Raw genomic sequence first — 72,089 nt, 5'->3', positions numbered from 1 at the left:
CCTTAACATAGTCTGCTAGGAAAAAATACACATATTGTGAAACATTTTCCAGCAAACTGTTCTTAGAAGACACTATTGGCCTCCCTGGTGGCTGTATCGGATTTTTGTGTACTTTGGGGAGGAGATAAAAGGTTGGTATAGTTGGTGTCTCATTTCTGAGGAACTTCTGTTCATCCCAGTTGAGTAAGTTTTCATCAGACCACTCCTTAAATAGGTCAAAGAGCCTGGTCTGTAGCTTGGCAACATAAGATTGATCTACCCTAGTGTAGCAAGTGGTGTTGGTCAATTGCCTCATGGCTTCCTGAATATAGTTCTTCTTCTCCCATAGGACGATGTTCCCACCTTTATCAGGTGGTTTAATGATAATATTTACATCATTTTGGAGGTTCTTTAAGGCCTCTCTTTGGGCTTTAGTTAAATTAGATCTTGTGACTGGTCTCTTAAGGAGTTGCAGGATGTCATGATTAACTAGTTTGTGAAAGACATCTATGTTGCCTCGCCCTCCTGCACGTGCCCCAGAGCGCCTGCCGCTGATCATCTCCTCCTGCTGGGCTGGTGGGGACGGGTGAGTCTACCATCTTGGGCGGCTCTGGGGTTAGCGCTGCAGTTTTCTGGCCCCTCCCCCCCGACAAGTACTTCAGGCGCCCAGCGGACCTCGCGCCTATCCTCACGCCTTTCACAGATCTCCCGAGGCTTCGCCGAGAGCAACATTTCTTTTAGACATTTACTGACCTCTGGTCTTCGAATCTCTGGGTCTCCTAGCTGCGCTCTGGACTTTCGCGATTCGCTAGCTTTTAGCTGCCTCGCCCTCCTGCACGCGCCCCAGAGCGCCTGCCGCTGATCGTCTCCTCCTGCTGGGCTGGTGGGGACGGGCGAGTCTACCATCTTGGGCGGCTCTGGGGTTAGCGCTGCAGTTTTCCGGCCCCTCCCCCCCTGCCACTCCCCTGACCCTCCCCCTTCATGTGTCCCTACATATTGGTTAATCAGTCCCGGCAGCGCAGCGGACGTGCGCAGCGGGCGCGACGAAGGCGCGCCGAAGTTGCGCCTAAGTTAAGCCCGTCTGCGCCCGTCCGCGACGGGCCGGGACCAGGGTCCTCAGACTCTGCTCCTCCACTGGTCTACACTTCGGCCCAACTGTCTGCACATCTTGCTTCCATCCCTCTCTCCCCTTCCCTACTGCACCGTTTAGACACTCTTGGTATATATGTTCCCCACCCCTCTTGTCCTCCCTCCGTCGTTTCTAGTCCCACCTCCCCTACGCCCTGTACTTTCCCTGTCACTTGTCTCTCCCCTGGTCCCTTGGCAGCCTCTGCTTTTTTGCTTAACACCCGATCTGCAGCCAAAAATCAAACGGCACTCTTTATTCTTCTCAACACTGAGTCCCCTGATTTCCTATTCCTCACAGAAACCTGGTTCTCCTCCGATTCTCTCCCAGATCTCTTGGCCATCCTCCCAGACACCTATTACGCCCTCCGAGCAGATCGCCCAGATGGCAAGGTTAGAGGGGGTGTGGCTATGATAATCCGCTCCTCCTTGAAATTTCAAATTCTTGCTTACCCCCTCATACCCAATGTAGACTACTTGGTAGCCCGCTCTCTTAATCTTCCCTCTCCTCTCACTGTTGTACTTATGTACCGTCCCCCTCAAACTATGCCACTGTTCGTGTCCACCCTGCTGGATCTCCTGGCCACACTGGTGGTTAACAACTCTTCGTTGTTACTGCTTGGTGATTTTAATTTCTGGCCGGGCGACCCCAGGGAGGACTCATCGTCCTAAGACTTTTCTGCTACACTTCAGTGTCTCAACCTTACATCTCACGTTCTGGCCCCCACTCATATCCAGGGTCATATCTTGGACCAAATTTGGTCTTTACACTGTAACGTCTCATCTACCTCTATTCTCCCTTGTGTCTGGTCCGACCACTCTATGATTTCATTCTCCATCTACTTGGGCCCAGCCGAGAAAGTCCCCTTACCTAAAAATATCCTGGCTCGTAGTTGGAACCAGACCGACCTTAACCCCCTTCTGTCCGCCTTGGCCTCTTCTGCTCCTGACCTGACTGACCAATCTTTGGAACGTCAGGCAGATGCCATCAGCACCTGGCTCTCCTCCTCATGCGACCAGGTTGCCCCGCTTAAGAAGGTCAAATCTCTCTGCGCACAAATGGTTCACCAGCAAGCTTAGGGCTCTCAAACTTGATCTTAGGCGCTCGGAACGGAACTGGAGACGGAATTATTGCCCCACTCTCCGCCTAAAATATAAAGCTCTTCTCAATGACTATAAAAGAGCTATCCTAGCGGCCAAAACTAAATATTTCACTGACAGAGTGGCCCTCTCTGCCAACAAATCTCGAGAAATTTTCTCATTAGTCCACAATCTCGCCACCTCCGATCGCACCTCCACGTCTCTTGTTCCTTCTCAGGCTCTCTGTTCTTCTCTGAATGATTATTTCATCGACAAGATCATTAATATCAAAGCCAATATTCCTACTGTACCTTATCCTGAACTCTCTGTTCCCTTTCCTCTGCCTTCTTCTTCTTTGGACCATTTTCAACCCATCTCTCCTGAGCTTTTCCTTGACCTGCTTGCTAAGGTTAAGTCTGGTTCCCCGGCAGACTGTGCTCCTGCACGAATTCTCAGAACACTCTTCACTTGCTGCCCTGCTCCTCCTCTTACTTTCCTTAATGCTTCCTTGGCCTTGGGCTCTGTCCCTTCTTCATTGAAATCCGCTATAGTCCTCCCAATTCTTAAAAAAAATGGTTTAGATCCTTCCCTTTTATCTAATTTCAGGCCCATCTCCTTGCTCCCCTACCTGGGAAAGATCCTTGAAAGCCATGCCACATCTTGCCTGACCGCCTATATCGAGGAGAACCATCTTCTGGCCTCCCATCAGGCGGGTTTTCGCCCAGGCCACTCCACTGAGGGAGTGGTTCTTGCGGTCCTGGACGAACTCAAGGGGAAAGCCGACAGCAATCTCCCCCAAGCGTTGGTCCTCCTCGATTTGTCCGCTGCGTTTGACACGGTCGATCATGCCATCCTTCTCGATCGTTTCAGCGCAGCGGGCATCCAGGGCGTTGCCTTTTCTTGGATCGCGTCCTTTCTTCAAGGCAGGTCGCAAGCGGTTCACCTCTCTGGTTTCTCCGCTCCCCCTCGTTCGGTTACCTGTGGGGTTCCCCAAGGCTCTTCCCTCTCCCCTCTCCTCTTTAATCTTTATATCCGTCCTCTTATTTCTTCTCTTCTCAAGCTGGGGGTCTCTGTGTATAACTACGCAGATGACCTCCAGCTCGTCTTTGATCTTTCGTCCCCTTCTGACTCCCTCCCCAAGTTTTGCTCCACATTAGTCTTTATTTCTCAGTGGATGAGCTTCAATCATTTAAAGCTCAATCCGGACATGACAGAGCTTGTCCTCACGGGTGGTCCCTTTAACCCTTGGTCCCCGGCACATTGGCCCCTTTCCTTTGGTCCCCTTCCTTTACCGGTTTCTTCTGTTCGTACCTTGGGCATCAAGGTCAGCCATGACCTGTCCATGCATGCCCAAATTAGTTCCGTTGTATCATCTTGCTTTTTGTCTCTTCGTTTAATTCGTAAGATTTCCCTTTTTTTTCTGTAGATGCCCTCAAGACCATCGTCATGGCTCTCATCATTTCCCGCCTGGATTACGGGAACGGCCTGTATGTAGGCATTCCCGCTTATGAAACCCGCCGCCTCCCGGCCATTCAAAACCAAGCGGCTCGCCTTATCCTCCGCCTACCCAAATCTTCCCACATTACTCCGGCACTTAAATCCCTACATTGGCTCCCTGTTCACTTCAGATCCTTCTTCAAGCTTGCTTGTCTGGCGTTTCGGGCGCACGCTCGTTCCGCCCCTCTTTTCATCAATTCTCTCATCACTTCCCATGCCTCCAGCCGCACTCTCCGCTCCTCATCACTCTCTCTCCTTCACGTCCCCCGTTTCCGTAAATCACGCACCGGAGGCACCCGCTTCTCGGTCTTGGCCCCCCGGTTTTGGAACAGTCTCCCTCTTTCTATACGTTCCATTCCTATCTAAACTTTCGTAGGGCCCTCAAAACTTTTTTGTTTTCTCAGGCATTCCCTAGTTAGTCCCCTTGGGTTCCCTCTGTGAGCTTGGATGAGTCCTCAGCGCCAGGAAGCCGCTTGGCCGCAGTGCGCTTTATTAAGTTTCTTTTTTCATTTCATATGTTATCTCTAGGAATCTGTGGTAGGTATTTAGATTTGGCTCTGAAAGGTGTTATCGCAGGTGTCATGGGATCAAATCCTAGACTCTCTACTGTGGTAATTATGTCGGGATCAGATAAAGTGATAGCCTGTGTTGTGTGTGATTGCTGCTCATTTCCTAGGCTATCAAGAGTTCTCAGGATTTCTATGTCATTGATGGAGGAGGTTACGGGAGTCGCACTATCTACCTGTGTTGGATACCCCTGTTGCCTATTTTTGTGAATTTTGAACAGTTTCAATTTACGTACACATAAATACATGTCAATACGTGTTTGTGTGTAATCGATAGGAGAATCTGGGCAAAATGTCAAGCCAAGTTTGAGAACCTGTTCTTTAATTGCTGTCAATTGTCTATTAGAGAGGTTCATTACCGTTAATTCCTGTCCTTGTTCTTCCATTATTTTCCCCTCTGATTCAGGCCTTTGGTTCCGACGCCAGTGCTGTTGTTCTTTGCTCCGCCGGTCTCGCCGTCTTTTGCTTTTGCTTTTCCTCCTCTGCCTTGATATCTTGTTCTTCCACGGATTGAGTGTTCGTTCGCCTCTTGCATGAGGCGCATTTCTTGGGAAAAAAAGATATATATATCTATATATTTATTTCATTACTACAGGGACTTTCTAGTGAGGAAATACATTTTAAAATATTATAGTAATTCACTAAAAAAAACAAAGGTTCAGGGACGTTATAGTTGGAAATAGAATTATAAAAACTATAGAAATTCACTGAATAAAGAAAGGTTACAGGGACGCTTTAGTTAGGCTCAGCTTTCAATAGTACAAAACCATTGCAATTCAGCAATAATAGTTAACTAAGCTAACTATAACTTATGCCCCCGCAATGCACTGCTTATGACCTCACATATTACATCACTCATGAAAAGGTTTGTGACATCGCTGCCAAAACACTCCAAACCAGGAATCTCCTTAGGGCTTTTTGAAAAAGGCTGCAGCCCAAAAGGCTGAACGAATTTACGTCACATTCGGTAGAAAGGTAGAATTTGCTCTAGAAAGTGTACTTTTTGTGATGTGCTGTAAATCTGTTGGTGTAAATTGGCTGCTAACAACACTTTTGCCATGTTCAACAACACCAATGATGACATCACTGCACCATCTCGAATGACATAATTGATGACAACACTGTGCATGGCGGGGGCACACATTATAGTTACTAGAGATAACTATAACTCGTTCAGGGGCACCCCAAAAACAAATACAAATATCAATATTTTCGTGGAAACATACACAAGCAACTTTGCTAGGGTCTCTCAACAGACATTGCAATGCACGAAGAAGCCCAGGTTGCATTTGCCTTTCACAGGCTCTGCAGAGGGACCTGTACAAAGAATATGTTTAGTTTTAAGTGTAGCCTCTAGGTCAATAATTGATTCAGTTTTAGTGGAATTAATTGCATGAAGTTAGTCAGCATTCATCACTAAGCGCAGGGGAGACAACTGGCAAGAAGGTGTTAGGACTAATTTGGGAAAAAACAAAAATTGATTGGGTGTCATCAGCATACATGTAAAATTCGACCCCCGTTTAACTCAACAAAAGAGTGCATATTACACAAAATGGGGAGGGGGCAAAATTGAACCCTGGAGAACCACATGATACTGGAGTAGGCTTAGATTGAAATGTAGACAGCATATGCAGTTGTTGATGATCTGTTAGATAAAATAACAGCCAGTTGCGCTCATGTCCTGAAATGCCAGTTGTTCACTGTCTGGTTTGCAGGATGGAATGTTCAGCAGTGTCAATAGTGGCAGAGAGGTCTAAAAGAATAAGTACCCCCATCTCACCTTTATCTACCAATCTGACCAGAAGACGGTCTCCATTGGTGAATGCAACACACAGAAACAGCAACGTGCCAGGTCTAAAACAAAGAAATGTAAGAAGAAAAATATATGAAGTCAGCTCCTGGTTGCTTATGCCACAGTGAGCCAGAACTTGTTCCCAACTATTCCTGCATACCAAACAATGCCTATGTAGGGAACATTCCCATTTCTCAGAAACGACATACTTGGCATCACGTTGTACTGATTGGTTGGTTGGTTGTTTGGGAATTAAACTATCGAATGTCGGAGTCCGAATACCAGTGCTGCACAATGTTGATTCCACCTCTTGCCTCTTTAATCCACTAGCAGACACTTCCTGCCAATTTAGTTCTCTGGTTGTTTTTTTCATCCTTGCTTTCTTCCTTTGTCACAGTTTTTCTGTCTTTCACTTCCTCTTTCACTCTTTTATATTTTTCTAGACCTTGTCATGGCCTACTAGGCAGGGCAGACTGGGAAATCAAAAAGAGCCCTGTCAAAAATGGTCAAACCACCCCTGCTCCCTTCCACTCCACACTATTTCTTTCCACCCATTCTCCCTCTCGCTCTCTCTTTGTCCACTCTTGCTTCTCTCCCGCTACCTCACTGCCTTCAGAGCTCTCTTTTTCTCTCTCTTGAAGCTTCCACCGCCTGCTGCGTTCAGCTCTGGAAGCTGAGGAAAGTGACAGAGGTACCAGCAGCGGCCCTGGGCCTTCAAAACCTGACTTCAACCCACCTGAAAATTTCCAGACTGTAAAAAAGACCATTCTAGATGTGTAAATAGGTATGTTTTTGTGTAATTGATACTAATATTACATCATTGTTGTTTGCGCTCAAACCAAAGCGTAGCCAGGAATGAATAAATGCCATAGACAAATCCATGCTGCTAATTTTAATATACTTTGATAGGAAGCAGAGTCAGCCACCCCAAAATCCAAACTTGCTACTTTCACGTATGCAGCTTTTTGCAGAGGTGTGTCTTAACCTACTGAGCTATCTTAAGTCCAGCAAAGGCCTGTATGAAAATGAAATACATATTTTCCGCAGCATTCGATTAATCTTTACACACTCCCGGAGCACTAAGAAGGGTTTCTAACAGCATCGCTTAAAACCGATTCACTTTATAGCCACCTGCTGCAGTAGCTTCACACGAATCTTTCATCCCATCAGGTGTTTGTTGCCAGAACTTATGGGAGCAGAAATAGCTCGCGCACCACGGGGCGTCCACAGGATACAGGCGCCGCGGAAATCAGCGCGCAGATGTGGAAACCACGCATTTCTGAAATAGCATCTCAACGTTTTTCCAATTATTGAAGGGAGCATCTGCCTTTTGCCTTTTTTTATGAGCAAAATAATCAGGCACGTCATATGCGCTCCTTTTATCTCACGAGATCGGATGGCATGCAACACAGGCCGGCTGGTGCCGAGGTGATTACCGCGACTTACCGGCCCACCTTCATTATATCAGGACTTTAGGGCCGGTTACCATAAGCACCTTTACTCTGTAATGGCGGCAGGTCTGCAGCGCCCTAATGAACTTGTCTAAAATGAAGGAGCTCGAAATGCTGTCCAGTTCTTCTTCCGCTTATCGCGTGCCGAGTTTAGACGAATGCATTTATTTATATTGTGCTACAATGAAACCCTCTCGCAGCTTTAATGTTTTGTCGGCCTGATAACACTAATGCGATGTGAGTGAATAGGTTAAGGGAAAGGTTGAAAACTTTATATAATGGAAAGTGAAGCGTTGTTCTTGAAGCTGTTGTCAGAAACTTGACTATGGAAGACAAAGTACTCAAAAGCAGCACCGCCTCATTTCTTTCCGAAGATGTTTCACAGCGCAAGAATTTACAAGGCTGCACGCCTAGTGTTAAACTCTCTTAAAACAAATTGCTATGTTGCCCTGTCACATGTCATGTTACTGTCTGGCTTTGAATGAATCACTTGCTGGCACGTACAACGCAAACGGGAAGGGCGATTTAATAGTGTTTACATTGCCAATAAGCAATAACTGTAAGGATTCGCAAACCTCTTTGGTTCTGCAATTGTATGGATTCTTGTAAGAAATGCTTTTGGGATATATGGATGATCTGCAGCAAAAGGCCACTTGAGTTATGGCTTAGTTTATGTCCTGCGTTAATATTAGGGGCAAACAATTGCTGCATTTTTTTTCCATTTTGAAAAAAAGGTATGAATCAGAAGGTCTAAAATTTAGTGGAGTGGAGTGAATGGAACGGATATTCCACCAAAACAATTGTAATTGCTAAAACACTCGAGTGAAATGTGTTAATTAATGTTTTTCATGTGTTATATGAACTGACAAGGCTAAATGACATTGCACTTGTAAAAGCTCTGGTCGCCACGTTCAGTATTTGATTTGTGAAAGAATAAATGCCGGGGTACAAAGTTTGGGACTGATCCTATCGAATGTCGGAGTCCGAATACCAATGCTGCACAATCTAGATTCCACCTCCTGCCTCTTTAATCTACTAGCAGACACTTCCTGCCAATTTATCTGACTCTTGTTGGCTCTTTTTCATCCCTGCTTTATTCCGTTGACACTGTTTTTTGGCCTTTCACTTCCCATTTATCCTTCCCTCTTTGGTATTTATCTCTCTCTTGTACTGAGTCAAAATCTGATGAGAAAAATAGGAGCCTTTTCTCAAAATGAATGCTGTTGGACCCTGCTCAAATTAAGCACCTGTCACGTGATGAAGGGTAGAATGCACCATGTGGAGTACTAGTGTCACCTCTGTCTTGTGTGCACTTCAGCATCCTACTGCACCTTTTGACTTCTGAAGCAGTTGCCGGTAAACCTTAAATGTACACTGATGGCCCCCAAATTAATTTTCAATCAGAAATTTGACCCACAAATCAAATTTTCCCCATGCCTGAAACACATTTACTATTGTAGAAGACAATTCTTCAATGCTAGGATGGACGTAATTTTGAGATTTTGAGTTTGTTAGGTTAGGTTTGTTCAATTAGAAACAAGAGAAGAGGTAGCCAACTTAATCTGACTTAACAAATTGTTGAAAATTTCTTGGTACAATCAACTGGTAGCAGGTGCTTTTTTTAGTACTATTAGTCAAGTGACATTAGTGCCACGTAACTGCGGATAGTTAATATTCCAAAGGCTAATTTACCAAGAGACTAGAGACACATAAACACGTTTATATATGTCATAAACAATTTAGTTAATACCTAGTTCTGACATCAAATCCAATTAACAATGGCAATTTGCTAAAATAGAATGCTCAGGAGGAATTAGCCCCATATCATAGAAACGTAACTAAAAGTTTAAAATTGTTCCCACTGAGTGAGCACTATGTCTCGGATGCATTATGGTACATTCATGATTAATGAGCATCACATATGTATCAACATTGCATGACTCATAGCTATTCACAATTCGTGAGATTTGTTGTTAAATTTGACAGCTCTATTCAAAACTATATATGTGTCCCCATTAAAGGATCAACCTACAGTTTCTTTTGTTGTGTTCATATAGCCTTTCTCAAATACAGTTGTCTTAGGCAGATAACATATCTCCATGGTCTCCAGCGCTAAATTCTAGACACAACTTACATGTTCCTCACTAGAAATAAAAAGGCAGGCACTCATTCAGCTAGGGACCATTGCATCCTGAACCTGAAAGCTCACACAATTTGACAAAACATTTTGATTCAGTTTATAAATCAGATAACTTTCTCGGCATACAGGAAGTCCTTTCTAAGGCACAGCTCACACATCATTTAGAATATTAAAGACTTACCCTATGTACTAGGCATAACATTGTTATTGGCACTGAATACTGAACAGCTTTACATTAGTAGTCCACAGGATGATGTTGTAGAGACAATAGAATTTACTTATGAGATCCGTCCACCTGGACCACATAATGTACCAAATAACTTTATTGTTGAACTAACAAATATGGCCCTCACCAGAGACAGTTTTTCTTTTTTCAGTGACCTTTACCTGCAGGTTACGGATGCTACCATGGCATCTGCCTTTATGCCAAGCCCAGCTATTCTGTATGTTGACAGTTTCGAGAAAAGATACATTTCTTCTGAATAAAATCCATTCCATTAAAATATTAAGCTTTGGCTGAGATATATTGATGAAGCGTTCATTATTTGGAACAGTAACAACTCCTTAGATTTCTTCCTTAAATGGCTTAAAAGCAACAATGCACTTTTGCAGTTTACGCATACTGTTGACAGCTCATGGATGAAATATTTGGATCAGTCATTTATAGTCCATCATGGCAGGCTATACACCTGTCTGTATTGCAAAGCTACTGAGAAGAAATCACTTCAGCAATATTACATTTATCATCCAAGTGCTGTGAGGGGCACTCTCCCTCAGTTTTTAAGGATTTGCTGTAATCGCAAATTTAAAGAAAACGTTTTCAACAAAGCAGAAACTCTTTTTCAAAAACGTACTGAAAGGGGTTGTTCAGGAAAGCTCATCAAATATGGCATGAAACGTGCATGGTATGTGCCCCCCCTAATCAAAAGCAGCTGGGAGTAAACGATTAATCTGTGTTAGTCCATTTGGTCATGTTAGTTACCAAATTACTAACACCATAAAACCATGACCTGTACTATCAGTGGAGAAAACTACATATCATCCACCTATGTTCTCTTTCAAATTAGGGCTCAATTTGGGCTATCATTTGGTCACAAACCCATAAATATTCACAATTCTGTGAACCATTCAAAAGCAGTTACCTCCAATAAGTAGCCATTACAAATTAGGCTCTGGCAAGGTTTTCATCAGACGGTCTGATATTCGATTATTTCTGGCATTTTGCATTATGCTTGTCACGAAAAATTCCAAACATTAATCCATCCACATCATTTTTAGTCCATTCAAATAAACATTCTATCATGGGAACACAGTAACAATCTGTTTGACATGTCATCCTTAGGGTGGTTTCCCCAAACTTTTTGCATGCTTACCTGCACTTTTTGCTGTACTTTTTGTTGGCCTTAGGTCTCTGAGCTCTTTCTCACTGCTAACCAGTGCTGGAGTGTATGTGCTTCTCCCCTAAAACATGGTGATATTGGTATAAATCTGATGGCATATTTAGTTTACTTGTAAGTCCCTTGTAAAGTGGTATTCAATATACCCAGGGCTTATAATGTAAATGCTACTACTGGGCCTGCAACTCTGATGGTGCCACCTACACAAGTATCCTTTTAAACCTGTCTCCGGCCTGCCATTGCAAGGCCTGTGTGTGTAGTTTACTGCGACTTCGACTTGCCATGTAAAAACACTTGTCAAGCCTTAAATTCCCCTTTTATTACATATAGGACACCCATAAGGTAGGCCACAGATTGCCCTAAGGTAAGTGTGCTGTGTAACTGAAAGTTAGGACAGGTACTTTTACGTTTTACATGTCCTGGTAGTGACAAATAGCTACATTCATGTTTCATTACTGCGAGGTCTTCTCCTCTCATAGGCAGCATTGGGCATTCCTTAAAATACTTTAAAGCTGTACTTCCTGATTAGAAAGGAATAGCTAAATCATGCTTCATATGTTTCAAATGGTAATGATAAATTCTCTTTAGTGGTAAAGCTTGATTTGAGATCACTATTTGAGAAATGCCACTTTTAAATTGTGGGCATTTCTCTGCTCTTAACATTTTTGTTTGTGTGCCTGCAGCCTATATCCAATACATGTCTGGGCTGGGTGACTGCTACACTTTGTGCATTCTCTCTAGAAAGTCACAAACAGAGGAAGGGTGGTTGTGCCAGAGGACTCATCTGCATTCTGATAGCCTTCCTAGGCTGGAAGGGGGAGTGGGAGCTAACACATATTTGAATAGGCAGTGTCCTGTGTCCCACACAAAGGGCTGATTACTCCCCACAGATAGTCTGGCAAACAGGGCTGGGATGAAAGGGGATCTGTGCACTTCAAGGAGTTGCTTTTAAGTCACCCACCACTTCACAGGCAAATTTGGGTATAAGTACTAGAGATTTGACCCTACCAAGAGAGTACACTACAGGAACTGGGAAGAACTCTGCTGGATTAAAGACTGTGCTGTAAGGAATGCCACTTTGCCTGTACTGACTGTTCAGAGGAACTGCTTCTCAGCTTTTCTGAACAGCCCGGCTGCCTGCTAATCTTTGCACTGCTGAGGACAAAGTCTGGGCCCATGTCACTTAATCTCAGCGTGTTTCCAAGGGTCGCTGGCTTGCCTACTGTTTTCTGAAACCTCAGGGACACAAAAGACTTCCTGCAATTCTGCTTCTACTGCTGGACTCTTTCATCTGTGGATCCTACCCTTCCCTGAGGATCCCCCTCCAGTCCTGGGCTTCAGAAGTGGATTCTGCTGCTTTTTTGCTACAAACCCAAAGCATCGTCACCTTTGCACCAATCAGAACTGACACATCGCCCTTCGGCGCTGACGCAGAGTCTGTTCAATGACATTGATTCTAACGCTTGCACGGCCCTGCAACAGTGCTCTGTGGGGCCCAAGAACGATGCTCTGTGCAGCTTGATGATGTTGCATTGCCTACTTCCCAACGGAGCTCAACAACGAAGAAGTGACCCGACTGCATGGAAAAGATCGACGCATCAGGCCCTTGGTGTCGACGCTTTGCTCTATCGAAGCAGCGGGACCTGCATGAGTCTCATAGCCGGCCTGCCCTTCATCGTGGTTGGTCTGAACTTTGGATTTACCCTGGTCCCTCACGACCTCAAGTAAAGTTTTAGTCCTATTGACTTCTAAACACTGTTTGTGCATTTATTCTTTCAAAAATTCATTTCTCGAGTTCTACTGATTGTATGTTTGTCATTTTGGTCTAGTTTTACTCAAATTAGTATTCTCTATTTTCTAAACCTATGTGGAGGCTTTTTGTGGCATTTCATTGTGTTTCTTTGTATGTGTTGCACAAATACTTTACACATTTCCTCTTAAGTTAAGCCTGCCTGCTCTCTGCCAAACTACCAGAGGTTGAGCACAGGCTAAATCAAAGTGTGTATCTAACTTACCCAGACTAGTAGTGTGGTCTCTACTTGGACAGGGTGCAAACCTCTGCCAACTAGATACCCAATTTCTAACAAATGTGAATGAATAGAACTTGAGCAACTCTTGTTTGTGGCCCTTCTGTTTTTTTTTTGTGCCATGGAATGTTCCATCCCTTCCAAAATGGATGCAAAGACACTTTTCTCACTTAAATAAAGCATTAAATGCCAGATTTGATTTTCATATAATTTTGCATAACTATGCAAAAGGAAATGACACAAATTTCATACACCCCTAATACAAATATAAGAACTGCAGTGGGTGACCATTTAAATTCAACATTAAATTTTTCATGCATGGAGAGAAAACTTTACTTTGAATTTCAACTCACACTCAAATAAAAAATTATATTTACTTTCATGTTGCCTGTGTTGACTAACTAACATTGATGAAACCGTCCAGAAGGTTAAGATCTGGATTTCTGTACAAGAAGCAAAATCTACTGCAAGGCACTTACTGCACCACTAGTTCAACACTACATAGAGCTTGGCCACGTTGAGTACTAACTTCAATGACAAATCATTGGCTTCGCACTGACCCATGGTGGAGACCTCACCTTTATTCTATGTAAAAAAGAATGTATCTGGATTTACTAAATGGATGCTATTACCCAGCAACTGAACAATATGGATGAGTGGGACACTAACATATGTTTAGAGATTATGTGTAGTCATTATACAGCACTATGTGGTATCACTCCCCCCCCCCACCTTAAACAATTTCCTAAAATATGTATGAAGGCATATCTACACCTAATATGTTTTTCTGATTGTATCTGGTTCTTATCCATTTATTGAAATGATGCAATCATCAGTTGCTATATCCATCAGGTGTGTTCTTCAAGTCTTAATTCACGACCACACAATTTTGTTTGCATTTTTGTAAGTATTAATGGCTGATATCACCCAATATATTGGTGCACAACTAGCTAAGTTACCAAGAAGTGCAATGTAGTTAGTACTATTGTTGAATGATAATTTTTTTGGAGAATTGTCAACTTACGTTTGCTATTAGTATGCACACCTGCACAGTGTTATTACATATTAGTAGACTTATTGCATTGAATAATTTGCTTTTTTATACCATCAAATGAATGTTCTTTATTTGAACTCAATGTTCCCAATTTCCTTTTAATTTCCATATTTCTCTTAAGAACATTATCCATACAAAACATATATTACAGGGTTGTCCCTTTGCATTTTGGGGGAATACTGTTTGGCAGGGACCTGTGTGTAATGTGTTGTCAATGCAGATGCATTTTCACTATCGCAGTGGTAGCTGCTCCATGTATTCTCTCCCAGTTGTCAATAGTCAACTGAGAAACAACAAACAGGAGGCCCCCAATCAGCACAGCCTTAAGAGGTGTGCAGTAGGAGTTGGCTTCAGAACCTTACCTTTGGCCTGGCCCTGTGACCAATGGTCCGTGGGAAGTCATCATTGCAGTGGTTGGCCTGTCCATGGCCAAGTGGACAGTATAGAATAATTCAATCCCTTCCTCTGATTATTCTAGAAACATGGCCTTTCAGCAATGAGACATATTTTTTATGCCTGTTCAGCAACTCTTGACAAGTTTGAGAGCTTGGGTAGGATATTTGAACGATCTAGATGAGGGGAGTCCAACTTAGACCAGGAGGTCTGAATCTATGCCACTTTTTAAAAAAATTTCAAAATGAAGGTGAAATTAACGTTAAGGGGGTCATTACGATGTTGGGCGGAATCACTTCCGCCTCACACAGCATCAGTCATGGGAACGACAGACACCCTGTCTGCAGTCCAGACTGCCGCATTAGGATGCGACCGAACACTGTCTGTCGCATTAATATATTTCGCTATGGGAGCATGCATTCGGGTCGTAATGAATGCTCACATAGTAAACTGTGAGGTGCGTTCATGCCTGCACCACATGACAGGCACCTCGAGGTGCCTGCCACATGGTGCAGGGATCAACTGGGGGTTACCATAGGTGACACCTCAGCCTCCAACCGGAGGCCATTTGCGTTTGGTAAAATGCATGTTGCCATGTACAGAAGGCAAAAGGTGATGTAACTTTTTGCTGAATCGCGTTTTGCTTTTGAGATTCGGTATTTGGAAGGGGAGTGTTTAGGGTGTCTCTTTCTGATACCCAATAGCACTGGTATGTATGAATGTTTTGCACCCTGGAATGAGGTCGCAAAACATTTGCCGTTACTGCCAACTTCAAGATGGTGGTAACCCATTCGCAAACGGAAAGGTGTCCACTTCCCCTTTGTAAATGTAGGCACCAACAGCATTTCCATAGTTGTGTCTGCTGGTTATGAGTGCTTCGGGGGAATCCATTTGAAGGTCTTTCGGAGAATGCAGAGGGTGTTGGAGCAGTTGGAGGCAACGGAGTTGACCTGTCGGGTCATGGAGAGGGAGGAGTTGAGTATCATGCTGAGGTTCCAGGCATGGTTGGTGGGCGTGTGAGGGCTGCCGAGGGCAGTGGGCCACCAGGTGTCCCAAGCTAAGGAAGAGGGTCTGAGGATGAGGACCTCTGTCTTCTCTGAGTTGAGTTTCAGGCAGCTGCTGGTGCTCATCCAGGATGCGACATCCTGCATTCCTTCCTGGGCATGGAGCCTGGTGGTGGTGGGGTCCTGGGTTAGGGAGAAGATGAGCTGGGTGTCATCGGAGTAGGAAAGTATGCTGAGTCTGTGCTGTTCGACGATGGAGGCAAGGGGAGCCATTGTACATGTTGAAGATCGCGGGGAAGAGCGATGATCCTTGGGGTACTCCGCAGTTGGCTCCAGCAGGCCACCATCCCTGTGATTGTAGCCATTCACAATGGGTAGCAAATTGCGTCCTGGCTCATGAATATTGATGAGGCAGGTCCATTTGCAACCCACTGCGAATCACTAGCAGTGTCAAACACACTGTTTTACATCACAGTTTGTGATTTCCTAACAGCAAATCATTACAATTCGCTATTAGGAAATTTCAAACACACAATTTCGTACATCCTGTCCCTAGAGACTGTAATGGTAAGGATGCTTCCGGACACGTGACAAGGTGGGGTTGAGATTGATTTGAGTGGAGATACAGGGTAAAACAATAATTAGTGAGAAGGAGTTAATGGGCAAGGGAGGTAGAGAAAGGGAAAGCGAGTGGGAAAATGGAAATAGCATAAGTGGTGAAGAATGAAATCTGGAGAGACCAAAAGTCTAACTCAATGGTGTCCTCAGCAAATGCTCCAGACTGTGGAAGCAAACATGCCTCTCTTTGGTATCAAACAAGGGCATCGAGCTAACATTGGCAGAGAGAATCTGTACCATTATGTTGACAAGCCGTTCCCTCTGAATAGAACATTTTGGAAGGAAATCCTCATAGGAAACAATTGTGAGAAGTAAATGTTAATGTTAATGATGTTAATGTTAATTGGGATTTCTATAGCGCATCATCACCACTGGTCTCTAAGCGCTTGAGAGAATGCCCAACCTTGGTACCATAGTAGGAAGTGTGCCCAGGATTGGCCTACATTGTGCCCCAGGCTTCAATAAACAAAAGGAGTTTTAGTTTTTTTCCTGAATGTAAATCTAAAAATAGCTTACTGGTAAAGGAATTTTATGAGATTAAAATTAAGGGTAAGATCGAGTTTAGGTTTAGGGGTCATTCTAGGATTACGTTCAGTGATAGAATAGAAATACAAGTAACAGAAGAAAGTTAAGGAAAGGGTCAGAATTAGGATTACAGTGAATATTAGGTGCAACCTTAGAATAAACATAATTAGTTAGGAATAAAGAACGCTAGAGTAAAGTAAAGTAACCTGTTAAAGCAAATCTGGCTGCAGAAATGAAACCTTCATAAAATTGAAAAGAACTTAAAAGTAAATTTAAGATAGTGCGTATATCAGAAGTATTATGGCTTTTCAAAATATGCCAAATTAATAAATACAATCTAAATGGGATATCTTTTTTCAAGCACTGGATTGATATAGGGCCCATTCAGGAATGTAAGCAACAGTCTATGGTGTACCCTTTGGCTGCCTCTAACATTTACTCGCAGAGTACAACATCATGGTCTCCTCTTTGGTGGCAGATTTTATTTGACTAGAGACTTGGGTCATGTAAGTCTTGACTGTCCTCTGTATCTATCGAAGGTGTGATGAATCACTAGATGATGTAGCCTTTTAGCTGGTGGGTGAATACAATAATGAGTCAATAAGTGGGTAGATGGATGAACGTGCACCATAATAAGGGACAGAGTGCATTTATAAATGATTGATAGCATCCCTTCATCCACCTAATGAGACATTCTTGTATTCATATGTGGCCCTTTGTAGGAAGCTGCCTTTTTATATGGTGCACTAAAACGAAGTACACTGTGCAGACAGTCCAGTGTGACCTAGATTGATATACAGAGGCAAAAGTAGATAATACTAATGCTTTATTTGTGGTAATGTCGGCGAGCAGTTAGGCTTATCAGAGGATAGTGCTAAGCATTTGTTGTACTCACAGAAGAAATAAATGATACACACAGAATAAATCCGTGACCAATTTGCAAAAAAAGCATCGCTTTTTTTGCAATTTATCAGACCAAGGTCTAAGTTCTATGGTAAGTACTTTTCAAAATATGGCTTTTCAACTTCGCAAAATAATCAATCTTGTGTTCAATTACGCACCATTGAAGTCAGTGGAAGAAAATAGAAAAATGCATCTAAAATCATACAGCTGGATTTCGAGGTTCAAATTCTGGATTTAGGTATGTAGCTAAGCCAGGTCTAATTTACCACCAGTGGCTTCTCAGGAGCGTCCCAGATTTGGCCGGGAGCAGGATGCTGAAGTTGGTAATAGCTGGTGAGCTACAAAGAAGGGGGCCACCTGAAAACACACTGCACTAGGGGATTTAAAGGTAAGTCCAAGAGGTCCCACTCAAGGCAGCAGGACAAAAGGGCTTAAGGACCATGGGAGCACAGCTTTTTTGTTGGTATGAATGCCGGGCAGGGTGGGTGCAGAGCAGATAGGTCAGCCAGGCGGCGTGTGTGAAGATGTCTTGGATGCCAGGCTCAGGCAGGTTGTAGGGATGATTCTGAGACAGCTGGGCCACTCATAAAGTGAGTCTCAGGGGTCTCAATGTGGGGAAGTGCTACCAACACTCAGACCGAATTGAACTCACGCCTTGGCGTTACAATAAAAGCGTTTGAGAAAATGAATAATTTGAGCTTCCACCCCCATCTTCTCAAGGATATCCCAGAGCTTAGCATGTCCTATGGAATCGACAGCTGCACTGAGATCCACAAAAGCTAAAAACAGCTTTCTCTCCTTCCCCTGCGTATATTTCCCAACAGGGATACTTAAATTCAGGCTCTGCTCAATCGTCCCCAAGCCCTGCTAGAAGCCATATTGGATGTCAGAGAGGACTTTATTATCCTCTGCCCACACATGTAAACGTTCTAGAATTATCCGACCCACGACTTTAGTCATAGAATCCAATAATGAGATGGCCTGTAACATCCAGGGTCCTGACGATTCCCCTTTTTAAAAATTGGCACAGTATTTTATTCAACCCAGGTTTTCAAAAATGGTGCAGAACAACTGGCATTGATAACCTGGGTGATAATTGGCCCCTATAATGTCATATTTGACTTACACAAATCTACCGGAACACCGTCTGGGCCAGGGGCCTTCCCACCTAGGCTTACTAAGATTGTCTGGTTCACTTTGTCCAGTGTAAATTGAAGTTCAGAATGTTGAATCAGGGAGTCCGAGGTATTTGCCTCTTGGTTTTTGTCGATTCTGACCACACCATTAAATACTTTTGAGAAGTGTTCAATCCATTGGTCCCCACTCATCACAATTTCATCACCAGGGGTCAGAAAAGGTGCTTTGACAGCTTTCCAAAAAGCCGAGCTTTCTCCCTTTAAGGAGGCCTTGTGCAGGGATTTCCATGCTTCGTTTCTCAGGGCCAATTTTCTATTCTTAATGGCTAGCCTATATTCCCCTCTTGCCTGCCTCACGGCATCTGGGTTTCTAGGGATCTTATGTAATGCATTTTTTAATTTGACGTAGGCTCGAGTGCAATCTGAATTGAACCATCCCTGTGATTTTCCTTTTTTTTTACTTCTGAACAAATAATGCCTCCCTTGCAGCACCTGATATAGATTGAACAGAAGTCAAGATACTGTCTGGGGTGGCTGTATCACTCAAGCAATCTCGAAAGCCTGTTTACAATTGATAATCACTTGTTTGGTGATCGATAGGGGTCCACCATTGACCAGCGCAAAGTATAACCATTTGTCTTATCAATTGAGGTGTTTGATAAGACCTGGTCAACTTTGGCACATCTATCAGAGTTACCTGACAACAAAGATACGGAGAGACACAGCGGGAGGTGATCGCTCAATGAATCGTCATCAATATGGAAAATACGAAGTCTAGATGCATAATTGTTCGACAATAATATATAATCTATCATGGAGCATAGCCCCCTTCCATTAAAAGTGTGACGCATAGAGGTTGGAGTGGCACATATCTTGTTTACAAATCCTAAATCAAGACCAAAAACCAATTTGTTTTACAGCTCCCCTAATGTGGAGTGACAAAAGTGGGTATTGCCAATCCCTTTCTCATTTATAAAACCACACAATTTTCCATCAACGTTTGGGCACAAACCACAATTAAAATCCCCTCCCACAAACACCATTGTATATTTTGGGGTAATACACCATAAAGATTTTATATTGTTGCCCAATTTTTTTACTACAAAACCCACATTAGTAGGTGGAAAATTATTATGAAAATCTGTTAGTGCAATACATTGTTTACTATCTATATCAATTTTAATCAGTTGGTAATAAATTTCCCCTGTGTACAACTCAACCTTTTTTATTTCCAGGATATTGGATATGTATGTACCGAGCCCTCTCTTTGTCCTTCCACTTAGTCCCTCAATTGCCAAGGTGTGTACGTTTTTAAACCCGTTAACCCCTTGCCTGCGCTGAACGTTCCGCGCTGGTGTGGAACCTTCTATTGCGTGGGCGGGGCCGCGATGTTCAACGGACGTGCGCAGCACTACCGAGGTAGTGCACGCGACGTCCGTTGAACGTGGGCAGCACTCAAGGGGTTAATATGAATTATTTCTTTGGCCCTGATTTCCTGAAGACATAGTATGTCTTGATTTAACAAAATTACAAGATGCTTCAACCCCAGAACCAAGAGAGGTTCTTAAAGCTACTAGGCTTGATACAAGGCAATCAACATTAGAAGTATATACACGCTTTCTGGTTATGTTTTCAATGTCCTCAGAAGGCACACCCCGAGTCACATTACATTGCCTGTGTTCTCTTTCCTCTGTTCAATAGGGACCTGACACAACATATTAGTTCCTAAAGCTGTATGAGGGTGAGCGGGGTAAGTTTTATTATTTTGTGGTTTATGACCTCGATAACCCCTATATTCATGCTCATTAATTAAAGGAGGTAGACCTGGGTCAATCAGTCAGTCTATGTCCTCTAGTGAGTCAAATATTTCATAATGGTTGCTTAGTGGAACTGCACAGCTAGGCTGCCTGTACTCTGGGAGTGTCTCCCCCCGATTACACTATGGATCTTTATTGGGTTGCTAGAAAAAACCCAGAGGGACAATATTTATACCATTAGCCGTAATGTGTCAGTTTCCAGCCCTATTCAAGATATGCTGCACCAGACTAGGGGACCTAAAGTTTAGATGCACACAGTCGCCAGGTAGAAACTAAGTTGATTTGCTGACCCAAGCTACTCTACGTGCCATTTTAAACTCTGAGAAAAGAATGTCTTTTATACCAGTCCTGGAGCCCACTAGATATAACGACTTATTCCGTAATGTTGTCCATTGTTCATAAGTATTAGACGTAATGAGGGAGCATTTGCCAGGAAGACGGTCTAAGGAGTTGCTTCTGGCGGAAGATGCAAATTCTAATTTGAGGTGGGAATGTTTCTGTGATTTTGTAACTGATAACTCCATGTACGTGTGGCTAGCAGCCCTTCTCCTGATGTAATATTGCTCCCCTTAACAATTGGGTGCCCATTTGAAGGAATTGGAATCTGGGTATGGGTCAATTTTGAGTCTGCTAGGTAATGCTGAGGCCCTAAATGAGCTGGTGGGGGAGGTATGCCTCCTTGGTGTGGGCGACTAGTCCGATCTAATTCTGTACCTATGCCAGCAGATATTGTAGAGCAATGTGCTTTACTTTTGGTACCACTAGCCACTTTTCCTGTTCCTCTTGTAAGTGATGTGTCAGTGCCCCTACATGGGCATGCATCCAAGTTAGCTATGGGAATGCTATTAATGGTCTGCTCTAACTTGATAAGTCTGGCGTCTATTAGAGTCAGTTTCTGTAATAGTGGATCCAATAGGGATGATACCCTTGTTTCTAACCTTTTACAAAAATCTTCCTCATTTGGCCATGGAGGAGTCCCATTTGTGCCAGTAGTTGTTAACATTACGTTGGACTTCTGGCTATCATCACTACCATTAATATTATTTTTACGTCTTGTTGCTCTGGGTGATTGCTGTTTTAGTTTCAGTGGGCCTCGACCCTTTCTTTTTTTGGGAGGCGGTTCGTAACTGTTGTTTTGACTTGCCTTCTGACCCCTAGTAGTTACGTTAGACTTAGATGGACCACTTGCTGACTCACATGATGTAGTTTTTTCAGGGTCTATATCTACAGACTGCATCTGATTAGATTGAGAAGTAATATTTGGAATAGAAATTTGCAGAAGAGGCCCTACCGGTACATTGCAGTTTTGGGAAACTTGTGGTTCTAATGATAACCAACGTTCAGTAAGTTCAATCTCGTGAATGAGAGCCGATTCCGCTCTCAAAAGAAAAGCATCAAGTGTCTCCACAACCACAGAGCTGACGCCCAGCTTGTGCTTACTCATTTTGCGGGAACCAGGTAGTGAAAACAATGATGGCAAATAGCACAATACCTTGCAATGTCAATGTTCGTCGGCTTGGGTTCAAAATGTTAATAATGTGGCCCAGCCTCCTTTGGCCTTCTCCCGGGCACATCCAGCGCAAGTCCCATGCTGGGGGAGCCCTGGCCCCCTCTTAAGCACCTCCTGGTGAATTCCAGTTCATTGGCGGCGTGCGTGCATGCCGCTAGGCACCCTTTGGCACATAGTCCCAACCTCCGCTATTCCGGTTTCCCCGGTCTCTGGGCAGGACAAGGCTGGTGAAATACAGGTGAGGGCGGAGAAGGCAAAAAAAAGCAGCAGTGTATGGGGCTCCCATGCTGCGGGAGCCCTGACCCCCTCTTAAGCGCCTCCTGGCGTGTTCCACTGCTTTAGTGGAATGTGTGCATGCCACTAGGCACCCTGGGGCACGTAGTCCCAACCTCCGACCTCTGCTCTCCAGTCTACCCAGCCTCTGGGCAGGACAAGGCAGGTAAAATACAGGTGAGGGCAAGGAAGGCAAAAAAATGCAGCAGTATTAGGGGCTCCTGCATCAGAGTCACCGGGGAGCAGCAAGTCGGTATACTGGACTCAGCGCATTCAGTGTCTGTGATCTGCAGGGGAGTGGTTCCTCTACCCTAAGGGAGTTTTCTGGTGATTAGTGAATGGTTGGGGGTGCTCCAGGGTTCTTGGACTTCTCACAGCATCAGGACGAGAACGCACACCACAACTGTTGGGTCCTGGAAGCAGCAGGCAGGCTTTCACTCCAAAACTCTGAACCAGGTCTTCTGTTCTTTGTCCATATCTTTGTGTCCATCGAATCATAAGTTTAGGGTCCAGGGATGGCACCTAAATACTAAGGGCCTCATTTATAAAAAAAGTGATGCATCGCTGAGTGAAAACAGCGATGCGTCACTTTTCATTGCGCCCTCCTTGTGACATGCTGGATGCGTCATATTTACAGTTTGACTCATCATGTCGCAAGGAGTTACAGATACGTCAGTATTTCTGATGTATCTGTAGGCGCAAAAATTATGCATTGCTGGAGTGTGCCCATCAATGGGTCATTTCACATGGGCAAGTCCCATTTCAAATGTACCTGCGTCAGTCTTATGCCTGCTGTGAGGTAGGCGTAAGATATTGATGCATTTGCGTCCTCGAAGTGACTCCGTGGAATCTCATAGATTTCACTGGGTCACTGCTACAAGGCTTACTTGTGTCAAAACGCCCACCCTGCATACATTATACCTGGCGCAGGTATAATGTGGCTCAGGGGTTTACAAAGTGACGTATCTATCTAGATGTGCCACTTTGTAAATATGACGCAACATGGCACATTTTTTACCCTGCTGGTGTGTCACAGAAAGTGATTCACCGGCGGCATAAAACTGACGTACGGGCTCATAAATAACCCTCTAAATTTAGAGGCGTTAAAGGGGTTGACAGGTAGTAGCAAATAGGCTGCCTACCTTTAGGGTGTATACACCCTCTAAGTGACCACTTTATGTGGAAAGGGGCACCACCCTAGACCTGTTAGGTTAATCCTGCCATCCCAAGATGGAGGAATTGGAAAAGTCGTGCTCACATCGCCAACCTCACCATAGAGGCGGTGCTGGCTTTATGTGGGCACACCTCCTGAGAGGAGTTGACCTAACGGCAAGGGTGGTCGACCTCAAATCTGGGGAACCGGGTTTGAGTCTTGGCAAGGACGTGCAACATCCTGCAATTCTGGGCAAATCACTTAATCTCAACAATGCCTAACAAAAATGAATGTGTCCTCATGCAACGCAACTGGTTTTTGTGTAAAGCGCACTGATACCCAACACCTTCGGGTGAAGTTCACGCTATATAAAACTCCATACAAAAAACAAATTCCCCCCCCTGTCCAAGTGCCAAATGTGGAGCAGGACAGGGGGTTTGGCATCCTTCACTAGTTGAAGATGCATGGGTTGCCCTGAGTGATGGAACGGTGATGCAAGCCCTTAACAAAACTGGGATCATATGTCTTGAACATTAATCGGTATCCTGGTGGCTACAGCACAAGAGAGGCGAAGTGCATGCCCTGCTGCTGAATGTCATAATGTATTTTCAGTACTGAAAACAGGAGTAGGGACCTAAATAAAGTGTTAAAATGCACTATCATTCCTTTATACGGATAAGAGGAGGCAAATCTAAAAAGATATGGTATTCCACAGCCATTGGGATTTTCTTTGCTCACAAGCACATATCACTCGAAGCATGAGACAAGCCATACAGAGAGCACACATACTATTTGCTGGAAACATGAAAATACCACATGTAAGAAGTTTGATAACATGGATGTCTATAGAATTGTGGGGAGTCACAAATCAGCAGGAAGGGCAAACATTGCAAAATTGTTCAACCTCACAACCTCTCTGTGGGTCGCAGTCTCTGCAAGCAAAGAGCATCTGCTCACTGTCAGCCTGTTCAATGGTTATCACATGTTACAGAGAGTGTGCAGGTAGACTTCCCTAATTACTGGTCCATCAATGATGTCGCATGACCCACTGTAAGGACACACAAGGGACAGAACAAGCAAAGCCACAATGACACTAAGAGATAATAAGGCTAAGAGAGAACAAGCCTGGGCTTCCGTGTGAAAATACCTTATTGCTAAGAATACAAAAGGCCTCTATTGGCAAGTAGACACAGCCTCGTGGGCATGCCTGAGCTGAGAAGGTTGGGTCAAGTCAAGAGTGACAGCACAGTGGCCATGTAGAAAGGCACTCAAAATCATTGCTAAAGGGCCTTATGGGACTTCAACTGAAAATAGCTCAAAGTAAAAACTAATAAAAGCAAAGATGAGTACTTGAAAAAGAAAATCACTCTAAGTAAAAACAAATAAAAACATAGATGATTACTTGAAAAAGAAGGACATGCTTATTTCATTACAATGTGTACAGTGTATTTACCAGTCCATTTTTTTACACACCTTATTATTAGACCTTATTAGACCATCCTTGGAGTGGTTTCTCCAGACGGTTTCCCTTCTGACATCATGTTTGGCTGACTTCATTTTTGCTGGCTTTAGTATTTTGGGAACTTTGCCACTGCTGGCCAGTGCTAAGGCACATGTGCTTTTCCCCTAAAACATGGTACCATTGTTTTTCTACAATTGGCATATTTAATTTACTTATACTTCCATAGCAAAGTTCACTGCCTGTGCTCAGAGCCTGTAAATTAAATAATCTAGTAGACCTGCAGTAATGATTGTGCCACCCACTTCAGTAGCCCTTAAAACATGTCTCCGGCTGCCACTACAGAGCCCGTGGGTGTAGTTATAAACTGCCATGTCGACCTGGCAAGTTAACCCTCTTGCCAGACCCAGTCCTTCCTTTTTAATACATATAAGTCACCCCCTAAGGTAGGCCCTGGACTGTCCTAAGGGCAGGGTGTGGTGTGTTTAAAAAGTTGGATATGTACTTTTTAGTTTTACATTTCCAGGTAGTGAAAAACTCCTACATTCATTTTTCACTACTGCAAGGTACAAGGCTTATTTCTCCCATAGGTTAACATCGGGATTACCTTATTACATTTTATAAGTGTAATTTACAATTGAGAAATATAGATATTTTGAGTTTGGTATTTATGGTCTAACAATTTTAAATCACGGCTTATGTTAAAGTTGGATGTTAAATTGCAAGTCTGAAAATGCCCTTTTATAAAGTTGGCATGTTCCTAATGTAACCATTCTGTACCTCTGCCTGTCTCTGGATAAATGTGTGGAGTGGGTGACAGCTGGGCTTTGTGCACTCCCACGTCGCTGTGGGACATTAACATCCTGATCGGTCATCCTAGCTAAGATGGGACGGAGGAGCTAACACTTGCACCTGAATGGGCTGTGCCTGTCCTCACACAAGAGCTGCCTTACCCCCCCACCCCGTAGTGAGCCTGGATCTAGAGTAGGAAAAGCATGGACCTTGTGAATTTTATTTGGAAACAAGAGCTAAGCCACAAAGAGTTCCGACAGAATTTATAATTGACTTAGCCCGAATAGCACTCAAGAAGAACTATTTCCGGTTCATCGACGCATTCTACATGCAGGTGAAGGGGACCACCGTGGAATGTCCTTATGCTCCAGAGATGGTGGTCCTCTTCATGGCCCTGTATGAGGAGCGTTTTGTGTACCAGAATAATCCTTATCGACAATACATAAAAACGTGGTATCGCTACATTGACGATATATGGTGCCAGTGGAACGGTCCGTAAGAACTCCTTATCCGCTTCCACGAATGGTTAAACACGGGGCACCCTGACATAAAATTCAGTATCACCTACAGTCAGACATGGCTGACTTTTTTAGATGTTGAGGTCTTTCCCCATGGACACCAATTACCCACCACCTTGTATAGAAAAGCAACTGATAAAAATACAATACTCCATTATCAGAGCTTTCATCCTCAAAGTTTAAAAGCCAATCTACCTTACAGTCAATTGTTGCAAATAAGGCGCAATTGTTCAAGAAAGGAAGATTTTATGGCACATGCCGAAATTCTATGCAACCAATTGAGGGACAGAGGCTACCCCAAAAAAATGTTAAAACATGCCACTAAACGAGCTTGGTTCACACCCAGGGAGGAACTACTAACAAAGAAAGATAAAAAATCTTCTAAGAAACTTGTATATGTAACAACATATGGTCCGCATACCAATAGATTCAAAGCGATTATTTTGAAGAATTGGCACTTAATTTCAAATTTAGAGATTCCAATGGAGAGACCATTGTTCGCTCTAAAGAAAAATAGAAGCATTGGCCAACAAACATCAGAGCTGATATAGGTACCTCCAAAGCCAAAACGGACCTCCGTACATTATGGAATTTCAAACCTGTGGAAGGGCACCACAAATGTGGGACCTGTATATCATGTGCCAACACAGTAGAATGAACGGTTTCTGAATACAATTCCATCAAATGGTCTCATAAAGAGTTTACAAACTGTAAAAGCCGCAACATAGTGTATGCCATAAAATGTCGTGTCCCAAGTTGTATATTGGAAAGACCAACCAACAAATAAATCAAAGGTTGTCCCAACATCGCTCGAGAATTAAACAGAAAGTCTTGACGGCTCCGATGGTGCAACACTTCATAGAGAACAATCAAACTGAAAAAGATTTCAAATGGTCAGTGCTTTCGGGCATAAAAAGTCCTCCCCGTGGAGGAGATGTAGAAACAATACTTTTGAAAAGAGAAGCTTATTTAATCCTTAAATTCAATTGTGTGACTGATGGTTTGAACGAGATGACTGAACTACAACAAACAATCCGTTGAGTCCCCTGTATTGATGATCCAATCCCAAAAATCCTCAAAGCCCTTGTTAAATACCAGTAAGGTTATGTTATGTTATGTTAGGTTGTATTGTAAAGCGCATGGCTACCCCAGCAATGGGGCGTCCCAGCGCTGTAGACCACTGGGGAACCCGTCCTGGCTTTCCCTGTGAGATGATCCCTGCTGGGTATCTCCAAGGTGAAACCAGGCATCCCCGGTGTATGTGGGGGGCCGTTGTGGAGATGAGACAAGCTAATGCCCAGAGTTGCCGAGTGTGATCCCTGGTTAGAGTAGGCACTGAAGCGAGAATTATCGAGTCCACTGACCCTGGTCCACGACCCTGCCGCGTCGGGAATTGAACCCTGGTCCCGGGCCGTCCTCTGCTTCCGGGTCTGCCGCCTCTAACTTGTGAGCCACACCACTCCACATCCTTCTTTAATTCTATCTTAATAAACCAACAATGTCAAAAAAAGTGGCAAGAACTCCAAATTAACTTCATCTCCCACAATCCATTTTTCACATATGTAACTTCTCGTTGAGCATACGACTCCCAGAATCCATGCGAACAAACAAATCACTTCCTGCTTAAAAGCATGTAAACTTGAAGGCAACCGATGCCTGGTTGATCGTTAGTCGTGCATACAAAGAGTGGTGATTGATGCGCCGTGGTACAGAGTTAAAAGGTGAGGTACGCGAAAGGCGCCATTATCAAACTCACAAGCGAGTTTGCGCACACATCGATAAATAAATTAAAAAAAACTTTCACCCCAAAAATATTCCGCTTTATTCACAGACTGAATAACATGCTCACGAAGTAAAAATGCGCATGCGCTATCGTCTGTGATTTCAACAACGCTGCGTATCTTGAATAGAAAAAGGCTCCCAAACAGCCCCACAAGTAAGTGCAAGATGTTGCTAAAAAACAGTACACCGATGTACCTAAAGTAATACTTATGACGACCAAAAATCCTAATTGTGCATTCATTTCTCAATAGACAACGCTGCCTCCGCTTAACTTTCTCACACGACTGAAAGAAACGTTTTCACTAAAGAAAGTGTGATCATTTGTTCATCTTCGACAAGAATTGAATATCAGTAAGTTCTAATGCTGCATGGTTTAAGTATAGCACAGTCCCAAAACAATAATGTTGTACAATTACATAACCTGAGACAATTGGTTAGTCTCTCCAGATTTAGGACTATAGGGTGTCCCCGAAATGCCAGAGTATTCCAAAAAAAGACAAAATGAATCCACGACAGATGGAGGTAAATTATCGAACTGGTATAGTCAATATCAGATAAAACGAAAGAGAAGGTTCCCTTACTCAATTGTCCTTCCTTATCACTTAACAGGTTACCCAGTACAGCCCTGATGAAAACCCCACGAAATAACCAACGGGTTTGGAAACGTGTCGGCTTTGTCAGGAATTCTTCCACATCATTCACAAAGGGGAACTAACTTTACAGTGTGCACCCCAGTGGAGGCCACTCACAAAATTATATCCCTTAGGAACTACCCCTTGTGACAACAGTCTGAACAGAATGAGACAAAAATAAGCAGTAGCTAGGACTGTCATTATAAAGAATACTGGTGTACTGTCTTTATGTTTTGTTTTGATTGTATGAAACTGTTATTATTTTTCTTGGAATTTATGGACATATATTGTGTTTTTTTATATTGTTTCCCACTTTTAAATGTTTTATGGTGTGTCAAGCTCGGACATTCTGAAAAGTATAAATGTTCAAGTAAATATGATTTAAGATAATAGCGAAAAAATTCGCTTGTGCCTAAGAATAAATATATCTGGGTGCATAGTCTGCCTAAATAAAGAGCAGTAATCAAAAATTGAGACCAGGTTATTTGTTTTTCTAATATGTTGTGATGTCCTACCTGGCCTCATAAGGACAAGACCCCTCCATTTTCTTGCTAATGTCCTCACACAAGAGCTGCCTTACCCCCCCCCCCGTAGTGAGCCTGGATCTAGGGCAGGAAAAGCATGGACCTTGTGCACTTCAAAGGCCTCTCTTTGAAGTCTCCCTTGCTTCAAAGGAACAACTGGGTTTAAGTACTAGGCCCCTGATACCACCAACACAGCACATTTCTGGAGCTGAGGACATTCTGCCAGGAAGAAGAACTGCTGTGCTGCTGAAAGAATGACTGTCACTCTACCGGTCTCTGATGGACTTTGCTCCACTCCTGCATTGCTATGCCTGCCCTGCTGTCTGCAGCCCTCCTTGCCTGTGAGTGAGAAGGACTGGGCCTGCATCCCTACCTGCCAAGAACCAATGTGACTCATAGGGCTTGATGGCTTTCCTCCTGTTCTGAAGTATCAGGGACATTAAAGACTTCCAATAACCTTGCTATAGCCTCTCGACTCTACCAACGTAGAGTTATGCCCTGCCAAGTGGTGGCAATCCAGTCCTGTGTCCTTGAAAGTGGGTTTTCTAGCTATTTTCCTGCAAATTCCATGTATCACCATCATTGCGACTGTCAGAACCAACGCATCTCCACTCAACGCATCACCACTTTCGCTCAGCTCAAAGGCATCGCATCACTGGCTGCACAGCTCAATGATGACACTCTACCTACATCTCTAAGAATGCATCTCGGATTGTGTGGATCAGAAAAGCAGCATTGACTACATCCAGCCAGATTAGCGATGACGCATCACCTCCTCTGCTCCATGCGCCGGGCCCATCAGTGGCACAACAAGGTACTTTTTCATTGGGACAAGGTTGGTCCCTGTATTTGATCCATGCTCCATCACGGTCGGCCTGAACATTTGGCTTTTCGCTGGTCAAGTGTGACCAGATGTCCCTGGTTGGCGTTTTATGTTATCAAGCATATATGTGCAGATATTACTTAACAAAATTTAAATTCTGTTTCTACTTATTGGATTGTTGTTGGTTTGGTCTTGTTTTGTTCATTTGGTTAAGCTCTGTTGTTCAAACCTGGTGTGTAGTATCCGTGTTTGGTGTCATCACGGTTTTACTGTTTTAAGTATTGCACAAATACTTTACACATTGCCTCTTAAACTAAGCCTGCCTGCTGTGTGCCGAGCTACCATAGGATGAGCACAGGTTAATTTAGAGTGTGTATCTGACTTACCCTGACTAGCTTGTAGTCCCTACTTGGACAAGGTGCATACCTCTGATAAATAGAGACCCAATTTCTAAAACTAATCATATAAAAATGTTGATTGTTTTATGGAAACCTGTAAATTAAACATGATTTATTTCGCAGGTTTATTTGCAGTTTTTCTTTATAGCAATAACCTAGCCCAGTGGCATTAGAGTGCCTTACAACAGAACTAGGCTGTGTTGTCCATTTTCTTCTTTTTTAAGGGCACAAGGAGATTAAATGACTTGCCCAGGATCAGATAATGGTGAGCCAAACCTAGTATTCGAACCTGGCTCTCCATGTTCCAAAGTCACAGAGTCTAGAAACTAGCCCACATCACCCCCTTCTTTAAACATACTTTGAGCCTCAAATGCAGTCCTTGTGGTACCTTCTTCAGGATTTCACTATCACAGACCAGCACACACCACTCAAGGACAGTGCTTCGATGCGAATGCCACAGATCCTGATAAAGACACCAGCTTGCAAGCTTCTGATTTGTCTGTACAGGAGTACTAGTAGGCAGAATGGCATGCTCTAAAAGGCCTTTAACCTGGCCTGCTTAGGGTCGCTTTCTTAGTGGGCATGCACTGTGGACTTGGTAGTGTTCGTAGAAAGGGTTCAAGTCCCTCCTCTCAGCCCTGATCTTACCCCCACATGCATCATTGTGACATTTTGCACTTCTTAATTTGCGAAAAATAAGGAATCGCAAATTAAGAAGTGCAAAATGCTATGCATCATTATTTTCGGTATTCATTTGTGATTCGGTAAAAATCGCAATTTTTACCGAATCCCAAATAAATACCGAATTCTTAAGTTAATTTTCGCAATTCCCATTGATTCCTATGGGCCAAAAGGCCCATAGGAGTCAATGCAAATTGCGAGTGGCACTTAGAAAATTTCATGGGTGCAGGGGGGGGTCCAAAGGACCCCCCCATGCACCCCTGAAATGTATTTTTCGCATCATGTTTCACACACACATGTCCTAAGGACATGTGTGTGTGAAACATGAATGTTGAAAAAAAAACATTTTCAGCTTTTTAAACACTTTTTCCAAATTTACCGAGTGGTTCAACCACTCGGTAAATTTGGCACCCTAATTGCGATTTTACAGTTTTAAATTTAATGATGCATTGCTTTTAAGAAATCGCACATCTGCGACTTCTTAAAAGCACCCGCAATTTTAGAACTCGCAAACATGTTACGAATTCTAAAATTGCTTCATGCATCCCAAAAAGCACTTTTGCATTCGCAAACGGCCGATTTTAAGGAATCGCACCGTTTGCGACTACAAAAATGCTTGATGCATGTGGGGGATTGTCCATGTTCCTAGGGTAACCTGGCATCTACACTGTGCAGTGCACTTCTCCTGGGGATGAGTACTACACATTTGACAGTCACTGGTACAACATGTAAGCCATGTCAATGCTCCTGTGGACTGATCGAAATGTGTAGGGCATTTCAAATAAGCATCGGCCGAAGGAGGTTGAGCCACAGCAACTAATGTTTGAAGGGAGCTGACCGTCTCTGTTTATATTTATTAAAAGAAAAAGAAAACGTATTTGGCCGCACCATTCGTAAACACAAGTAGATACATTAATTAATTGGGTTAATTGTTAATTGTTTACTCTTCCAACAGCCTCCAATCTACTTCCCTTATGTCTGGAGGGAGTACGAAGTGGCCGTAAGGGGGTGAATATCCTGGTTTATCTGTCAGACACCTTAACGGCCAACACACATTGAAGTGCCTTTTCCGTCTCTCTGTAAGCAGACCGGTTCTGAACCACAGTGGTATGTATGCATTGCAGGAGTTATCAGAAAGCAATGGAAAATCCGGCAAATGTAGGACCAGGAACTAAAAATAACAACCATATCCACAGATTAGGATATGTATTTATTCTCCATCCACAAGAACTCACCCAAACCACGCTGTATTAGATTTTAAGAAACAGACTCATGCCGTGTTTATTCATAAAATATATCATAAATCACCAATCATTATTGCAACTATCACACCGATTAATAATGCATATATGTTAATACTTTTATGACTTATTGTTACAAATACTAGAAATCGAATCACCTCACCAGAGAGATTGTTCAGTCATGATTGACCTCCTGCTGGTTTTTCAGCATCATTTATTTGGATGGGGCCATGCTACAATTCATAAGCCCCCTGGCTCAGTATGAACTCACCTACTCTCCACTCCAAGGGGAGCCTGAGATAACTTGTAAGCAGAGCCCTTAGTTATAAAAAAAAATACATCTTACCCTTTACCCCCTGGTGCAGGGGCCATCTCCCCACATTCCAACGTCAGGGTGATGGGGTACCTGTGAAGGAGTGTAAAATAATTTTCCCTTGGACTCATTATCACAAATGGTCATTCAAACTCATGCACTACTTCATCCACACTATGCTAAAGTGAGGGATCTCCCCTGATTACACAAACAAAACCATTGCAAATGTGACCCCACAATTGTCAAGACAATATAAAACATGTATTACGTAACTAATGAAGGTTATTAAAAACACAACAATAAACAATGTATTTTACAAAAAGAATGATAAAAAGTTAAAATCATTTACCCGTGAAGGACCCAAGGGCAGTCACTGTAATGCTCACCCAAAACACCTGCCTGACCACCAAAGTACCACTGCACTTGCTTGGGGTAGAAGTGAAGTTGAATCCAGAGTTCATCTGACTTTGAAAATCTAATGCCTAGGTGTGTACCTGATTGACGGCCAGCCATGAGTTTTCCTCGCCAGAGGTCCTAATGGTTAATTGCCCCCAAAGGAAAGCCTTCCTTCCATGCTGGGTAAAGCTAGTGCACCACAAATACCATCAAAAATTTGACAAACAACTTGTTGCCTTGGATAGACAAGAGAAAACCAACCAAGTAAAAATAGAGCTTGCATTGCAAACAACCACCAGGCTATGTTTTGAGAATAGATGTGCAAAGAAGCCCCCTGAAACAGCTGTTTAAGGACCGAGGTGACTCCTGAAGACCCATGGAAAAGGAGTTCTGCTTCTAAATCCATCGGGGTTCAATGTGTGACCAGACTATAATTATCTTGGATAACTTCTCCATCGACTATGACATTTCAATCAGGAGGAGCTCAGAAACACCCCTCCAAACTACAACTGTTTGATCGTTACAACCAATGTGCAATGTGACGAATGCAGGACTTCAGCCCCTGCTGCATATCTTCTCTACTAATTAGCACAGACCATCAATATGTAGCCGACCGACGCCAATCCAGTACATGCAAAAATCAGTTTCCCCTGTTCACCTCAGATAGCATCCTGATTACATGTGACATCTGCTCATCGCTCAAAGGAATGGCTGAACACCCAGATGCTGGCAGGAGACATGTTACTTATAGGCCTAGAGGGTTGAGGGAGAAAATTGAAAATATGAGTATTCATGCTCCTGTAGTGCTGGACCAGCCACCCAGTGTACGTGCTGTCAAACAAGGTTGATCCCAGCAGAGTGCTTTTAGGAGTCCGATTTCCATCTGTCAATCATTTTACAACATCTAAATCCTTCCCAAAACCCACCACAGAGGTAGCTGTTCCAATCTTGAAGGTGTGGGGGCTGAAATTAGTACTCTCTCCCCCAGTAATCCACAGTACCATGGCTAATACTCTCCTGAACAGACACCTAGGGAGAGGGATTCCATTACGGTGGACCAGAAGGGATGTAGCCTGACACTCTGGCTATATGAGTATGAAGGCTCTCACGGCTGACACTGGGGAGCCCACTTTGTCCCTTGTCTCTTGTAAGATTATTTGCTTACTTCTCCCAGTTTGATCTGTTTTTGAGAAGGGTAAGGTCATTACCCAACCAGACCATATGGGTCATGTAGAAAATGCTAGACAAAGGTCTGCAGCAGATAAAACAGCCTCATAACCGTGGCTATATACCATGGGAAGGGGACTTAAGACCTTCCCTAGTTTGTCTAAGTCATTGGGGTGTCTCTTGTTAGATTGTGTGCCTTCCAACCTTTCCCAGCCCCATATGCTTTCTTTATTAGGAATGACTGTACATTATCTGTGATTCCTGCAATCATCACAAAGTGGTAGCGTGACAGCACATGAATGCTACCAGCCTGCCACCTCAGTGAATGTGTTCCAAACAACCCACCAAAGTTTGGAGTGATGAGGAGTCAGCCTGAGCATTCAGTTGCTGAAAATGTTAGCAAAGCATCTTACATACCATCCTTGTTTTCTGTGTTAAGCTAACTGCAATGACATTGAGTAGGACTGTGTACCAAGCTTCTATAGGTGTTCAGGAAAGGGAGTGCCATCCTCTGCTGCCCAGTGATTGAAATGCTAGAATTCCTGCAACTAAAAATGAGGTAAGGCATCGGTCTCATTATTCGAAACACCAGGGATTTGCTTGGGTTTGAATATTTCATTGTTCTTCAAGAAATCAAAACGAACTCTTTGTGGTGTCACAAAACCATTTTGCACTTGACATCCTGTAGATTTATGGACTCAGACAATCCTGACATTTACTGAGCAATGCACCTCGTAAAGGGGTCGCCAAGTGTAATAATCATCAAGACAAAATTAAACTGCCGTGTAGTTGTTGTAATGTCACCCTTTTTGCCCCTAAACACAATTGTTTTGATTCCTTACAGGCCTGCATCTCCCCTTGCGAAAGCCACCACTCCACAACCCGGGAATCATTCTTGGGCGCTAAGAACATTGGGCATGTGTCTGGACCAGAGGTTTTCTGTGCTGCTAACGGTATCCCAATAGTGTTCGGAATTTTTGTGAATGAGTCCAATGAGTCTAATCACCAGAAAACTCCCTTGGAGTAGCCCAAAAATAATTAATCTTCTAGAAAGTGTATGACCATATTTGTCGCTGTGACTTTTCTAAAATACATTTCAAGAAAGAGCTAAGGGCCCGATGTAGGTGGCTCATTACCGTTCGGTAAACCCGAAATTCGGTAAATTTCAGGCTTACCGACCGGTATTGAGCCATTTCCAATGTAGGTGATGATTTGGTAAATACAGAATCTGTATTTACCGAATCATTATTTACCGAATCGGTAGATGGTATGTAGGAAGCACATTTAAGAGTGCTTATGTGTTTTAAGGATTTGTTATTTACCACCAACTGCAAGTTGGTGGTAAATATCGAAAACCTTAAAAAAAGCAATTTTGTGCTTTTTTAACTGTGCCATGTGGCAGACATACATGCCCTTAGGGCATGTATGTGTGCCACATGGGCACACATGCACTATTCAGGGGTGCAACAGAGTGTGAATGTGACACCCTGCCACCCTTGAATGTGTTCCCCCTATTACCGAATCGGTATTTACCGATTCGGTAATTCCCATTCATTCCTATGGGCCTCCAGGCCCATAGGAATGAATGGGAATTACTCAATCGGTAAATACCGATTCTAAAATACCGAATATTACAGATTCAGTCATATTTACAGAATGTTTTGCTACATACCATTTACCGATTCTGATATCCCGAATCGGTAAAATCCGGTATTTTAGAATTGGTAAATGGCAATTACCTACATATGGCCCTAAATTGCTGGAAGTAGGCGCAAGATACCCAGCACCCCATGGGCATGCATGTTTCATTGAAAAAATTGCCCTGAAACTGAAACCTCAAAAGGGGAAAGTCCTCTGGATACAAAGGGAGCAAATGAAAATCAGACTCAATGTGCACCTCGGCTATTAGGGCTCCTTTACCTAAAGATGTCAGCTTTCTAATGGCAGCTTTAAAGAAGTATATTTTACTGAACACAATGCCCGGCCAATGTCATCTTTAACTGAGTTACCTTTCGGAGTACAGAGGTTGTGAATAAAGGTGTATTTGCCAGAATTCTTTTTGGGGACCGGCTCAAAGGGTAAGCACACACAATCATTGAAAGGGAGCTCCCTGAAAGGATCTGCCACACTACCTAATCTGTTTTACTTCATAATTTTCTTGTGAGCTACTTCTTTGTTGTGTAATAATTATTTGTTTATTCTTGCAAAATTTGGGATCATGCACCCTCGATGCCAGAAATCTGAAACAATGGGAAAAACTACAATATCATTTTCTGGTGATATTTGTTTTTGAATATGCGTTTAGCCAAGGAGCCAAAGCCTGTGCTGAGATTGGAGAAGGACCCCAACAACACATTCAAGCTGAGTCCCATTTTTATTCAGGTTTATTTTTTGGTTTCCTGAAGCTTTGAACTCCGGGTGACTGGTCATCTCCTGAATGAGTAATTAAGTGTAAATTTGCAAGTGCCCAGTGACTGTGTATGCATTTTCTTACTGAAAGTCCAGCATGGGGTTGTGGACTGAAAGGAATGGCTTACACTTTCACTTTTCTTCAGAATCATGCAACATAATCATGAATTAATGTTGGTTTGGTCCCAATACATGCTGGGATTGGCTGTCTTTCTTTAACCCAAAAGCCTTATGAAAATCTTTCCTGCACGCCCCGAAAACTTCCTTAAATGCAAAAGTGATCTTATTCTGGTAGAAGGTGATCTGGGGCCAAATTGGTAGCATAACATATTTGTGAAACCCTATAAACAGTTCATGAAAGTTTCCTCATCTTTAGGTTTCTTTAGATTCCGTCTGCCTTTAGGAATATAACTTTAACTCCTTAAAGTCCTCAGAGTTTCAAAAATGAATGAATAATATCCACATAACTCCATTCTCTAATCTTTTATTTCATGCCCTCAGTTAAAGATAACCCAAGCTTGGAGCAAGAATTGTTAATGAACCCTACCATTTGCCCACCCATCCTCACCTTTTTTTATGTCCATCCCTTGATCCGACCAGTGGGGCTTCAAGTGCCATGGCGGTGTAGGTATAACAGCCGGTGGAGAGGGGAAGTTTTGTGCTTGAGCGGGAGCTGCTGCCTAGGGTGAAGCTGTGGAATCAGGTGAAATGGCAGTGCTGGTGCTGTTCTGTTTTTTCTCAACAAAATCCAGGTCAACTAATCTCTTAGAGGCACACACAAAATCCCCTTCATTACTTGTGAGGTTATCCCATTCACCTCCACTTTCAAAAACGATGGCAGTACCTGGGTCAAACTTGACACCAAATCTCCATCATTGGTCTCACTTTGGGCCTGTTTCCCCTGTACCTTGAGCAGATCCTGCTGCTTGCTTCTCAACTAGTATTTCTAGACCCAAGTTAAATTGTCCTCCCCTATTTTGGCAATTGGGGTCATCATTGGTGCTGCTGCAGAGCGCCGCTGAGGCTTCCCCTTGCCTCCGCCCATCCTTTCTTGGTGGTCACTTGTGAAAGGAATGAAAGACAGGAGAACCCCCAAACTCTGTGTCCATTTCTTAGGGAGAACTTGAGTGGGAGATGACTCTGTGAGACTACTGGCTGCCCCTTGCCCACTAGCTTGCCCTGTAGTTCCCCCAATGTAGGCTGCAAAAGATCCAGCAACTCCTATGTAGAATCCAGGTTGCCCATAACGAAGGCAGTATCTGCATCTCTCACCAGCCTCACTTTTAACTTGTTTGGGTGGCATTATATTTATTAAGTCCCCTTGAACAAAGAAAACACAAGTAGAACAAAAGAATTCACTATGTGGAAGCAAATTACCATTTCGGAAAAAGACCTTGGTGCCACAATAAAAAACAATAACTGAGCAGGAATAGTATACAACTGTTTCCACAATTCGGCAAATACAAATGGCACCATAAATCATTGTTGACAAAGTCAAGGATCTGAGGAGACTAAAACCACTTTCTATTGAGCTTGACAGGTTCGACTTGAGGGATGGTGAACAAAGGCCCAATATAATACAGACAACAAACAAACAATCCCTTTGCAGCCTTTTCACAACCAATGCCCCCACCTGAAAAAGCAACACTTTCTACAATGTTGTCAAGATAGTGCAGCATTAACACACCTGCAACCGTGGACAGAACCGGCCTGCTCGCCTCAAATGTACATCTGATGTTTCCAAGCAGGAGATTTTCCCTTCCCATGGCGACAGCACAGCCCAGTAACCACAGTTCACAAACAGAACCCTTAGGGCAAACCGCAGTTTCTCTTGCAGGGCTCACAGTGGCTCCTTCTGCCAACCTGGGAACAGGGAGCACCAGGTGGAGCATATGGCGATACAAGGAAAAACAGTGTCTCTGCCAAAAGAAAGGCATTATTGCCAATTCTGAGGATAGGTTGCCCTAGCTCTGGATCCAACTGCAGGGGTGCCAGGATAGGTAGACCAGACGTCCCGGAATTGCCCGGACAGTCACAATTTTGCGATGACTGTTCCAGCGTCCCAACACTTATTGCTAAAATAAACAAATGTCCCGGTTTTGAGAGAAGACGGGTGAGCATGCACATTTATCACTGTGCTGTGAAGGCTCACGTTCACACAAGCCCCTCCCATGACACCAGGGGAAGACTTTGGCTAAAAAGAGTCTACTACTGTGCTCCTTTACTTTATTCAGGCAGCACAGCAGGATTTAATTAGTGGTTAATCAACCCCTGCAGAGCCCTTAACCTGAGACCAGACATAAGCTTCCCTAGCAGCACACCCCAGCAAGACAGAGGAATTATTTAATATTCATGCTACAGAGATGTGTGTATATATGCACACACAACTCTGCAGCATGAAAATTAAAGACTTCATCGGCCATGTTGGGGTGCGTGCCCCCGCAATGCACTGCTTATGACCTCACATATTATATCACTCATAACATGGTCAGTGACATCACTGATGAAATCTCAAATGACATCAGTGATGACGTCCACGTAACCTTTGGTTTTTTCACTGAATTTCTAAGGATTTTCAAATTCTATTTACTAACTTTAACATCCCTGTAACCTTTGTTTTTTCTGTGAATTTCTAAGGTTTTTTAAATGCTAAATCCTCCCTATAAAGTCCCTGTAAAGGTTTTTCAAGTTCTATTTCCAAGTAACCTATGATTTTTGTATTGAATTTTTAAGGTTTTTAAATTGTATTTTCCATCTAAAATGGCTCTATAAGAGGTATTTTGATAAGCTCGTATTTTCTTCAGTGGATTAATAATGTTTTTTTTTTCTTTACACTTTTTATATTCGTTGCATTGTCGCGATACCCATGGTGACATTGCAAAACTGGAAACAAAAGCAGACATTCAATGATCACCAAAAATAATATGTAAAAACATCTATTCTGAACATTATCATACACATATTACTACATACATACTTCTTTAAAAACATGCTTAAACTCATATTTTTGTACAAAGTTTCTTTAAAATCCATCTTTCAGACCTATTTTTCATTTTTGCGGGTATTCAGGACGTCGCAATGGCATTGTTAACGATGATGATGTGCCTTTTCCATAAAGTGCAAAACTCATATATCCACACATACTATAATATTTTACACACTATGGCTTTCCTCCAGTATTCTCTAAAGTCATGTTTTAGTAGAGAATTTCTATAAAACCCATCCCTAAAACCAATTTTATCTTTTAGCTGTGACTCCAGAGACCGTAATGATGTTGGTAATCTTGATCTCCATGGATACGTCACAAAAACGGAAAACAAAAGCAGACATTCAATGACCACCAACACATTCAAAAATAAAGATGTAAAAAAATTCATTTTGAACATTACCCCACACATGGTACTATACTTCTTACTAAGCCTGTTTAAAATCAGATTTATGAGCCATCTTTCAGACCTATTTTCAGTTTTCATGGTTATTTAGGACGTATCAGTGACGTCGTTAACCACGACGATTGCGCCTTTTCCACAAAGTGACAACACATATATGCACACATATTACAGTATTATACACACTAGGGGTTTATTACTGTACACTTCAAACTCATGTTTTTCTAGTGTATTTATAGAACAACCAACTCTAAAACTTATTTTCTGTTTTCATGGTGAGGCCGGAGATCGCAATGATGTTGGATAAAAGTGATCCCCGTGGGTACGTTGTGGGGAAAGCTTCTCACACTCGAGTATGGCTCACTTTTTGGACATTTCCCCTATGAGCTGGAGATATTAGCGGCCGTCTTGCCGCTGGGCTTGCACTACCCCGGGGGAAATGGGGGGCCATGGAACCCGAGAAATTGGCAGTTCATGATGTGGGGTGTGAGCATGGATTGAAGGCAGTGGTGATCTCTGGGGCTCATGTGTGAGCCAGAAACTTGCTCTAATTGAGAGCGCATCCATTCAGGAATCACGAGGACTCAAACTCCAATAATGCTACGTGGGTAATTAATGCAGCCCATTGGGGCACACGATAATGCCAAACGAAGGAGGATTGGTGGACTTACATGCACCCTTCTGACTTTAAAGACCAGGAAGAAGATGTTCATCGAAACGTGTTGGTGATGTCAGGTGCTTTGATTTACCAGTGCGCACTGCCTGAACCAAATAAAAGCGTTTGGGGAAACCTTCTCGCACTCTAGTGCGGCTCGCTTTTTGGACATTTCCCCTACGAGCTGCATATATATATATATATATATATATATATATATTCACTGAAAAAAACATAGGTTTCAGGCCTGATATAGTTAGGAATTAGCATTTAAAAAACCTTAGAAATTCACTGAAAAAACGGAAGTTTTTAGGGTTGTTATAGTTAGCTGCATATTTCACTCATACAAAACCATTGAAATTCCTCCGATATAGTTAGTTGTACTAACTGTACATCGCGGGCCCGCAATCCACTGCTGATGATGTCACATATTACATCATTCATGACATGGTCATTGACATCACTGATGACATCTCAAATGACATCACTGATTACATCATCCACGTGACGATACACCTCATCATACCCTAGTATAACCTTTCGTCACTCACTGTAAAATACAGAGTACCATATTTAAATCCATTGACACACCGATACAAGTTTCTAAAAAACCACTCAGTGATTCCTAGATCTATACACACATCTAATCACTTACCTACAGATTCACTCATACATGTAGTCAATGATCAATAGAACACTCTCCAATATACGTATACACCTATATCAACATTACACACCAGCACACATCCTATTCAGAGAGGTGTAAAGAGGCCACGCCCCTTTTTTCACCTCTCTGCAATGCAGCCCCCTGGCGCATACTGGAGGTTCCTGGTGGGCTACTTGGCCCCCAGGGACCCCCAGTATTCAAGGGGAATTACTTCCCCCTCTGCAAACGCACCTGGGGGCGCGTTTGCAGAGTGGAGCAGGGAGGGGGCGTGGCCTCCTCCCCGATCCTGTTTTTTTTGTTTTGTTTTTAAGAGGGGGCTGTGTAGCCCCCCTTCTTTTTCTTTTTTTTGGGCCCTGGGGACCCCATCCCCCAGGGCCTGACCCCCGAAAAGTATACATATATTTTTTTAATGGGAAGGGGGCCGCGTGGCCCCCTCCCGTGGCAAATCCAGGCCCCGGGGACCCCATCCCCCGGGCATGCCACATTTCACATTTATTTTTTCATTTGTTAAGGAGGGGGCCACTTCTGGCCCTGGGGACTCCATCCCCCGGGGCCTGGCCCTCTCCGTTGGGGACCGTGGGGGGGTTCCCAAGCCCACCTCGGTCCCTTTCCGGGTCCCCGCATCCTGCAGGAGCCGGCATTGTTTTTCTGATTGAGGAGCAGCTAACATGCTGCTCCCCATGCAGAAAAGCAATCAGCTTTGGTTTTTGAAAGAGAGAGCAGGTTTCCTGCTCTCTCTTTCAAAAACCTTAGCAAACAGCAGAGTCCCCGGAGTGGGCACCCCGGGACACTGCAGGAGCCGGCCCTGGGGGGTGGCAGTCCCCAGGGCCACCACAAGGCTCCAGGAGGGGGGCCGCGTGGCCCCCTCCCAACAGTTAAAAGCCCCGGGGGTGGTGGCCCCGGGGCTGGGGGGGCAGTCACGGACCCCCCTATTTTAGATATTAAAGCCCCGGGGAGATGGCGGTCCCCGGGGAGTGTGGGGGGATTGAGCCCCCCCACACAGGTTTATAAAAAAAATTATTTTAAAAATAAGCCCCGGGGGTAGTGGTCCCTGGGCTGCAGGGGGGCCGTGAGACCCCTGCATACTTCATATTAAACCCCCAGGAGGTGGCGGTCCTCGAGGCTCGGGGGGCCTTAGAGGCCCCCATCAATATACAATTAAGCCCCGGGGGGGCTGGCGGTCCCCGGGGCAGTGTGCGGGGATTGGGCCCCCCACACTTTATTTGCATAAAGCCCCCGGGATTTGTCCCCCCCGGGGGCTAATTTACATAAAAGCGTTGGAGACGGGCTTCGTTTTCTTTTTTGTATTGGCAGGCCTAGGGGGTCAGGGTGTTTCTACCCTGCTCCCTTTTCGCGTTTCTTTTTCTGTTTTCTTGTGCCAATAACTTTGGTGGCGATTGACGAATCTTAGTGAAATTTTGAAAACTCGTGGCCCGCTCCGGTCCACTCCTATCTGAAAGTTTCAGGGTGATTCGTCAAGCAGGGGTAAAGAAAAAAGAGGGGTCCCTAAACGTGTTTTCCTCATGCAATTTTCCATAGGAAACTTTAGACGGGGCTACAGCCCGCACTGCTGAACGGAATTACACCAAATTTGCCAAAAAGGTAGCCCTTGGTTCAGAAAGATCCCTTTTTGTTAAATAGTGTAAATTTGTTCAGTAGGTGCTGAGAAAATCAACATTTAAAAAGTTTCAAGATCTAGAGGCACGGAGGATCCGCACACCCTCCCAATCACGAGCTTTATGCTAATAGGCTGTCAGCACTCCAAACCAGGAAGTGTTGGCAGCCATCTTGTGCCTCGGTTGAACCGAGGCACAAGAAAAGAGAAAAACAAATGTGCAAAACACGAAAAGGGCGCAGGGTAGAAATACTCTGACCCCCTAGGCCTGCTTAGGAGGTCCCACAAGGACCCCCAGGGCCCGAAAAACAATTATTACTGTTTAAATTGCGGGAAGCGCAGAGGATCAGCGGATCCGGCCGTGAAAAAAAAATGAAGCGCAGGCTTCCGATCTTTGTTTAATTAAAAACCCCTGGTGAGCCAGGTCCCCCACAGGCCCCAGGGACCGCCACCTCCCCGGGCCACTAAATATTCAAAATCAGGGGTCCGTTACAGACCCCCGAGCCCCGGGGGCTAACCATTCAATCCTGAGGGCCCCTGTGGGCTAACTAGCCTACCAGGTGCTTCCAGTAAGCGTCACTGCGCTCTGTTGCAGAGAGGTGGTCCAGGCAGTACCCCTTTTTACACCTCTCTGCAACGCAGCTCTGTGGAGCTTACTGGAGGTACCTAGTGAGCTAGTTGAACCCTAGGGACCCTCAGGATTCAAGGGAACTTAATCTCCCAACTTAAAATGGCCACAGGGCACGTTTACACAGTGGTGAAGGGAGGAGGGTGGGGCCTGCACCACAGGGTGTGCAAACACGCCCTGTGGTGCATTTTAAGTTGGAGAAATAATTCCCCTTCAATTCTGAGGGCCCTTGGGGGCCAACTAGCTCACCAGGTGCTTAGAGTAAGCACCACTGCGCTGCGTTACAGAGAGGTGGTCCAGGACGTGCCCCTTTTTACACCTCTCTGCAACGGCGATTACTGGAGGTACCTAGTGGGCTACTTTGACCCTAGGGACCGTCAGGATTCAAGGGGACTTAATCTCTCAACTTAAAACAGCCAAAGGGCGTGTTTACACAGAGGGGGAGGGAGGGGACGGGGCCTGAGGTGACAAGTTTTACGTTGGGAAAATAATTCCCCTTCAATCCTGAGGGCCCCTGCTGGCTAACTTGCTGGATAACTAGATCACCAGGTGCTTTCAATAAGCGCCACTGTGCTGCATTGCAGAGAGGTGGTCCAGGCCATGCCCCTTTTTAAACCTCTCTGCAACGCAGCTCTGTGGCGCTTACTGGAGGTACCTAGTGGGCAGTTGTACCCTAGGGACCCCCATGATTCATGGGGACTTAATCGCAGAACTTAAAATGGCCACAGGGCGCCTTTACACAGTGATGAAGGGAGGGGATGGAGCCTGAGTTGACATGTGCAAACACGCCCTGTGGCACGTTTTAAGTTGGGGAAATAATTCACCTTCAATCCTGAGGCCCCCTGGGGGACAACTAGCCCACCAGTTGCTTCCGGTAAGTGCCACTGCGCTATGTTGCAGAGAGGTGGTCCAGGCCATGCCTTTTTACACCTCTCTGCAACGCAGCACTGTGGCGCTAACTGGAGATACCTGGTGGGCTAGTTGGACCCAAGGGAAACTCAGGATTCACGGGGACTTTATCCCCCAAATTAAAACGGCCAAAGTGTGTGTTTGCACATGTCAGCTCAGCCCCCCCTCCCTTCACCAGTGTGCCCTGCAACCGCGGCCTGTGGTGCGTTTTAAGCAGTAGTTTTAATCCCCCTGCCCTATTATGTACTAGGGTCTTACAGAGGAGGCCATTGCAATCACACAGCTACACCGCACGTGTACATAGGTGTTTTAACTGTATTTTAAGTGTTTTGTAGCATAGCACTGGCTCTAGCACTGGTTAGTGAGAGTCAGTTACCACCAGTACCCATCTGAAAAAGTTGAGGGTACAGGATAATTTTGCAACAAGGCCTCTTTCTGCTCCTCTGTTTGTTCTTCCTGCATGTCTTCCTTCTTCCTGCACTTTTCTTTGACTTTGAGGACTTCTGTTGCTTCTTTCTACATTTCTTTTTCTTCTATCTGTGTGTTTCTTCTTATTTCTTCACATGTCCTACCTCTGTAGGCATAGTTAGAAATTAGCATTTAAAAAACCTTTGAAATTAACTGAAAAAGAAATAGGTTTCAGGCATGTTATAGTTATAAATTAGCATTTAAAAAACCTTTGAAATTCACTGAAAAAACAATAGGTTTCAGGCATGTTATAGTTACAAATTAGCATTTAAAAAACCTTTAAAATTCACTGAAAAACCCATAGGTTTCAGGCACGTTATAGTTATGAATCAGCATTTAAAAAACCTTAGAAATTCACCGAAAAAAACATAGGTTTCAGGGGTGTTATAGTTGGACATTTTACTTGCACAAAACCATTGAAATTCCCCCGTTATAGTTAGTTCAGCTAACTATAACTTGCGCGCCCGCAATGCACTGCTGATGATGTCACATATTACATCCCTCATGACATGGTCAGTGACATCACTCATGACATCACTGATATATATATATATATATATAGAGACAGAGAGAGAGAGAGACATTGGCATAAAAATAGAGCTAAATGTTGACATGGTACTCGCCAGTGGTGTTGTGTTTCGTTTTAGATTCCGTGTGAAGTTCCCGATTCATGCCCTTATTTAGGTACATTTCACATTACCCTTATATAGGCATAGAAGGCCAGCTCTTATTTAGGCATTGCTCATGCTAACCAAATACAGGCACGGCTACTTACATCCGTTCATCTATGTCACAACACGTTCTTGGAAAACCAGACTCTTAAGCCGTTAGGACTTTCCCTTGCTTGAAAATTGATTTCTCCAAGAACTCATTTATTATGCATGAACATCTATTCCTTAGGGGTTTATTCATGACGTTCTTATGCCCAACTTTTACGTCAATACTGGCCTTCCTAAAACACCTTCAAGGTATAAATATACCTTCACTTGCTATGGCAAGGCACGGTTCGGTAAGGTGCGTTTCGACTACCTACTCGCACGCGGCTTGCCACAGCAAGACCCTAAGGAAGCCAAGTCCCCAAGGAAGCCAAGTCCCAAACTGACACACTGACCAAAAGCTGTCATCCTCCTTGCCGAGAATCCAACTCCAGTGTTTCTGACTCCCCTTGCGGGGTGTTATAGATCGAGTCCCAGGAACGCGATACCAACCTCTCTCATACTAAGGTATTGAGCTGATTAGAACCTAAAGAAACTTTTGGCAACTCTTGGCATAACTAAACCAGACTAAGACAGCACATATTTCTTCCCTCATACTAGACTTAGGTTAGGTACACTGGGGTAGGATTATTTTAGAAGCACCAGATAAGTATTTTAGCCTGTGTTATTTATATATGTATTTTAATGAATATATGTCATAGCTACAAGACGTTATTACAGTATTATTTTATCTTACTGCTAACTGACTGACTGAAGTACTTATAAAGCGCTTGAATGCCGCGGCGTCTTGGCGCTGGGATGACTAAAGGGAGCGGTGAGAGCCAATCTTAATGCGAAGAAAAGAGCCAGGTTTTCAATGCCTTTCTGAAATATAGTTTGGATTTTTGTGAGCGCAGTGCAGGGGGCAGAGAGTTCCATAGTCTGGAAGCTTGGTAGGAAAAAGATCTGCCACCCCATCGCATTCTTATTATTTTAGGTTGGCATATTAGATCATGATTGGCTGATCTCAGCGTACGTGATGGCACGTATCGAGGGAGAAGTTTGGTAAGGTCGTCTGGTCCCATACCGTGCAGGGATTTGTGAACCAGACAGAGGGCCTTAAACTGTACTCTACACCCGACTGGAAGCCAGTGATGTTCCCTGATGCCTTTCGACGTTGGATGACGATAGGGCAAGTTCAACAGAACCCTGGCTGCGGCATTTTGGATTGCCTGTAGTTTGTTCAGTTGTTTTTCTCCTGTGCCCAAGTATAGTGAGTTGCAATAATCTACTCGGGACATTACCAGGGCGCCCATAACCGTTTTTTTTTAATGTTGGCGGGATATAGGGTAGAACTTTCCTAAGGACCTTGATGGTATGGAAGCATGTAGAAGTTACCTGGTTAATCTGCGCCTTACACAAAAGCTCTTTATCAACCAGGAAACCAAGATTCCTAACCTTTTCTGCTGGGCTGGGACAAGAGCCTGCCTCCGGGGGCCACCAGAGGTTGTTCCAGATCGATGGTTTCTGACCGAACTCGATTATCTCGGTCTTGTCCGTATTTAATTTAAGAAAGTTACGGCTCATCCAGTTTTTTACACTGAGAAGACAGTTCTTAAAACGCTCTGCAGTGGCTTGGATAGACTGGGATACTGACACTACAATTTGAGTGTCATCAGCGTAGGACACTAATTGCATACCATGAGATTGAATTAAGGCAGCTAGGGGGGTGACATATAGATTGAACACGGTAGGTAATAGCGCCGATCCCTGAGGGACCCCCCTGGGAGGGAGAATTCGTCAGATGTGAGACCTTCCCAATGCATATGTTGGATACGAGAGTCCAGAAAAGATGTTAAGAGGGCATGGGCAGCACCAGCGAAACCAAGTGTTTTTAATCTGTTTAACAGAATAGAGTGGTTCACGGTATCGAATGCCGCTGTCAGGTCTAATAAAATCAGGGCATTTCTGCCACCCTCGTCCATTGTCCTTCGGATGTCTTTGGTTGCCATGATCAAAGCAGACTCTGTGGAGTGGGAGGGGCGGAATCCATGAAGAGAGGGGTCTAGGAGCTTATTGTGATCGACATACCGCATCATTTCTAGGTTTATGGCTTTTTCCAGAATCTTAGCTAGTAGCGGTAGGCAAGATATTGGCCGGTAGTTCTTTAGTTCGGTAGGATTCAGCGAATCCTTCTTAAGGATAGGGCGAATGCAGGCTTTCTTCCAGCTACACGGGAAATCACCGAGGGTGATAATGTTGTTGATCAAGGGGGTCAGAGCAACTGCCACTGTCTGTGGAATCATATGTAATATACGTGGCGGGCAGGGGTCTAGCGGAGACCCTGACTTCATCTGCGTGATAAGATCTGCCACCTGTGACTCCTCTAATAGAGGGAAAGTGGAATAGCTAGGTCCAGTCAAGGGGGCAGTGTCATTATTTTCATTGGGTATAATTGAGGCAGAAGAGCTAAGGTAATCGTAAACTGCCTGAACCTTTTGTTGGAAAAGGGTAGCAATGTTAGTCACTAAGTTTTGGTCAGGGCTGAAGACAGTGTCGCGGGGGCTCTTAGTCAGATGAGTGACAGTTTTGAATAGTTCTTTAGCATTGTTAGAGGCTGCCTCGATTTTATTTGTAAAATAGGCTGATTTAGCCTGTACTTTTGCTGCCTTATATTCCTGCAGGGCTTTGGTGTATATTTGTTTATTTTGAACACTATAATCCGAACGCCACGACCTCTCAAGTCGTCGGCATTTTTGTTTTACGCTGTACGTATTATACTTCGCATTCTGTCTTTCGATTGTAGCAGTTCATATCTCTTGCATGAGAAATAGGACTGTTCAATAAACCCTTTTTATTGAAATGCCTGTCTCTCTATTTTTGTGCAAACGCCGTAGAAACAAAGCATGCACAATTGACTGAGTGAAATGGTTATCTATTGTTTCCACGACTCTGAAGATATTGTTCTGACTCTAAGGGAAACAAAGTTGTCATGTTTATGCGGTTGTCAGAAACTAATCCCTTCTTGTTCATCTGAGAAAGTTTCTAGTGACCTCTGAGTTAGCTGGCACACATAAGTAATTAAGTTTAATGTACTCGATAGAGACATACTGACCTCAGTCCTATGTCAAATCTATAGTGTATATTATTCCAATGCGCACAGCCAATCGGGGATATAGGAACTACCCTACAGTGGCAACATTTAGTCCTATTTTGATGTCAATGACTGTCCCGTTTGTTTTGGTCTGAAAATCAGGTCACCCTATGCCAGTTGAAAAGAGTCTTTCTGACAGCCAGCTTAAATGCCTACCCTGTCACTCCTTCACCCCTGCAACCCTGTCGTGCCCATCCCACATCATATGAGGAGAGGAGCCAGGGTTTTGCAGCTATTTGAACTGTGGTGCCTGTCTCCCATCGAAATGTAGAAATTGCAAAGGCAGTTGATGTTAGCCTCCCAGCAGGCAGTGGGAACTCCATATATTTCCAGTGTTCTGCAATGCGGCAGGCCCTTTTAATCCAACTCCTGTGTCGCCTTTCCATCCCTGAATGATAGAGCAAGCTGTAACCATCATAGGAAAGAATGGGCAGTTTCCTGCTTTCGAGTCACACCCCATGTGTTTAAGGACTGATGAGAATACTGTTGAGTCATTAAAAACACAACATAAACTGACGCACTGCTTTTCACGTACAGCACAGCGCCAGCAACTGGCCCAGTAAAGAACTCACTGGCAACATGTTACCCCAGCTGAACGTTTCCTCGGGCTCTGCAGTTTGTTGGCTGTTCCTCGGTCAATCATTCCCACACCTGAATAAATGAACGACTGAGTGAGTGAGTAAATGAATAAATGAATTTAGAACTTATAGGGAATGCAAAACAGCTACTCCAGGAAGTAGGTGTTCTGGAGCTTACAGGGTAAAAACGCATTCTATTTTAGCAACACCCATATAAATATATGTAAAAGAACGGAATTCTACTTCACGTTCCATACACATAGATTTAAAAAACAGTTAAATAAATCATCCGTTCTGAATCCAAGCCATGATTGTCAAGACATGTATTAAGTTCTTCAGACAGTTGAGGGGCCTGAGCTCCAAGTCACGGCATATAGTCCAAAGGTTAAATGTTGCCATAAGAATTCTTTCATGCTTGCAAATTTAAAAAGGTGAGTACCATTCACCTGTGCAATAATAACACCTGTTGTTTAAGGGCCTTGAAACAAACCTGAATACAATGTTTCATCATTGCCTTCGTTCCTACAGAGAGGTTTCAGGCTCATGGAATGATGGCTCAAGGACTTAAGTGCTTGACCTGCCAGCGGTCAGTTGTAGGTCATGAGTTGGGACCCCAGCATGAAAAGTTCGTCTTTTCTAAGTTAGTAAATTAAAGAGCAGCAATGGATGTTACTCACGGGGCTTGGAAAAATAAGCAGGGTTTTATGAAGTGATGTGTAATGCAAAATCGACACCCAAATCAGTAATTGATTATTCTCTGTACTTTATATATGGTAAAAAACTGGATATTTATATTGTCTCATGTGGTTACATGTTATTTGGTATTATTTGAAAAACACACCAAACAAGACACATCTTATTTGACGATAAAGACAAACAATAATGGTGACATTAGAATAAATATGCAGAAAAAGAAATCTGCTTGCTAAGTGTCAAACAAGAAAAGCTTAGCAATAAATACAAATATATGAAACCATGATACTACAGAGTTTAATCTACAGCTCCTACCTAAGCATATCACGGCCAAAATACTGAAATGTATTTGCCTGCATCCACATTCAAAGATGTCGATACATTTGGCAAGAACGGACAAAGAAACAACACTGAATGTAACCAGAAATCTCCGCATGCTAAGTCTCGTGTACAGACAGGTGACTTTCTAATACTCTTGCTTTGACATGGAAACCCTTTTTATGAGCAGCAACAAACTGCTGAGAAAACCCCGGTCGTCCAGCAATTAATGTTGCATAAACACATTTTCATCACAAAGTGATTCATCACTCTTTGCCTGATGTACTGCAGGGAACAGCTATTCATATCTTTTTATTGGCTTCACTCTGCACTCAATAATTTGCCACCTATCATTATGAAATGTTCTGTGTAAATCTATGATTTATAGGAAATTATGCCATGTACTCTGACATGATTTATGGACTAAAATAAGTCAACATCTTGTCTGAATGTGTGTTTTCTGTTACAGGCCTGTGTTGAGATGTATAGAATACCCGGGCCCGCGTTCAAGGTTGCATTTTTATGAAATGTTCTGTTCTGTTATGCTATGGGAAACAATAGGACAGTATGTTACTGTGATTAAGTTCTGGAACCCGGAGATATCAAGCACTTGTCTGAAATTGCCTAAGAGGGAATTGAAGTTGGTGCGATATATATATATATATATATATATATATATATATATATATATATATATATATATATATATATATATATATATATATATATATTCACTGAAAAAACCATAGGTTTCAGGAGTTATATAGTTAGGAATTAGCTTTTAAAAAAACCTTTGAAATTCACACAAAAAACTATAAGTTTTAGGGGTGTTATAGTTAGCTGGACATTTCACTCATACAAAACCATTGAAATTGCTACTATATAGTTAGTTGTACTAACTATATTTCGCGCACCGGCAATCCACTGCTGATGATGTCACATATTAGATCATTCATGACATGGTCAGTGACATCACTAATGACATTTCAAATGACATCACTGATGACATCATCCAGTGAATGTGGTTTGCTTCGGTATTTAAATATGCATTATATATATATAGCAATTTGCATTGAAGAATGAGTGGATATATATAACTAAATATTGGATGGAGGATTTAGTAGCAGTGTAATTGACTGTTTACTTGGCCAATTTATAATGTCTCACTAAATATAGTGGATAGTGACTAAACTGTGTGAATATCTGTATCACTTTGTCAGTTGTTGTGTAAACTGATTCTGCAGTTGGTTACTAGCTATGTGAAAGTCTATATTAGTTATTGATTAGTTAACAGTATTTGTATGGGAGTGTGAAAGTGTGTGTGGTTCGGTGGGGGGTGTGTGACTGTCCAAAGATGTGTGAATAGTTGATTCAGTAGATATATGAAGTTAAAACTACATGTTCTAACAGTTTAGGTGAGTGAATCTCTTTATGGGTGTGGTGATGAGCAAATATATTTCTCAATGGTACAGGTCCAAAAAACTAGAAAAATAAAAGGCAGTGTATGTGTCAGTTGTTGTATATAAATAAGTATACATAAGACTCAATGATTGTGTGAGTGACTGTATGGATAAATGTATACTTGTAATAATGATTTTATAATTCACTAAGTATGACTTACTATCTAAATGAATAGAAGAAGTGGTGTTTGTATAAGTGTTTTGCTAAGTAAATATGTAAGTATGATCCATTGTTTGCATAAGTGAGTAGGATGACTTCATATGTGAATAGGATGCGTGCTGTTTAATGTCGATATAGATGTATAAGTATTTTTGATAGTGTTCTATTGATCATTGACAGCATGTATGAGTGAATCCATAGGTAAGTGATTAGATGTGTGTATACATCTATGAATCACTGAGTGGATTTTTAGATACTTGTATTGCTGTGACAATGGATTTAAATATGATACTCTGTATTTTACAAAGAGTGATGAAAAATTGTAATAGTGTATGAAAAGGTGTATGTGATTGTCACGTGGATGATGTCATCAATGATGTCATCAGTGATGTCATTTGAGATGCCATCAGTGATGTCACTGACCATGTCATGAATGATCTAATATGTGACATCATCAGCAGTGGATTGCGGGTGCGCGAAATATAGTTAGTACAACTAACTATATAGTAGCAATTTCAATGGTTTTGTATGAGTGAAATGTCCAGCTAACTATAACACCCCTAAAACTTATAGTTTTTTGAGTGAATTTCAAAGGTTTTTTAAAAGCTAATTCCTAACTATATAAGGCCTGAAACCTATGGTTTTTTCAGTGAATTTCAAAGGTTTTTTAAATGCTAATTCCTAACTATATAAGGCCTGAAACCTATGTTTTTTTCAGTGAATCTGCAAGGTTTTTTAAATGCTAATTCCTAACTATATAAGGCCTGAAACCTATGGTTTTTTCAGTGAATTTGCAAGGTTTTTTAAATGCTAATTGCTAACTATATAAGGCCTGAAACCTATGGTTTTTTCAGTGAATTTCAAAGGTTTTTTAAGTGCTAATTCCTAACTATATAAGGCCTGAAACCTATGTTTTTTCAGTGAATTTCAAAGGTTTTTTAAATGCTAATACCTAACTATATAAGGCCTGAAACCTATGGTTTTTTCAGTTAATTTCAAAGGTTTTTTAAATGCTAATTCTATTAGTGGATAACGTTTAAATATATTAATATCCTAGTGGGACCACCTGAGCTGCCCTAGTGGGTCAGGGTGTTTCTACCTTGCCCCCTTTTTGTGTTCTACACGTTTATTTTTCTGCTTTCTTGTGCCTCAGTCTACTAAGACCCAAGATGGATGCCAACACTTCCTGGTTAGAAGTGTTGACAGCCAATGAGCATGCAGCTTTCTCGGGAAGGCATGCTGATTGGCTGTCACTGTCTGTCAACACTAGCACAAGATGGATGCCAACACCTCCTGGTTAGAAGTGTTGACAGCCAATGACCATGCAGCTTTCTCAGGAAGGCATGCTGATTGGCTGCCACTGTCTTTCAACACTCAAAACCAGGAAGTGTTGGCAGCCATCTTGTGCCTTGTTAGAACCAAGGCACAAGAAAGCAGTGAAACAAAGGTGTGAAACTCGCAAAGGGGCCAGAGTAGAAGCACCCTGACCCCCTAGGCCTGCTCAGGGGGTCCCACAAGGACCCGGAGGCAAACAAAAAAATTTTATTTTTTTTTAAAAGTCGCGGGGTACGCGTACCGTGCGCGTACCGTCCACGTACGTACGCATACTTACACGCACGGTACGCGTACCCCGCGACTCTTTTTTAGCCTTGGGGGTCCTTGTGGGACCCCCTGAGCAGGCCTAGGGGGTCAGGGTGCTTCTACCCTGCCCCCTTTTTGAGTTCTACACATTTGTTTTTCTGCTTTCCTGTATCTCACTCTACCGAGGCACAAGATGGCTGCCCACAATTTCCGTTTTAGAGTGTTGACAGACAGTGGCAGCCAATCAGCATGCAGCTCGTGCACGTAGGGGGACGCGCACGTACGGGTACCGTCCGCATACGTACGCGTACGTACGTGGACGGGTAAGCTTAGGAGTAAGCTTAGGGTGAGCTGCTATAGATATATATGTGTTTTTGAAGTTAATTTTCTTAAAAACCACTGGAGCAATTTTCACCAAACATAGCAAAGGCACATCTGCGTACCAGTCCCTACAATTTTGCCAAGTTTGGCGTAATTCCGTTCAGCGGTTCGGGCTGTAGACTTGTCAGACCGTCCTATGGAAATTAACATGGGGAAAACACGTTTTGGCACCCCCCTTTTTCTCAGCCCTCACTTCACGAATCCCCCCGAAACTTTCAGGGAAGGAGCGGAGCGCAGCAAGACCATTTTAAGGAAAATTACAGGCAGATCCCTCAACCGGCGCCAAAGTTATTCCCAATAGAATGTTGCGGATTTCCTATGGAAAACAATCCTAACTATATATACCTACTGGCTATCGCCAGTAGGTAATATATACATATATATATATATATATATATATATATATTACCTACTGGCGGTCGCCAGTAGGTATATATAGTTAGGATTTTTTCTCTATGGGATTTTTGAAAATTCTATGTCTAATAACTTTGGCGTTTGTGGACGGAATTGGCTGAAATTTTCAGGAAAATGGCACATTTTGTTTCTGAGCTGCCCTTGAAAATGTGGGGGGGGGTTCGTCAAGGGGGGGCCGAGAAAAAAGGGGGGTCCCAAAACGTGTTTTTAACATTGAGTTTTCCATAGGGCGGTTGGCCTCACTTTTAGCCCGAACGGCTGAATGGATTTGCACGAAACTTGGCAAAATTGTAGGGACTGGTAGCCCGATGTGCCTTTTGTAGGTCTCAATATATGTGCTCCAGTGGATTTTGAGAAATTAACGTTTAAAAAAAGATATATATCTGTAACAGCGGACCGGGCAGCGTCCCAGGACGCGTACTTTTCGCGCAACGGAGCTTTGTGAAGCGAAGCTGATTGGTTCTCTGGCATCTGTCAACATTCCAAAAAGTCCGTAGCGGCCGCCATCTTGTCTCTCGGTAGGATCGAGAGACAAGAGGAGGCCAAATCAAAGGGGGAAATAACCATAAGGGGGCATAGTAGATCCTCGCTGACCCCCTAGGTTTGATGTGGAGGTTTTAAAAGGGCCCCGCGGGGCAAAAAAAATAATAATAATAATAATCGAACGGCTGAATGGATTTGCACGAAACTTGGCAAAATATTAGGGACTGGTAGCCCGATGTGCCTTTGCTAGGTCTCAATATATGTGCTCCAGTGGATTTTGAGAAATTAACGTTCAAAAAAAGATATATATCTGTAACAGCGCTCCGCTTCGCGTAACGGAGGTTTGCGAAGCTGATTGGTCATTCTGTCACTGGGCTATAGTTGGGCTACATCTGGCTGATATTTGGGCTACATTTGTTTTTTTGTGTGTCTGGCGGCCATCTTTGGGCTACATTGGGCTACATTGGGCTTCATTGGGCTACATTGGGCTACATTTGGGCTCCAACATATATATAGGCCAAAGCAGCACAATGGTACAGCACCCCACACAGTATATCATTTACAATAACATTGATTGCATTCTTCAAAGAGACAATTCAGTAGGACTGGAGGTTCTTTTTTTCTTTGCTTTTATTGACAATTTTCAAATTTTAAAATGAAGAAACGTAGCCAACGCGTTTCGTCCGTAGGACTTCTTCAGGGCTACAATAGACAAACATACAAATACATATATTATACAAAAAGCTATTTACATTTTAAAACATAAATTCATGATACATTTTCTAATTATGAAAAACAATTTTAGATCACATCATGTAATGGCACACAGGTGTCCTACTGATCCGAATGATTTGGCAACATTTTCAGATTTCTTAAAGAGTAGAGGACCACAGATTTACATCAACTCGTTCACTGGTTTGTTTGACTATCTTTATAGTGACATATAATTTTTCTTTACCAAAAGACAGTCATTGGCATTATATAAGCTAAATTCCCATCATTATCATAATGAAGCTGATCATGCTCTGTATTTAACTAAAGTCAGAAGAGGAACTGAATTGTATGAAGACCCTATATTGTGATTTTTATGAAGCTGAGAGGAAAAAATGAGAGGAAAAAATGGGGATAATGTCAACATAGGATATATTCTTACCAAAAAAGTTTTTCTACGGATTTCAGTGTTGTCACACCAATCTTTTTATGAGGCATTTGCCATCATGATTTTAAATTTTGATCTATTAACAAAAGAAGATACAGAGATTTGTAATGGTACATATATAGTCGTGTTCCGGTAGTTTGAGCGCCAATAGTATCATTAGCACTAACCTTTTCATGTATGGCTGTTTTGAAAAAGAATTTTTGTTGTTTCTTATTATTTTCTAGTTAGTTGAGCATCCAGGGTATACAAGGCATAAGTGGCCTGATGGGAGAGGAAACAAAGAGACGGATGCGGTCATGTGTTGTTACTAATCACATAATGTGATAGTGATTACCGGTTTATTTAATAGTGGCACATACCTCTCAAAAAAGGATGACAGTCAAATCCTTCCGTTTATATCGCGCTCTGGCCATGTGGTACGCATCTATTCACTGTCCACATCCCATCCTTTCTGAAGCAAAAATATTTACAGCTTAAGAATTACTTATATCTTATCAATATTGTCTTACATTTGAGAAAAGACAGCTTGCCATTATTCCAAAACATATGAATAATGTGATAGAAAACAGCCTCAGTGGTTGTTTTCAAGAATACTGTTTTACGTGCTGAGACAGTGCATGGTAGAAACGTGATAGCCTTTCTAAAGAATGGAAAATTGCTAGGGCAATGTCCAGTGGAGACACGATAATGTTCTAAGAATTACTGAAGTGCCAAGGTTCCAATTACTGCATATCACTAGAGCACATGGAAATTTTTACCATGCTCCCCCAATGTAAATTACCATGATAAACATTGTTGCCCCTACTTGTATCCTACAAGAATGCAATTCATATATGCATTACCTATTTTCATTACAATTAACACATGAGACAAGAACATTTGTTTTTAGTTTTAAGTATGTAGCCAGACAGCCGTCATATCTGTTAGGAGAGGCATGGCCACAGAGCTGCATGTCTAAACTGTGCAGAACCTCTCTAACAGGAAGCGTCTCGTCATTATAGACAAAAAGACCTTCCCCAGAAAAAACAGTTTCTAAGAGACCCTTACAGTACTTACTTAAATTGCGCGCTGTATCTGCCGTCTCACTCGATACCAGGGTTGCGAGATGTGAGCAGAGACTGACGAGTTTAAATAGCCCGCAGAGCCGCCTCAGCTGTATCCAATACACGAAAGTTAATGCTCAGAACGATCGCGACTATGGCCGCCATCTTGTAATAGGCAAGCCAGCGCGAATAGTGTATGTTACACATAGTCTTGTGAGAATAGAAATATTTCATGGACGGCTGGCGGACGAGATATATACAATATTTATGCAAGGCAAGTAAAGACTATAAATGTCCTGCATTTGTATGTTGTACTTTAGAAAAGTGTTTGATAATGAAGACTGACGTCTTAATTAATGCATCGCATTTGTCGGAACTTGCCAACATTAGTACACTATGCATTAATTAAGACGTCAGTCTTCATTATCAAACACTTTTCTAAAGTACAACATACAAATGCAGGACATTTATAGTCTTTACTTGCCTTGCATAAATATTGTATATATCTCGTCCGCCAGCCGTCCATGAAATATTTCTATTCTCACAAGACTATGTGTAACATACACTATTCGCGCTGGCTTGCCTATTACAAGATGGCGGCCATAGTCGCGATCGTTCTGAGCATTAACTTTCGTGTATTGGATACAGCTGAGGCGGCTCTGCGGGCTATTTAAACTCGTCAGTCTCTGCTCACATCTCGCAACCCTGGTATCGAGTGAGACGGCAGATACAGCGCGCAATTTAAGTAAGTACTGTAAGGGGCTCTTAGAAACTGTTTTTTCTGGGGAAGGTCTTTTTGTCTATAATGACGAGACGCTTCCTGTTAGAGAGGTTCTGCACAGTTTAGACATGCAGCTCTGTGGCCATGCCTCTCCTAACAGATATGACGGCTGTCTGGCTACATACTTAAAACTAAAAACAAATGTTCTTGTCTCATGTGTTAATTGTAATGAAAATAGGTAATGCATATATGAATTGCATTCTTGTAGGATACAAGTAGGGGCAACAATGTTTATCATGGTAATTTACATTGGGGGAGCATGGTAAAAATTTCCATGTGCTCTAGTGATATGCAGTAATTGGAACCTTGGCACTTCAGTAATTCTTAGAACATTATCGTGTCTCCACTGGACATTGCCCTAGCAATTTTCCATTCTTTAGAAAGGCTATCACGTTTCTACCATGCACTGTCTCAGCACGTAAAACAGTATTCTTGAAAACAACCACTGAGGCTGTTTTCTATCACATTATTCATATGTTTTGGAATAATGGCAAGCTGTCTTTTCTCAAATGTAAGACAATATTGATAAGATATAAGTAATTCTTAAGCTGTAAATATTTTTGCTTCAGAAAGGATGGGATGTGGACAGTGAATAGATGCGTACCACATGGCCAGAGCGCGATATAAACGGAAGGATTTGACTGTCATCCTTTTTTGAGAGGTATGTGCCACTATTAAATAAACCGGTAATCACTATCACATTATGTGATTAGTAACAACACATGACCGCATCCGTCTCTTTGTTTCCTCTCCCATCAGGCCACTTATGCCTTGTATACCCTGGATGCTCAACTAACTAGAAAATAATAAGAAACAACAAAAATTCTTTTTCAAAACAGCCATACATGAAAAGGTTAGTGCTAATGATACTATTGGCGCTCAAACTACCGGAACACGACTATATATGTACCATTACAAATCTCTGTATCTTCTTTTGTTAATAGATCAAAATTTAAAATCATGATGGCAAATGCCTCATAAAAAGATTGGTGTGACAACACTGAAATCCGTAGAAAAACTTTTTTGGTAAGAATATATCCTATGTTGACATTATCCCCATTTTTTCCTCTCATTTTTTCCTCTCAGCTTCATAAAAATCACAATATAGGGTCTTCATACAATTCAGTTCCTCTTCTGACTTTAGTTAAATACAGAGCATGATCAGCTTCATTATGATAATGATGGGAATTTAGCTTATATAATGCCAATGACTGTCTTTTGGTAAAGAAAAATTATATGTCACTATAAAGATAGTCAAACAAACCAGTGAACGAGTTGATGTAAATCTGTGGTCCTCTACTCTTTAAGAAATCTGAAAATGTTGCCAAATCATTCGGATCAGTAGGACACCTGTGTGCCATTACATGATGTGATCTAAAATTGTTTTTCATAATTAGAAAATGTATCATGAATTTATGTTTTAAAATGTAAATAGCTTTTTGTATAATATATGTATTTGTATGTTTGTCTATTGTAGCCCTGAAGAAGTCCTACGGACGAAACGCGTTGGCTACGTTTCTTCATTTTAAAATTTGAAAATTGTCAATAAAAGCAAAAAAAAAAAGAACCTCCAGTCCTACTGAATTGTCTCTTTGAAGAATGCAATCAATGTTATTGTAAATGATATACTGTGTGGGGTGCTGTACCATTGTGCTGCTTTGAATTATTGGGAGTCTAGGGGTATATGACTTCAGGTTAATAGCACCCACAACAAATTAACTGAACCATACTAGATAGGATAATTGTGCAGAGCGTTTGGCCTGATACCCCTGCTTGGTGTTTTATATATATAGGCCAATGTAGCCCAATATATATTTTTCAAAGTTAATTTTCGTAAAAACCACTGGAGCATATATCTTGAGACATAGCAAAGGCACATCGGGCTACCAGTCCCTACAATTTTGCCAAGTTTCGTGGAAATCCATTCAGCCGTTCGAGCTAAAAGTGAGTCCAACCGCCCTATGGAAATGAAGGAAATGAATGGGTAATTTGTAATTAGCAAATAGCTAATCGCAAACTAGGAATGGTAAAGAATCGCTATTTATTCCTTAAAGTTCGCTATTTAGGAAATGCAAAAAACATTGATGATACATATGGCGGTTCATCTCTAACAAGATAAGAAGCATAGGGATATATTTATGATGACTGGCGCATCACCAGGGATGTGTTAGTCATTCTGTGCCGCTGTTCCGTCACCTATGGTGTGCTGCATTTACAATGCGGCGCATCATGGGGCAAAAACAGCACAGATGCGTGATGTATCTGTGCCGTAAAGGTGGCGCATTGCTGGAGTTGTATCGCAAGTGTGATGAAGCTCCAGCAAGGGTCGGGGGTGCCCCTGTCGCAGGGTTTCTGTTCTCACACAGAACTGTGGACAGAGGATTGGAACCTCGGCGAATTAGGGTGTCCCAAAACTCACGTTAGTAATCAAAAACTCCTTAGCAAGCTAGGTACAGTGTCACATTGGATATAACAAACTCTCAATGTTTAGACAATCCAGAATATGAACTTATAGTACCTCAGGATACGTGGAACTCATGAACAGTCGGTCGTTATATATTTCTTAGAAACCAGAACATGGAGTTAAGAAGAACACATGTGTATTTGAAATGTTTATTTACTAATGCCGTCTTCTCAGGCGTAGTATCTTAGATAATACAAGTACACATATTATCAGTAGCAAAATTACCAGCATAGTTACTAGTACATAAAAAGCGAATGGTGATAGTATGTTAACATGCTGTAAATGAATAAGAGTTAGCAACACTTATAAGCAGCCGCGGGCCGTGGAGGGAGTTACGGTGAGGCAGGGAGGCGGGGAGGGGGAGAAGCAGGGTGGAGAATACAAGTACACATATTATCAGTAGCAAAATTACCAGCATAGTTACTAGTACATAAAAAGCGAATGGTGACAGTATGTTAACATGCTGTAAATGAATAAGAGTTAGCAACACTTATAAGCAGCCGCGGGCCGTGGAGGGAGTTACGGTGGGGCAGGGAGGCGGGGAGGGGGAGGGGCAGGGTAGAGAGGGCTCCACCCTGCTTCTCCCTCTCCCCGCCTCCCTGCCTCACCGTAACTCCCTCCACGGCCCGCGGCTGCTTATATCTCACCCTCCCTAATACACATATTATATTATTTGCTAAGAAGGTCTCTTTGTGTTGGTTTAGGGCGTGCCCATACTTTAGTGTCTTAGATTTGAAGGAATCACATCAGCATACACCAGCTCTCTCTTCATGTGAACCGCATCAACTGTTGTGTATGTGTGTTCGGCAAAGCAATATAAAACCCGCCTCATGCCCAGAATTGGCAGAAGTTGCACTTATGTTATGAGTATGAAGTCGTGGAGATCAGACCTCATAACAATTCTGTATCGTGTTGTTCTTGAAACTTTAGCACTCGCTGTACAGATATAGTTTAACAAGCAAAGCAGATAGTAGAGCAATAACATATTATTCTCATGTAAACCACGATGAACTACTAGGTGGAAAGCTAAAGCAACAACTAAGTGTCGTGTGCAGAAGTTGCAAAAAAGGAAAAATGGCGTTTAAACCGGTAATGAGCCCATGCTAACTTAACACGGTGTAAAGATATCCAGGACCTAGATGACACCTCCCCATGATCCGGAAACGAACTGAATAAGATAATAGAAGTGCCATCTCATGAGAGCAGATTGCAAGTTTATATGTGGACGGTCCGCAAGGTAAAGCATTAAAAACTAGGAAAATTTAATGCTAAAGAAAAATAAAACAGCCAAGTACTTTATCGAGTCTTAAGCCAATAGGCAAGGTAAATAATAAAAACTTGACAAATAAGTCAATGAATTGTCAATGAAATGCTAGTACTCAGCATATCAAACATGAAAAAGGTCTATGACATAACTGTGTATGCAAAATAAGCTGCAACAGCCTCCAATAGGAAGTCACCGTCTTCATCCGAAAACAGTTCAGCCATCCAATTTAAAAGCGGAAAAGAACATACGTGCTCTCCCAGCACCGGATCCTCTATCACCATCAGAGGACAGCTCGGTGGGTTTTCAAGAAAGCTCTGTTCCAAGAAAGACTGTGCTGCCGCCAATAAATTCCAGGGACCAATTAGTCCATGCATCAATGCCACAGCCATAATCCTTTCGCCAGGACAAACCAACTCGTGAGTAATGATAGGAGTCATCAGCTGATTAAAGTCGACGTCAGGAGAGACCGGTCCGCAGAGACACAAATCAATGGCCCAATCGAAATCACAGGTCAGGCAGTGAAATACAGGCTGGACACAGGTGAAGTAGGAGAATCGAAAAGATAATCCATATGCCGTGCTTAATATCGCCAACGGCATTGTGCCATAATATTCTAGCATGCGATTGCGGAACAGTGTCAGCAGCTGCAGGGTGGGAGGTTGCATAGGAGGGACATCCATATTTAAAAATGTAAAAAAGCACAAGAGCGTCCGCTGGTAATGCAAGTAAAAATGCCAATCCACGAAGCAGAGTGGAGAAAATAGAATGAAAGAAAGCAGGGATGACTCCAAAGATTTTCTCAAATGAAGTCACGAGACCACTGGTAACAACTTTAAAAAAGTGCGCCAGGGCCTTTGTGGAGGATGCGTTAAAGATAGTCCGAACCATCTTGCTGAAATTGAAAGGCAAATCTGAATTGAAAAGGGTCTGCACCTCTGTACGGGTGTTCGCTATGTGAAGCACGAAAGTTTCACGGGCCGAACTCAAGGCCACCTCTCTCTGAGACAAAAGAGCTCTTATTCTTGCCATGCCGTTGAAATCTCTCCCAAGGTTGGTATTTGTGGCCAGATTGAAAACTCCCTATGTTCATGTGTGGGAGAAAATAGAACATTTCTGCAGCAAATAACCCGTTCACTTACTGTTACGATAAAAGGAATACTTTTAATTAACTCAGAACAATCTTCATTATTGAGCATCAAATAACTACCATTTTCCAACAACTTGAACGTGGGGATGATAGCAGGAACTGGCGTGCCTTGCAACACGCAAGCCATATTTGGTCGGTGTTTGTTGAATGAACCGTGTAACTGTATGTGCCTACACATTAGTGAATGATCTGGCGTCTCAGTGCATTCCTCTCCATTCAGATAAACTTCTTGATCATCTTTGAAACATCTGTATGTGTATGGAAGCGACCAGACCTCATGAAGAAAAGCACTACCTAAAGGTTCATAACGACCTATTGGTATATATTTCATACAATTTGAAAACTTATATAAAGCAAAAGGCAGCGTTATTAAACCGTGGATAAGGCACGTTGCCAAAAAACCCGCAATCCTCTGCTGATGATGTCACTGAGCATGTCATGAATGATGTAATATGTGACATCATCAGCAGTGGATTACGGGTAATATTATCTCTAGTTTACTCCCCTATAGCTGTCTTTCTTTTAACATAAGTGTCTGTTTCCTTCCCTTATACTTACTGTTTTTGGTTCGCTTCCGGTTCGCGTACCGGCGAGCGAACTGGGAAGCGAACTAAGAGAAATAGAGGTTGGCACAGTTCCAAATATTGTACCAATTTTTTAATAACGGGGAGGTAGTTCTGAAAAGAACTTTTTTTTTATTGTTTTTGTTGTTTTATATTTTTTTTATTATTTTTCAGAACATTTTTTTACTTTTTTTGAATTTTTCTGAACAGTTTTATATTTTTGGGGGTTTTTCTTGGAGGGGGCAATGAAAACGATTCATTGTAAAGGGCTCAACAGGAGCAACAAAACAAAAAAAAAGTATTTATTATTTTGGGCGTTTCGTACAAACTTGCATATGATAGTCAATAGCTCTGTTGATCAGAGTGATGCTTCTTTCTCCGTAGCAAATGAATCCATCGCAAAATACGCAGATGTGTTTTACTTCACCAAATCTCATTTGTATATTTGGCACCATCTCCCTGCCCTCTGGTCCCGTTACTTCCGGTACAACAGATCTTCTGGCCATAATAGGGAGATTATCTAGGTCGTTCCGAAACTGTGCAGCACTGTAGTTGTTAGGATGCCACCTAGTCATATGGCGATGCATTGTGTAGTTTCCGAAACTGTATTTTTTCTCGGTTCCTCTGGACAGTCTATCTTGACATATAAGGCAAGTTACGTATCTTGCATTTACTTTTTTCTGACCTTTGGGAATTTTAAAAAATTGCCAAATGAAGTTTTCTTTCCGGTGAGACGTCCTGGGTTCCTCAGGCAAAAACTGCCTCTCTTCCTGCTCTTCCTCGTCTTCCTCTTCTTCCTCTTCTTGCTGAATTATAACTTGAGCAGGTGGTCCACTCTTCCTTGGATGTGGTGGAGGTGGTGGGGAAGCACCAGCTGAAGCTACTAAAGAAGCCATTGCTCAGTGATCACAAAGGGTCTTTCTCTCACAATGATGAAAGTCAGAGTGAGGAAAGAAGGAGGGATTTTCATCATTTGGGAAAAACAAGAGTTCTCAACCAATCAAAAGTGTTCATTTTAGATTATATGACCTAGTCTTACATCATTAGGAAACCAAAAGTGAAATGAACCAATGAAAAGTGTTATTACCAAGTCACATGACTTGCTGTGTTTACGTTAAGCGCTTTGCAGGGCCTCCCGGTTTGCTTCCAGAAACCTGCGCTTTGCGACTCGCTTCGCGTACCAGTTCGCTAACGTAGCACGTCATATGACGTATCACGCGACAACGTGAAACGTCATGCGGACGGGAGGCGTCACGATGTTGTTTTCTAATGCGGCACTTGCGGTAAAGAAACGTTTACCGGCTCGCGGTCTATTTCGCGGCATCAAGGTCAGCTAACGTGAAGCTTCCCGATTCGCGAAGCGGGAACGAAGAAAAAAAAATATTTAAAAAAAAAATTATTCATAAACATATAAAATATATTTTTGGATTTAAAGAAGAATACATTTTACAGCTACAGATATTAGCTGTTAAAAAACCAATGAAATTCACTGAAAAAACCATAGGTTATAGACCATATATAGTTAGGAATTAGCATTTACAAAACCTTGAAAATTCACTGAAAAAACCATAGGTTATAGACCATATATAGTTAGGAATTAGCATTTAGAAAACCTTATTTTACTCACACAAAACCATTGAAATTCCATATATAGTTAGTTGCACTAACTATATATCGCGCACCCGCAATCCACTGCTGATGATGTCACATATTACATCATTCATGACATGGTCAGTGACATCACTGATGACATCACTGATGACATCTCAAATGACATCACTGATGACATCACTGATGACATCTCAAATGACATCACTGATGACATCATGACACACCAATACCAGTTACTACATACGCACTCACTGATTCCTACGTCTACACACACATTCACTCATTCACCCATACAATAACTCATACATACAGTCACTTATTATTACAACACTATCATATGCACTCATACACCTATGCAGACAGTCACACACTGCCACTCATCCATGGAGTTACTCACACACCAAGTCAGTCCTGTAAAGAATCAATCACACTTCCATTTCTTCATCTATACAGTTAAACACAGAACACCATACTTCAGTGACATCACTGATGACATCACTAATGACATCTGAAATGACATCACTGATGACATCTCAAATGACATCACTGATGACATCATGACACACCAATACCAGTTACTACATACGCACTCACTGATTCGTACGTCTACACACACATTCACTCATTCACCCATACAATTACTCATACATACAGTCAGTTATTATTAGAACACTATCATATGCACTCATACACCTAGTCAGTCCTGTGAAGAATCAATCACACTTCGATTTCCTCATCTATAGTTAAACACAGAACACCATACTTTTCACACATATACTAACACATACTTACTCTCTTATACAATCACTGATACAAGTACACATTGATATGCACAGAGTCACACACCTCCCAGCCAGCCACACACACACTCAGTCTTCCATACATCCAGTCATTCTTCAATATGTAAAACGTATTTAAAAAAAAAATAAAAAAAATAAAAATAAAAGAACTACCATCATTTGTTAAAGATACCAGTCACTTCCTTCAAATTATTGAAAAATTAAACCAAACCTACACATTTGATGATGATACTCTTCTAGCTACATTTGATGTTACATCATTATACACCAATATACCACATGAGGATGGGCTTATAGCGTTATCTGAAGCTCTTAGTAAAAGAACTGTGAAAAAACCATCAACAAATGTGCTTACCAACTTTGCTAGAGTTATCCTTAAATCCAACAATTTTACATTCAATGGTAAACACTATCTGCAGATACAAGGTACTTCCATGGGTACTCGGATGGCTCCATCCTATGCAAATATCTTCATGGGCAAACTAGAGAACAGTATACTTGCTACTTCTAGCATCAAACCACTGGTATGGCTACGATACATTGATGACATTTTTATAATATGGAATGCAGGAAGTAGAACATTGGAACAATTTACAGCTAATATCAACAATATCCATCCTACCATCAAATTTACCAGCAGCAATACCAAACAGAAGCATCATCTTCCTTTTCTGGATGTGCTAGTCACCATTCATGAACACAAAATTACAACTGATCTGTACCACAAGCCTACAGATGCTCATTTGTATCTAGACTGGACTTCATGTCACCCTCATCACACTAAACTGAGCATCATCTACAGCCAAGCACTGAGAATAAGACGCATCTGCAGCAATGAGGAAACCTGTAAAGACCATCTACAGGAGCTTGCTACATTATTTAGAAGGCGAGGCTATCCTCTGCATATCATACAGCAACAAATTGACAAGTCTTTGCAGTTACCCAGAGAAGCACTTATTTGGAATACCAACGCCAGAAACAAAAGCGACAGAACTCCATTTGTAGTTGACTATCATCCATCAGCTCCCAACTACAGAAATATAATGCAAAAAACATTTCCCTTACTGTCTACTTGTGAAAAATTGCAAAAGGTTTTTCCAAAACCGCCAGTCATTGCTTACCGCAGAGCTCCAAATTTACGATCTCTTATTGTGAGAGCAGAACTTAAGCAAGCTGTAACAAATCCAGGGGTTCATTTCTGTGACTCTAAAAGGTGCATCACGTGTGAATACCTTTTACAAACATCATCAGTTACTAGTTATGTTACCAGAAGGACCTATGCAATAAGACAGCATCTTACATGTCGCTCAACATGCATTATTTATGTGATTCAATGCCAACGACAAAGCTGTAAAAAACAATATGTAGGCCAAACAATGAATGACCTCCGCACACGATTCAGGAACCACAAATCAGCCATAATTAATAAGAAAATTGACCAGCCTGTAGCCAATCATTTTAACCTTGTGGATCATTCACTATCAGATTTGAAGATTTTCCCCGTGGAACATGTCTCAAAGGAAGAACTACTGGACTCCAAGGAAAACTTCTGGATGTACCGTTTAAAATCATTGCATCCAGATGGACTGAACATTACTGACAACACATCCTGATTACTGCATATCTCAAGAACTCTCAGGACTGCATTGATTCCACATTCCAAATGGAATCTTCACTCATGATGCTTTTTGAAAATTCAGCTGTGTCATCTGTGCAGCCACTGAGCTTACCATCTTGAAACTACCTGAGGAAGGCGGAAGCTGAAACGTTGTAGTGGAAATATATTTTTGTTCTTTGGTGAATATATCTGTTTGAGTCACTTCTTTCTTGGATATATATATATATATATATATATATATATATATATATATATATATATATATATATATATATATATATATATATATAGCCAACCTCGATTTGAACGAAGCAGAGAAAAAATACTTACTCTTGGTCTGTCATTTTGCCCCAAGAAGTCATTCAAATATGCAACAACCAGAACTGACATCTTTAAGGGGGTACGACAACTTAAACTCCAAAAATATAATTTGCTCAAAAAAAGAACAGATCTTGATTCACATGAGGAAGAATCAACTGAACATTCACAAACATCACTTTTTTTCAAACTTACAGCTACAGATATACCAATATTGAGAGATTTAGAAGAACTAGCTCAAGAAAATCTACAAGCGGAAACTGATATTGCAACTCTAAAAACAACTGAGAAATCTGATACCAACCAAAACGCACAGCCCAAAGAGACAAGATTTAAACCCAAATCAACTTTCACCCCAATTATGGCAAGAGATCCAATCAATATATTTCTCGAACAGGCCATCATAGGTGTAAAACAGCTTAAGCATAAAATAAGAAATACAAATAAAACCAAATACAACAAACAGCAAAATCAATACCGCCAGCTAATGGAAAAACTAAAGTAAAATCCACAGATAATGATAAGAAACAGTGATAAAGGTGGTAATCTAGATCAGGGGGAAGGCAGAATATGTTGAAGAAGCGACAAGATAGCTACAGATCGCAATTGCCACTGCAAGAGTGACATGCTGTCTTTGAAAGCAACTTACAACATTTAATACAACAGCTTTTGGAATGGAAAAGCGCAGGCTTGCTCACAATGGGGAAGTAACAATTTCTAAAAAATGACACACCAACAACTCGATTAATGTATTTCATCCCCAAGCTGCATAAAAACTCCATCAGACCTCCTGAACGGCCAAGAATATCAGCTCGCAACAGCTACACCAATGAAAAAACGTCACAATATGTTGACCACTTTTTGCAGGTGCATGTCCAGAAACGTCCTTCATACATAAAGGACACCAGCGATTTCTTATTCAAAATCCATGATTTTAATTGGCATTAGGAATTCCTTTTATTAACTGGACATCACGGCACTCTCTACAAGCATCAACCATAAAGACGGTGTTAGGGCTGTGCAACACTATCTCAGTAAAAGACCTGCACTATAAGAGCAGCACAGCAAAACGCTAATCAACATGATTGATTTCTGCTTCAATAATAACATCTTTTTATTTCAGGGTGCCCTGTATCAACAAGTAGGCGGGTTAGCAATGGGGGCCAGCTTCTCTCCCAGCTACGCCTGCCTCCATATGGGTTGGTGGGAAGAGCTGTTCCTACAAAAAAACTATGGGACTGTACTACAAAACATTGTAAAATGATGGTTTGGATACATTGATGACTTGTTTTTATTCTGGCACGGGACCATTTGTCGACAGTCTAAATATCAATGACATAAATCTGGAGTTTACAGCCCATATTAGTTCTGAGACTATAGTATTCCAGGATGGTGTGGTATCTATCAAAGAAGGAAAAATTGAGACCAGGGCACATAGGAAACCTACAGCCAGCAACTCAACGTTGCACGCAACAAGTGCCCACCTTCAACACCTTATACACAGTATCCCCTATGGGGAAATGATCAGACTGAACTGAATCTGTAGCAACTCTCAAGATCTGATAAGAGCACAACAAGCTGGCAAAGCTAGGTTTCTAGAGAGGGGATGTTCAAGAAAATGTATTGATGCAGCGATTACAAAAAGCATGAAGTCGTCAAGGGCAGAGATACTCAAACCCAGTCAGCTCAAAGCACTTACTCCAACACCAATGTCAGGCAAAGACAAACTAGGCACCTCAGGGGAGACCTTTTGGTTGATAATGGGGTTCAGTAGTCAGGAAAAAGAGATATAGCACATCATTCAGAGAAACTGGCCCATCGTACTAAATGATCCAACAATAGGTCCTCTGTTGCCAACTAAACCAGCTATCACCTACAGCAGAGCCCCCTCCATGAGAGATGAGCTAGTACGAAACAACCCAGCAGACACAACATATGGCAATTGGATGACTCAGAGAAAAGGGTTTTTGAAATGTAAAACATGCAAAGCATGTCAGTGTGGTATCACAAAAACAACCTATCCAATGCCATTTAGCAAGTAAGAAAAAAATCATTGATAAAGTTCTGACCTGTAAAACTGACCATGTAGTGTATGTGCTCGAATGCCCCTGTGGTTTGAGGTACGTAGGAAGAACCAAACTACAGGTGCATAAGTGAATACTGCAGCACATCCGAGCCATAAAATATCTAGTTCAAATGTATCCGGTGGCTTGGCATTTTGGAGAGAAACACCACTCTGATCCCAAAAATCTGAGATATTATTTAATCGATGCCGTAACGACCACCAAGAGAGGCGGAAATAGGGAAAAAGCTTTACGCAGGCTAGAAACGAGATATATTTTGGAGCTAGACTCCAAGCATCCTGGGGGTCTTAACATGACTGAGGGTTTGTATACATGCCTATGATTTATTAAAGGACAGCACTAGCCACATTTAACATTACAGTCTGGGTATTCAAACCATAACTGGAAAAAACAATTAAATGAAGTCGGAAATATGCAGCATGACCAACTTGATAAAACAGTGAAAAAAATGTGTTGACATTATAAAATGATCATTTTACCTTTTTTACACAATTTAGACACTAAGGTGTTTTTTTAGCACATGCACTTTAAAAAAAATAGTTTTGCACTTGAGTAGCCAATGTTTACACAGAAATATCAGTCGAGGAAACTGCAGAAAAATTCACTTTTTTCTGAATTTGGAGGGGGTTAACTCCAAATATCAAATATAAGCCTGCACTGTATCTTGCTGTTTTTGCACATGAGACATTTTACAAATGGATCACGTTTTATAGGTTTTTAGCAGTTTTAATAGAATGATTTTATGGTGATTACAGAAATCTGTTGAGAACGATAGGTAAATATACCATGATCTGTTTCAATGATTTTTTTGCTAAATGATACAACGTGAATGTACAAAAACTAACCAATACACACATAAGAAAACTGTGGGAGCGTACATTGGCAGGCAGCAGTATGTTGTCTACGTCTACAAGCTACATCCTTGTTCCTTAGTTTTGGACACTTGTCACTTTAAACCTAGGGTGAAAAAACGATATAAAAATCCCATGTTGAACAATGAGGGCATCATGTGATGAAGGCCCTCCGGGTCTGAAACGCGTCATGGCTTCCATGTAACCTGTGGAAAATAAACATCTTTCAACGCTTACTTCATGGTCCGTGCTTCATATATATATATTTTTTTTTGCAGTTTCATATAGCGCAAAGTCGACCCGAATGCATTAGAGTCCTTTACATGAGCACCAGTTGCCTTACAGACGGAAACATTCGCTTTTTTTTATTTTTATATATCTGCTTTCTTTAAACCTGCGTGTAGATTGTTTTTTATTTACATCTGAACTTGTTTAGAATGGAATCGCATTGTAAGTTTGGCGTTATAAGATCCCAAATGTTTTAGGAATTTTAGCATTCTTGTGAAATCTGAGAACAATAAGAAAACCTTGAATTCAATACATCAAATAGCATATTTATTAACTAAAAGCTTTGACAATGAAAAATAAGGATACAGATTAATGCAGTCAAAAAGGCCCACGCGCAAAATATAATTGAAATGGTGTTCAGTCAAGTTCATTAAAATACAAAGGTGAGGGCTTGAATAAAATAAAAAAATTATGTTATCGAGGGCATCAAATGACCAAAATGGCTTGATTAATGGAAGTGACACCAAACGCCCTTTGACCTCGGATATTATAACATTCTTGCTCTTGTGACCCATCTTTAACCACAGAATGCCACCAGCTTTCCATTGATGAATTAGAGGGATCTCTTTGAATGGAAACTACAGAGTGTGAGCAAGGCCCTTGCAGCTCTATTTAGTTTTGGTTATACTGTCTTTGTGACCCCTGAAGAAGATCAGACAAGGGAAGTGGTACTTATAGCAAAGGTCAAGCCTCGGGTAGTAACTGTCACCCATGTCAATCCTCAATTGGCACTCTTACGTTAGATTTTCAGTCTTCCTTACAGAGATTCATTCTAGTATGACAAGTTCTAGTGGACTGCCATCCCATAAAGTGTGCAATAACTCTTAAATTTCCTTTCTTCATTACATTTATGTGTGCCATTTGAGGATATTAACATCACACCCTAAAAGAAGCAATGGCAAAGCCAATGTATTTATAAATAGCACATTTATATTTTGGTTGACTAATAATTTTGGAGCTTTTTGACACATTTTCACAAAACTTTCCAAAAAAGATGAAAGCCGTGCATGGGGAGAATGGGGGCAGGCAATGGACATCTTACTTTGCTTTTTAACAAAAAATAGAAATTCACTGAAAAAAACAAAGGTTACATTGTTAAAGTTAGGAATTGTAATAATAGCTTATTTTACATTTAAAAAAACCTTTGAAATTCACCGAAACAACCAAAGGCTAAAGAGACATTATAGTGAGTGTAAAATGTCAGTTAAAACATAACATTTTAAACTAACAAAACCCCTGAAATTCATCAGCTATGTTTATCTCAAATACCTG

Source organism: Lissotriton helveticus, chromosome 3_1 (genome assembly GCF_964261635.1).
Source record: "Lissotriton helveticus chromosome 3_1, aLisHel1.1, whole genome shotgun sequence".
Taxonomy (NCBI): domain Eukaryota; kingdom Metazoa; phylum Chordata; class Amphibia; order Caudata; family Salamandridae; genus Lissotriton; species Lissotriton helveticus.
This window is presented reverse-complemented; position numbering follows the sequence as displayed.